Source organism: Nicotiana sylvestris, chromosome 2 (genome assembly GCF_000393655.2).
Source record: "Nicotiana sylvestris chromosome 2, ASM39365v2, whole genome shotgun sequence".
Classification (NCBI taxonomy): Eukaryota; Viridiplantae; Streptophyta; class Magnoliopsida; order Solanales; family Solanaceae; genus Nicotiana; species Nicotiana sylvestris.
This window is the reverse complement of record NC_091058.1, coordinates 109307557-109367913: the sequence shown is the minus strand read 5'-3', so window position 1 is coordinate 109367913 and position 60357 is coordinate 109307557. Positions and strand designations below refer to the sequence as shown.

Below are 60357 nucleotides of genomic sequence, written 5' to 3'. Positions count from 1 at the left end.
AAGAACATGTGAATCACCCGAAAAGGGTGAGATCTATGGATATTCTTTCTGACAATGATGAATGATTGATGAGCTTTTGAATATTCGGACCGTTCTTGGATCGTGGGGAGAAGTTAGACAAGAATCTCAAGAAAAAGGTATATTTTGTATGTGTGAAATAAAGTAAGGTTCTACAGAGAGTGTCAATGTGTTTTCTTACAGGTGAATATTTCATGTCCCCTATAATTATGTCTCTTTCTTCTTATAATGGAACATGTACCTAAAACCCCTAATAGTACAGGTACAGAGAATATCCACTAGAATATTCTCTTAGTGACTTATCCTAAAACTAGCCGTTATTACTCCGTTTAAGATGAGTGCTCGTCCTCGACCTTGATCTACGGTGACTCCTCGAACCCCATCCTTCATCTCTTGTAAGACCACTTCGGCCTTGGGCAAGCCTTTGTCGAAGTTATACTGGTGACACGTGGCAGCCTTTGAAGGCCCTCTTAATGCTGATATGGTCTATCATCAAAGATAATTTTTGGCCCATATAGTTAATCCTCCCGCATGTTGAGGTCGTCCTCGCAGGCGAGTTCAATCAGCGGATAATATCATTTGTGGTTAAACTTATCGAATAGACCATATGGGTCGTAGTCGTCGTGGCGAGCAAGCAACGTGGCCCTCTATGGGCCGCGTATTTAAAATCTCTTAAATTTTCTAGGTAATTTGTTGGAGTCGTGACTTCATGACGTCATGCGCCATGATGATGCTTATCCTTTGCTTTGATTTGTGTATAACCTTTGATTGGATCCGCTGTTTCGATTCTGGTGCCAACTATGATAAGCCGTTTCGGGTTTGTGCCCATTAAGACAAAACGTTTCGAATTTGGTGCCTTAATTTCTATAAATACGGGTTGTCAAACCCAAATTTGAAATTTTACTCTCCCAAAGTTTTGAGATATCAAACCTCTTCTTTAAACCTTAATTTCTTTGCTTCGTTGCCCCACACCATATCCTAATCTTTCTTTTTAGTATTCTTCTTCATTATCTGAAAATATGTCAAACCTATCATCGGATGCTAGTGAGGGGAGTCATGTCACTCCCATGGCGGTTGTGTTTCCTACTTATGAGGAGAATGTTTATGCCATTGTTTAGGATAAAACTTTCCGGTCGATGGAGGAGATACTCCCTCACAACCCCGAAGCTAGGTCCGATCTCACCCGATCACCGGACGCGGCACTCGGGAAATTCGACGATGGCATCTAATTAGTTGGCTGAATTTAAAGCCAAGTTTGGTCTTCCTAACCACGTCGAACTGATCCCTGCTGAAGTGTATGAAGTGCAAGTTCATCGTCCTGGGTACTGTGTTTTATATGCCTACCCCTTCCTTGTTAGTTACTCGTTTACCTCTTCTCCTGTTAGTGGAAGAGTTTTGTCATCACTACGGCGTTTGCCCCACTCAGCTCGTACCATACGTCTACAAAGTTATGAGGATGTTGACCAAATTTGCTGAGCTTGTCGGGGTCGCACTGACGCTGTGTCATTTGGTGCACTTGTTCACCCCTAGCTTCTATAGGGGGACGATGCTAAACATTCACCACCATGGAGGCAAATGCTTGGTGGTGAAGATAGACGACAAGGCCAGTCACCAGTTCTGCCTTGATTTCTTCTATGTTAGGACTAAGGACGTCGTGGCTAACGTCGACGGCTTCCCTGAGGCTTGGAACTACACACGTAAGTGTCTAACTTTTCTCTTTTCGTCTTTTGCTTTCTTTTCTTACTTCAAGCTAGTTAAATGATTTTTCCTTTCTTGAAGCCAACAACCAACCTCCTCCCCTAGTTGTGCGCATTGTCGATTGGGTCGAGCAGATTCTCCCTCATGCCGTAGGGATCCACGACTGACCGAGATTTTTTAAGAAGTTCATATCGGCTCTCCCCTCATCAGGTAACTTCTCTTTCTTGGCCTTGGTTGTTGCACTTTTTGTTGTATGTCGGCTCGCTCTACTAACTTCTATGTCTCTTTCTTTCTCAAGTAGAGGGTCTTCTCAAAGGATCCGGGTGTCTGTGCCCTCTTTTCGGAGGAGGGCTTATACGCCTTCGGCTTCTGCCCCCATTACAACTACTTTACCTTCCGCACCTGCCCCCGCCTTGGCTACTGCAGTCCAAGAGCCTGACTCCATCTAACTGTTGTTTCTGCTCCTCAACTCTTCTTGCTGGTTGATGAGGATGATGATGTCTCCCCCAATGATGGGGGTATAAGGCCTTGTAAGAGGAGAGTCGTAGATGTTGGGGGAGAAATGCTAATGGTCGTTAACTTAGAGGAGGGCGACTTCGTTCTTCCCGAGACAACCGTAATACATGTTGGAGAACGTACTGGGGTGGATTCCGAGGCCCCACAACTAGGAGAGATGAATGTGGATGTGTCGGTGCGTCCCGAGGGGGAAACGATAGAGGAGGGGGCGCTTGATGACGGCCTCGCACTTTCGAGGCAAGAGGAGGCTTCGTCCTCCAGGGTTGCAGTAGATGTCTCCTCATCAGCCGGTGACAGAGGGAAAGTCGTCGCTGAGGAGGACGGCGGATATGATTCCGACATGGACCTGGACGAGCTGAGAGTGATTGACGAGGGACTCATCCAACTCAAGGTGAGGATGGAGGGGGGCTCTAGGACTATTACGATCCCAATGGATCATAATCTACTTGTAAATATCGAGGAGTTAGTCCCTGCCCTTGGTCCTCTCTGTTCTGAAGTGGAGGGTAAGACACTCAAGAAGATAAATGATGGTACTTTGTCGAAGAACATTTTCGGTCTCGCTCTTAGGGTAAGTACGACTGTCGTATGTCCTTTTACTTATGCCTTAGTTTCCTTTCAGGTTCTAACATCTTTTCTCTATTTTATAGATGGCTATTCTGGAGATTAAGAGTACTCGGTGCGAGAAGAGGCATAAAGAATTTACGTAAAGCTGAAAGACAAATATTCAGCGTGCCATGGAAAGTACAGGGAGCTTCGAGATCAGTTTTGTGAAGGAGGCGACGTGATGGCCTTGAGAGAAGATTTGAAAAAGAAAGACGAAGAGCTAATGGCAGCTATAAAGAGGTTCAACTTTCTTGAGGGGACGTTAAGGGCCAAGGAGGAGGAGTTGGAACTCAGGAAGGGCGTTGAGGCCCAATGTAGCGACCTTCAGGCTCAAGTAGCCCAGTTGTAAGGCCAATTAGACAAGTGCCAATTTCAGATGGAGGCTCTCATGGGTGAGATCGTTGAGAAGTAGAAGGAACTCGAGTAGGCGGAGTCTTCTCAGTTTAAGGCTCGGGGGAGAGTGGAGTTCCTTGAGTTGGCAAATCGAACCCTTTATTCCGAGCAGGATAACGACCTGACAACGGCGAGGGCCAAGGAAGACTGACTTGAGGAGAGGATCGGGGAGATAGACAAGGAAACCTCTGATCTTTATGATCGAGTTGCCACTTTGGAGGCCGAGAAGGCCGAACTGCTTGTGCGGCCTTCTTCGTCTAGTGCTTCTGACTTCTTTAACGTCACTTGGGAGCTGTACAAAGAGTGGATCCATGCCGAGTCCCGACTGGATGTGTTTCGTGACTTGCATGCAACGGGCTCCATTTTTTAGGCGGCCCTTGAGGATGCTCGGGTCAAGGCTCGGCTTGCTTATGGCTATGACCCTATTACCCCTAAGACTGGCAAGGAGGATGTCATAGATTGCCTTGAGGAGGACGCCTGGTATGATTCTATTTACCCTCAGGGCAAGGATGGAGAGGATGTTGGAGGCCGAGACAATGATGGAGTCGATGGTCAGGGTGGTGATGTTGCTGAAGATCGGGTTGATGAGGATATTGAAGGTCATGATGGCGATGGCCAGTAGTTCATTTTTAACTTTTTTGTGTGTTTTTGTTGGTGTCTCCAAGAGACTTTGTAACAAACTCTTATCTATGAATATCAAAGTTGATTTTTACTTTTGCTTGTACCTTTCTCATTTGCCGTGATTTGTTTCAGTACTTGTATGTTTTGCCCCATTATCTTTTTTATTATTGTCGTCCTCTAGCTGGCCATAGTCCTTGGGCTGAATAGCCATAGGCCGAATCATCCCTTTATTTATATAGGTCGAGTATGTCTCACTAGTTGATATGTGGTCGAGGACCGATAGGTGTTGTTAAAACTTAGTCAATATTAACCTTTAATTAAATCGTGTCCCGAGGCAAATTGGTCTTTGTTCGAGCTTGGTCGAACTTAACCTTCTGTCAAGTTGCGGTCGCGGGCCGATAAGTAAAGTTCGAGTACGGTTGAATTTAACCTTTTATTGAGAAGCGGTTGAGGCCGGTAGATGTTTGTTCAAGCTTAGTCAAACTTGTCATTTCGTTAAGTTGTGGTTGAGAGCCAGCAGGTGTTGTTCGAGTGTGGTCGAACTTAAACTTTTGTTATGTTGTGGCCGAGAGTCGGCATGTGTTGTTTGAGCTTAGTCAAACTTAACCTTTTGTTAAGTTGTGGCTGAGGGCCGGTAGGTGTCGTTCTAGCGTGGTCAAACTTAACCTTTCATTAAGTTGCGATCAAGGGCTAGCAGGTGTTGTTCGAGCTTGGTGGAGCTTGACCATTCGTTAAGTTGCAACCGAGGGCCGGCAGGTGTTGTTCGAGCATGGTCGAACTTAACCTTTTGTGCCGGCAGGTGTTGTTCTATTGTGGTCGAACTTAACCTTTTGTTAAGTTGCGGTCGAGGGCCGGCAAGTGTTGTTCGAGCTTGATTTAACTTAGCCTTTCATTAGAGCGATTTCGATAATCATGAATTTCTATTACTTGGAAAAAGTTACAAGTTTAGGGTGTTGGCTGGCGTTCTAGTCCCAGTCCCTAGTGTTCCCTTCATTGGTCGACTTGGAAAATGTTGAAGAGTCGGGCAACAAAAAAAGAAACCAGTCTGTTCTTTTTATACTTCAACTTGAAATGTCCCTCACATCGCCTCGTTATAAACCTCCTTGAGAAAATCCAACCGAGACAAAACTGAAAAAAGAGTACGATTTGGGGGGGCACTTATTATTTTCTAGAAGTTGAAGTATTTGAGGTGACTGATATTCCAATTGTTTGGTAATTGTTTTTCTTCCATTATCTTTAGTTAGAATGAACCTTTGTTCGCTCTGCCTATCATTTTGAATGGTCCGTCCCAATTGGTTCCCAATTTGCCCTATTGTGGATCTCTGTTTCCTTGGTTTTGGCTTTGAGTACGTAGTCCCCAATCTTGAGCAGTCAGACCTTTGCTTTTTGTTGTAGTAACGTTCCGTCTGTTGTTTTTGTGCGACTATCCTTATGTATGTCATATCTCTTCGTTCGTCGACCTCATCGAGCTCTTGTTTTCTGCTCTCGTTGTTGTCGGTATCGCTTTCGTGGGAGTACCTTAGGCTGGGTTCTCTAACCTTGACCGGAATAACTGCTTCTGTTCCATAGATTAGTGAATAGGGCATTTCTCTTGTGCTCGTTTTTGGTGTGGTCCTGTGCGCCCATAAAGGGGGTATTTCTGGCCACAATCCCTTAGCTTCTTCAAGTTTCTTCTTCATTATGTTTAATATAGACTTATTGGAAGATTTTGCTTGCCCGTTGCCCGTTGGGTGATAAGAAGTTGATAGTATCCTCTTAATGTACCATTTCTCGAAAAATTCGGTGGTTTTCTTTCCCGTGAATTGTGGCCCATTGCCGCAACTTATTTCTTTGGGTAGGCCGAATCGGCAGATGATGTTTTTCCATATGAAGGCGATTACTTCTTGTTCGCGTACTTGGGCGAACGCTCTTTCTTCTACCCATTTAGAGAAATAGTCAATTAAAACTAAAAAAAATCTTACATTACCTCGCCCTGATGGGAGTGGGCCCACGATGTCCATTCCTCATTTGATAAATGGCCATGAAGAGGTGACTGAATGAAGGTGTTCACCTGCTTGGTGAATTATTGGGGCATATTTCTGACATTGCTCTCATTTCTTCACAAATTCTGAGGCGTCTTTTTTCATGGTGGGCCAATAATATCCAGCTCGTAGGAGGCACCTGATGAGTGCTTTGATCACCAGAATGAGTTCTGCAATGCCCTTCATGTGCTTCCTCGAGGATGTGGTGTGTTTGATTTGGACCTAAACACTTCACTAGAGGGCCGCCATATGTTCTCTTGTATAGGCTATTATGAAAGAGGTTGTATCTGGCCGCTTGCATTCTTGGTTTTCTAGCTTCCTTTTTGTCTCTTGGGAGAGTACTATCCTGCAAATAGTTAATAATACAATTGCGCCAGTCCCAAGTTAAGCTTACATATTTTACCTCGATTTGGTCTAGTGACGAGTTGAGGAGGTAGACTACATTTTATCCTCGGTCGTGATGTTTTTGGTGGCTGCGGCCAGTTTGGCGAGGCCGTCTGCTTAGATATTTTGGGCTCACGGGATATGGCCGAGCTGGCATTCACCAAAATTGGGCAACAACTTACAAATCTCGGCTTGATATTTTTACAATATTTGTTCTTTGATTTGGAAAGTCCCTGTAACTTTGTTAACCACAAGCTAATTTTTAGCCGCTTCGCCCAATATTTGAGTGTTAGCCATAGCCCTACGATTACGGCTTCGTACTCGGCCTTGTTGTTAAGTCATATCTGGGCATCTTATGAATTGGCAAATTACTTCGTCGGTAGGGACCTCGAGTACGAGTCCTAGTCCAGATCCAGAAGCGTTAGATGCACCATTAGCATACAGGACCCAGAGGTCTTCTGCTTGAAGAGAAGCTTGGGTGGCTTCCTTCTCAGCCTCGGGCATTATTGTTGTGCTAAAATCTGCGATGAAACGGCAAACACTTGTGACTTAATCGTTGTTTGAGGCTGGTATGTGATATCGTGCTCAGTTATCTTGATGGCCCATTTGGCCAGCCTCCTCGACAGCTCAAGCTTATGTAGAGTACTTCTTAGAGGAAAAGTGGTAACGATCGAGATAGGGTGGCACTGTAAATAGGGTCTAAGCTTTCGTGAAGCTACGACCAGTGCCAGTGCCAATTCTTGAGGTATGGGTACCTCGTCTCGACATCGACGAGTGTTTTATTAATGTAATAAATCGGGGATTACGTACCTTTATTTCTCGCACCAGGACCACACTTACTGCTACTTTGAAGACGGCGAGGTAGACGGGGAAGTGTTCCTCAGGTTCAGGCTTCGAGAGAAGAGGCGGTGATGATAGATACACCTTTAGTTCCTATAGGGCTCGTACGCAATCGGGCATCCATTCGAGGCTGTTATACTTTTTAAGTACGCAAAAAAATCTATGGCATCTATGAAATAACCACAAGATAAATCTCGATAGGGCAGTGATTTAACTAGTCAACCTTTGGACTTTCTTCTTAGTGGTCAGTTGCTTAGGTATCCCGTCAATAGCCTTGATTTGATCTGGGTTGACTTCGATCACTCTTTGTGACACTAAGAAACCCAAAAAATTTCCGGAGGTTATGCCAAATGCACATTTCTCTGGATTTAGTTTCATCATGTATTGTCTTAGTATGTCGAAAGCTTCCTTCAAGAGGTCAATATGGTCTTTTGCCCTCACGAATTTGACTAGCATGTCGTCGATATATATCTCAATGGTCTTGCTGAGTTGATCTTTGAACATTCTTGTGACCAACCTCTGATATATGGCCCCCACATTTTTCAACCTAAATGGCATGACCCTGTAACAATATATTCCTCTATGGGTGATGAATGTGGTTTTCTCCTGGTCCTCTTTTTCCATGAGTATCTGGTTATATACCGAGTACGTGTCTAGGAAACTCAGCAGCTCGTGCCCGGCCGTTGCGTCGATGAGTAGTTCGATATGTGGCAACGGGAATGAACTTTTCGGGCGTTCTTTTTTCAGGTCTGTGAAGTCTACGCACATCCTCCATTTCCCGTTTTTCTTTTTGACCATCACCATGTTGGCTATCCACTTGGGGTACTTTGACTCACTCATGGATCCATTTTTTAATAGCTTTTCTACCTCCTCGTGGACGGCATCATTAATGCTGGGGTTGAATTTTCGTCGGACCTGTCTTACAAGGGGATAGAATGGGTTGATGTTCAATTTATGTGCAACGTTCTCCTTGGGGATGCCCGACATATCTGCATGACTAAAAGCAAACAAATCCGCGTTAGTTGTTAAGGATTGAAAAATTACCTAGTTCTCGGAGTTTGCATCTGATGTAGGCCTTTTTGATAGGGTCGTTGGGATATAATTGAATAGGGTTAAGGTCCTCTACAGTTGAGTCCGCGGCTTTGACCATTTCGCGATCCATGATGACGTCCCTGATCTCTTCTTATGTCGACCTCGACCATGTTGATTGTTATGCTTCTTTTTTCTTATCTTTCTTTTGTTGGGTTGTTGATCAGTCCATGGCGATGTGATCGCTACCTACTATGCACTACTAAAAAGTAGGAAGAGAGGGTCATAATAACTTTTACCCGATTTGTGGGTCGGGATCGATTTCCACAGGGAGCTAGGAATGGAGTCGAGTATCTATTTAGATTGGGATCTGTAATTGTTCCAAATGTCACTTCCAAACATCTTTTGATTTTTCTTTAACAAACTAATATTATCAATTACTAATTAGAACTAAATTATGCTAATGAGAAAATTGTTAGAGTTGTGTTTAATGGGTAGAAATGCACTAGGGTAGTGACTTTCACCTAGGTGGCTAATTGATGAGTAAATGGTTCTAAGGCTCGATTGATATGATTGGGGAAATATGCTATAACCGTTGCACAATTTTAACCACTCTCACACCTCTCGGTAGAGAGAGTGATTTTCCCAATTGACTCTCTCGAGACCAAATGGGTAGGCAAATTAGCTCAAGCAACTAGGGTTCAAGTCGGATAATTACTCTCTCAAGGTTTAACACTTTAATTGGGACTATCAATTCCTTGTTGGGTCAATTTTGGAGACTTAGGCTCTGTTTCTCAAGAACAGCCAAGTCAACTTAGCACAAACCAGTGTTTGCAACCACCAGTTCATAGATTAAACCATAAAATTGACCCTTATAACAAACACCCATAGTCAATCTAACCTTAAATCACAACACCCATCAATTACCCACACTAGGGTTGAGCCACAACCCTAGTTAATGGGTTTAGCTACTCATGCTTGAAGAAGAAAATAGAGAAATAGATGAAGAACAAGACATATTAATTAAAAGCTAATGTAAATACAAAGAATCTATCGTTAAATCTAAGTTAAGATGCCAAAAATGGCTACACAATAGCTTCTCACGAGCGCAGCTTTGTTCTGGAAATAAGTAATACTCTAAAAATGGAAAAATGTTATATTTATACTAAGTTGGACAAAAATGCCCCTGCGGGGTCAGTGCGGGCCGCACAAAATGGACTGCGGTCGCACTAGGCTCTTGGACTTGAAGTCTTGGATCTCTGAACTCAAGCTCCGCGGACCGCGCAAAACGGACCGCGATCGCAGAGGTCTCTAATGCGGTTCGCACAAAAATGATTGCGGACTGCGCTGGCTTGATCCTTGTCAAATTACATCTCTCTGATCTTCTCTTCCGCTGACTGCACATAATGGCAATGCGGTCGTGGAACTTTCAGTGCGGACCGCGCAAGATCGAATGCGGCTGCACTGCCTTGAAGCTCGATTTGTCAGCTCTCTGAATCCTCTAGTGCGGACCGCACAAAGTGTAGTGCGGCCGCACTAGACCTTTTTGTCCTGAGTTTGCCTTGTCTTTGGTACTTGAGCAGGTTTCACTCCTTTTGAGCCGATCTTTGACATTTCTTTACTTTGTCGATCAAACTTGCAATCAAGCACAACTTATGAGCCTTTTGGGACTATTTTGTAAGAATTTATAATCAAAGCGTAAGCAGGAAGGAGCATAAAACACGTCAAAATTCCTAGTTATCAACTCCCCCAAACTTAAGCTTTTGCTTGTCCTCGAGCAAACAAAATAAGACTCACCCCTTAAGGGAAAATCCAAGTATTTTCAGCTATCCTAAAGTAACCTCAACAAGCATCAATTGGGACTAACAATTGCCCTCAATGCGAATGAATCATTAACAACATTTAACCTTTGATAAACTATGGATCAAGTGTAACACAAGAACATCAAGAGTTGAGTCATTACATCAAAGAACTCTCCCAATTACTTCGGTTATTGTGGAACCCAAACTCACATATCCTCAACTCTCCCTAAGCAAACCTCACCTTTTAGAGTATTAGCACACAAACCGAGGTCAATGGAAATTCACTCATCTCTCTCAAGGAAAGGTCACAAGTCCGGCTCTAAGTACCATATGTTTGCTCCTTATGTAAGTATCCACTAGTGCAAGCTTCATTCAACTCAAGATCATATAGGGCTTTTGCGGAGTCATTCTGAAGGCTTTTGATTCAGGGTAGGACATGTTTAGATCTAAGTGGGTTCATTCTTCCCTTAAGAACTTCTTTTGATTCATTTGGCACAATTTTCTTGACTCTTTGAGTCATCTTACTTATTTCTAAGGGGTTAGAGAGACACATTGTCACTCTTTCTCATGCAATTCAAAACGTTTCTCCTTTTTCAACTTTCCACACCTTTTTCTCTTTTGCTTTTCTTGAACCCCTTTTTATTCTTTTTCACATTGGACTTTTTTTTTGTCTTTTTCTTTTCTTTCTTTTTTCATTACCTTTTCTTTCCTTCGCTTTTGTACCTTTTACCACTTTGTTCCCTTCCTCGTCTCTCCTCCCAAACTTATACTTTTGCCATGTGCTCAAGGAAAGATCGGGTGCCAAGAGAGGGTATCTTTTAGAACGGGTATAGGCTTGTATCATGGTTTCTGAAAGAAAAAGGTTTAAGGCTCAAAAGGGTTTACTAGGGATCATATAATTGGTAGGCTATGGAATTGTTCAACTATTATTTGGATCAAGGAGAGCCTATGATCACTTCTCAAGTCAAATTTCACCTAAGATTTCGCCTCAACAAACATTCAGGGCAAGTTCTAGACCAATGGCTCGGGACTTGGACTCGCGATTTGATCTCACCACACAAGCTAAAGGATTGCTAAAGACATATAGTCGGGGGCCCACAACAACCTTAGATACGATTTGAGCACACAATGGTCCCGAAAGACCACTTGATGATTGTTGGTCAACACAAGAGTCTCAAGGTCACGACTTTTACCATCCTAAACACAACATTTTGTCTTTGACCATGGGATCAAAGGCAAATGTGCTAGGCCCAAGTGAAGCTTTGCTTGAGGTACCCTTAACTATAAACTACTAAAAACAAAAACAAAAACGGACTCGAACCCTTAAGAAGGTTGTCACGCCATCCATCATCGGGAAGAGTCACCCAATTCACACAATACTCCACCTTTGGAAAGAACCGTGGCATTAAGAAAATCAAAGGTTTATTGAAAGTGCCAAAAACAAAACAAAACAAAAAATTTTGCGAAAATAGAAAGAATATATACAATAAGGGATTTGAATATACAACGGGGAATGAATATATACAATGATGTAACTTTATATACAGACCAAATGAAAGATAAAAAGTGCGATAAAAGTAACTAAGTGTAAGATTATATATAGACCAAATGAAAATCAAGAAAGCATAAACTAAATTAGTATATATACAATCATCCAAAGATAAAGGGCGCACCCCCTCAAATAAAAGCTGGCATTGTCCCCAATGCCAACTAAATCAAATAAGCACCAAAAATAAAATAGAGGAAGAATATGAAGACTCCCTAAGCCATGTCCATCAGCATCGGATCATGGGCGGTCCCTAGATCCTCTGTATGTTTGGGAACCTCAGACTGGTTCCTAGTATCCTGCTGCTCAACTGCTGGGACCTGGGCCTGGACCTAGACAATCTGTGTATTAAATACATCCTGTGGCTGACTGGAGGAAGTCTCTGATGGGTCTGCCAATTGGATGACGGCATCATCTGCGCTCGAGATCATCCTCCTCCTCTTAGGAGGTCGCTGCTCTTGCTCCTACTGTGGCTCTGCTACTGGAGCTGGGTCCTCAAACAATAAGTCTAAAGGCTGCTGGTCTGCCTTCAGTCTATCCATATCCGCCCTTAGCTTCTTCACAGACTCCCTGGAAGCCCGTGTCTTGCGCAACTTCTTGTGCTCCTTGGCGAGCTCCTTTAGAGCCCTGCCATGTGAATCCACTACCTTTGCCAAATCAGCTTGGGTACTGAGGATCTTCTCCTAGTTTTCAAATATCTTCTTCAAGGCATCCTCTATAGACTGTGGGACCTGTGTTGGCTGAGGGGTCGACTGAGCTGCAATGGTGGAGGTCAAGGTAGACAACTTGGATGATGCAGTATACATCTAGTTGTTTAAACTCTGAAGCGTCTAGCTCAGCCAGTGGGCAGTGATAGGATGGGCCTGAGTAGATGGAATCTCTAGGCCTGCTTATGTGGAGGGGCCTAGAGGAATATTTGAAGTGGAGGGTCTGGGAGGCATCTCGGTAGAGGTAGAGGCAGGCTCAATGGGGGCCTCTATCACAACTGACTCTTCAGACTGGCCAGTTGGGGCAGAAGCGGGTGCCTTGTAGCTCTTGTCCTTGGGATTGCCTGATCCCCTCAAGCTATACCATGAGAATGGAGCTGTAGCCTTGACCTTGATGTCAAACCGCCTCTTTTCTACCTTCAAATCTCTGAAGTACATGGTCACAGTGTTGGGGAAAGGGTAGTTCCTGTCAGTCTCAGTACCCACAATCGAGATGATGCAGGACATCACATTCCCCACATTGATGGGATACCCTATCATGATGGAAGCAACTAGGACAACCCGGTAAAGAGGTAGAGTCTGATCATGGGAAGTGGGGTCTAATCGGCTGCACACAAACGTCTTCCAACCCCTAGCCTCAAAGTTTAGGGTCCTCCGTAATATTTTGACCCCAACAGTCAACCACTCCAGAATGGTACCTGGGATTGCCAAGTACTGAACTAACCATGTACGGACCTCCTCGCCCATCTCTTGCTTTGCCGTATAGAGAGACTCATCTTCCTCATTGAAGCCCAAATATTCGTTCAGAGACTTCCCGTCGAACAACACCTTTTTGTTTCGAACCTTAGTCACTTTGGAGCCCTTGACGATGTAGGCCACATTATAGTTAAACTTCTTGACCAAGTGTTCATTTGCCTTCCCGTAGTCATCTATAAAGTGCTCCCAACCCACTCTTGTTCTAAACTGTCTATGCACATCGGGGTTTAGGGGTAGAAGATCTCTATCTATGAAACTCCTCTCCAAAATCAATTTTCGCACCGGCCACCATTCCCTGAATTTGTGGTCTGCTACTTGGCTTACAAACCTATCTTCCCACACTTCGGGTTTCCTAGTACGGGCGATCCCCCCAACTTGAGGCTCACCCCCTAAGGTACCTCCTCATCTCCCTCATCACCTCTGTCTGCACTCTCCCCGGATAATGAAGTTGTGGGGGAGGTGGAGTACTCGCCACTACCGGCTGTTGAGCCCTTAGACGGCTCAGTGGAGATATGATTTACTGCTTGGGCAGTGGGTGTGGGTGGAGGAGTATCATCAGTCAATCTAATTCTCCAGGGCCAGTCAGGGACATATTCGGGCACAGAATCAGAGGAAATATCCTAGGAAGGTATGTACTCACTCCCCGCCTGGTCACAAGCTCTATCAGCAGCTTTAATTGCTTTCCGCAACTTTTTAATACTTTCTCTCACTTGGGGAGTGCGTCAGATCATCTTCTTGCCCTTGCCTCTCCGGGAGGATTCACCTCTCCCGGGTTGTTTTGAGCCTCTTCCTCTTTGAGTAACCATTGTCTGCAAGCACAAGCATCTAACTTTGTTAGTATCAGCAGAGACAGTGAGACATTAGTGCAGTAAGAATTGCAGAATAGAATAACACAATTGCAGAAATACTTGCACAACATGGCCTGTGTGGACCGCATAAAAAGTAGTGCAGCCGCACTGAGACCACCACGGACCGCACAGAAACAACCGCGGTCTGCACAGGGGTGGGACTCAGAATACCCCCCTCTAAATCTGACCACCACGGACCGCACAAAGTAGTATCGCGGCCGCGGTGGGCCAGTGCGGACCGCACAAAATGTAGTGCGGCCGCACTGGGCTTAAGGTCACCTTGCATAAGTTCATCACCGCGGTCCACACAAAGTGGTAATGCGGACTGCACTAGGGCACCGCGGACCGCACAAACTTGACCACGGTCCGCGAAGGGTTCCCAGTTATGGCACTGAGTTAGGGTTCGAGATATAGCTACTTAGTTCAAATTTACACCTAGTTAGGGTCCCTACTCAATTTACCCACTACATTATACTCAAGAAGTCCACCAGAATCATCATTTGAATTGAACTAACTTTAAAACTGAAGAAATACGGGAGGAGAAACTACCAGCTAATAGAAACAAAGCTAAAATGAAATTAAACAATTAAACTAAAAAGAGTTGGGTGAAATGTTACTAGGTATTGAAATGGTATGAATCAAGGCAATGCAAATACGCAGGTATGATCAAAGGAAGAAAGATTTAGGTCTCTGAGAGTTAAAAAATACAAGAAGTGTAAAAGGGGGTCCTTGGGTTCTATTTATAGAATGACCGCTGGGACCCATTCTCACCTACCAGCGCGGCCGCACAAAATGGACCGCGGTCCGCGCTGGGTTTGTTCAGAAGAAGTTTGAGAAGGAAACCTCTGCGGTCCGCACAAAACAGACTGCGGCCGCAGAGGTCCACCGCGGTCTGCACGAAATATAATGCGGCCACGGTGGCAAACTTCAAAGAGTCCTCATATTAGCTTACACCAGTGCGGTCCACACAAAGTGAAGTGCGGCCGCACTGGCAACTTCAGAGACTTGTTCAATTTTTCCATCATGTCTTACACTGCATCAACATAACCCTGCAACATCTCACAGCCAATTAGCATAAAAATCAATCCTACACTACAAAGAAAATCAAAGAAAACAAGAAGAAAAAGACATGGGTTACCTCCCAAGAAGCGCCTGATTTAACGTCGCGGCACGATGCATGTTACCATCACATCATTTGAAATAAAGGAGCACCACCACGTGGCTGTCATCAAACTTCCAAGATAATGCTTGACCCGGTGCCCATTAACTCTGAAGACTTCACCATTTTTGTTTCTCAAATCAAGAGCACCAAAAGGGGTCAAACATTCCACTCCATTTGGATTTGAGCTTTCCCGGAAACAGAAGTAATCGGGAGTTGAACAAGAGAACCAAATCACCTACATTGAACTCCTTTCCATGAGCATATTTGTCATGAAGGTACTTCATCTTGTCCTTATACAAGGACGAAATGGAGTAGGCATGGAATCTAAATTCATCGAGTTCATTGAGTTGTTCAACACGAAGATTAGCTGCAACATCCCATTCAAGGTTCAACTTCCTCAAAGCCCACATGGACTTGTGTTCTAACTCAACCGGAAGATGGCATGCTTTCCCAAACACCAACCGATACGGAGACATCCCAATCAGAGTTTTGTAAGACATCCGATAAGCCCATAGAGTGTCATCCAACTTCTTCGACCAATCAGTCATATTTGCATTGACCGTCTTTGACAAGATACTTTTGATTTCTCTATTAGAGACTTCCACTTGACCACTAGCTTGAGGATTATAAGGGGTTGAAACCTTATGATTGACACCGTACTTGGAAAGCAACGTGTCAAAAGCTTTATTGCAAAAGTGAGACCCCCATCGCTCATAATCGCACGAGGAGTGCCAAACCTTGTGAAGATGCTCTTTTTAAGAAATGCAACAACACTCCGGGCTTCATAGTTAGGTAAAGCCACGGCTTCAACCAATTTTGAGACATAGTCTAACGCCACTAGAATGTAAGTATTCCACAAGAGCTAACAAATGGACCCATGAAATCGATGCCCCAAACATCAAAGATATCCACTTCAAGAATGGTATTGAGAAGCATCTCATCCCTTTTTGAAATTCCGCCCGCTCTTTGGCAATCGTCACACCTCTTCACAAAATCACCCGCATCTTTGAACAAGGTGGGCCAATAGAATTCACAACTACGAACTTTCGAGGCAGTCCTCACCCCACCATGATGGCCACCATAGGGTGAAGAATGGCAAGCCTCTAAGATACTCAATTGTTCTTCCTCCGGGACATATCTACAAATCACAACATCCGTGCAAATCTTGGACAAGTATGGCTCATCCCAACAGAAATCCAAACTATCCCACTTGAACTTCTTTCTTTGGTTAGAAGAAAGCTCACACGGGATTACTCCAGTCATAAGGTAATTGGCAATATCAGCAAACTATGGCATATCATTCATTGACACCGCAAGGAGTTGTTCGTCGGGAAATGAATCATTGATCTCAAGGCCATCACAAGGCCTCCCCTCCTCCTCCAAATGGAACAAGTGGTCCGCCACTTGATTCTCACTGCCTTTCCGGTCCATAATTTCTAGATCAAACTCTTGAAGTAGTAACACCCATCTCATCAATCTTACCTTGGAGTCTTTCTTTGTCATCAAATACCTAAGGGCGGCATGATCGGTGTGCACTATAACTTTAGCCACTATAAGATACGACTGAAACTTTTCCATTGCAAATATTATAGCCAACAACTCTTTCTCGGTGAATGTATAGTTCCTTTGAGCCTCATTCACGGCCTTGCTTGCACAATACACCGGATGAAACATCTTGTTAACCCTTTGACCCAAAACAGCCCTAACCGCAATGTCACTTGTGTCACACATGAGCTCGAAAGGCAAGCTCCAATTTGGTGCGGTAATGATCGGAGTAGTGGTCAACTTAAGCTTGAGAAGCTCGAATGCTTGCATACGTCCCTCATCAAACACAAACTTTGCATCCTTTTCTAGCAACTTGCACAATGGGTGTACCACTTTTGAAAAATCTTTTATAAACCTCAGGTAAAAACCCGCGTGCCCCAGAAAACTCCTCACCCCTTTGACAGAAATGGGGGGAGGAAGCCTTGAAATCACCTCTATCTTGGCTTTATCAACTTCAATCCCTCGTTTTGAAATTTTGTGACCTAACACTATACCCTCTTCAACCATAAAATGGCATTTTTCCCAATTGAGTATGAGGTTTGTGTCTTTACACCGGGCCAACACTCTATCCAAATTACCTAAACACTCTTCAAAGGAATCACCAACCACACTAAAATCATCCACGAAGACCTCTAATATATCTTCTACCATGTCGGTGAAAATAGCCATCATGTATCTTTAGAATGTCGTCGGAGCATTACACAATCCGAACGACATCCGAGAGAAAGCGAAGGTTCCATATGGACAAGTAAAGGTGGTTTTCTATTGGTCCTCCGGGGCAATTAAGATTTGATTATACCCCGAGTAACCATCCAAAAAGCAATAAAAAGCACGCCCGCGAGACGATCAAGCATTTGGTCAAGGAATGACAATGGGAAATGGTCCTTTCGGGTCACCTTGTTTAGCTTTTGGTAGTCCATGCAAACCCTCCAACCTGTGACTGTCCGAGTAGGAATACGATCAGTGTTGTCATTGGTCACCACAGTCATACCACCCTTCTTCGGTACACATTGCACCGGAGAAGTCCACGAGCTATCAGAAATGGGGTACACAACCCCAGCATCCAACTATTTGATCACCTCTTTCTTCACCACTTTTTGCATAGCCTCGTTCAATCTTCTTTGATGCTTCAAGGAAGGCTTTGCATCATCCTCCAAGATAATTTTGTGCATATAAAATGTGGGGCTTGTTCCCCAAATGTCAGCTAGAGTCCATCCAATTGCCCTTTTCTGCTTTTGAAGAACCGCCAAAGTGGCCTCAACCTGGATGTTAGTAAGGCAGGAAGAAAGAATAACTAGTAAAGTAGAATTTGAACCCAAGAATTCATACCTGAGGTGTGGATGAAGTGGTTTCAACTACAACACCGATGGCTCCTCAATTGATGGCTTTGTTGGTGGAGTTTTCCGATTATCAAGATCCAAAGACAATTTTCTAGGCTCATAAGAATAAGAGCACATCCCATGTAATGCATTCACGAACTCCACTATACTTGCATCCTTATTGACATCAAGATCTAATAGCACGACCTCAAGAGGATCCTCCACGTTGATCATAGCACTGGTATCATCCACAATCACAGCTGTAACAAGGTCTACAAATGAGCACACCTCGGTGCTATTGGGTTGCTTCATATATTTGCAAATATGGAAAATGACCTTTTCATCTCCCACTCGGTAAGTGAGCTCACCCGCTTCAACATCAACCAATGCCTTCCCCGTTGCAAGGAAAGGTCTGCCCAAGATAATAGAAACCTCATAGTCCACTTCACAATCCAAAATGACAAAGTCGGCCGGCAAAATAAATTTGTCCACCCGGACAAGCACATCATCAATAATTCCCAAAGGTCGCTTCATCGATCGATCCACCATTTGAAGTCTCATTGAAGTTGGCCTAGGTTGCCCGATACCCAAAGTTTTGAAAACCGAGAAGGGCATTAAATTGATACTAGCTCCCAAGTCACATAGAGCCTTGGCAAAATTCGCACTCCCAATGGTGCAAGATATGGTGAAAACACCAGGATCTTCAAGCTTCGGGGCCATTGAATGCACTATATCACTAACTTGGTGAGTCATCTTTATAGTTTCACAATCCATAGAACGCTTCTTTATAACTAAGTCTTTCATGAATTTTGCATAACCCGACATTTGTTCAAGTGCTTCCACCAAAGGCACATTAATAGATAAGCTCTTCATCATGTCAATGAACTTTTTAAAATGATTATCATTCTTCATCTTCGCGAGCCTTTGAGGATAAGGTGGAGGTGGCCTTGGCAAAGGAGCCTTGGCTTTTGGCACAACCGGCACCAGCATGTCAATTATGTGTTCCCTAGATGGGTTCACATCATTTTGGGTTTCCATCTCGACTTCTTGAATATCAATCCTCACTTCATTGTTCATATTTTCATCAACCACATCTTCAACTACCAAAGGGACTTCGTCATCTTGCAACTCAACATCATCATCCACGACATGTTTTTGCTTAGAAGCATTCGCATCACCGCCTCCCCCACTTCTTGTTGTGACCGCCATAACATTATTGTTCCCACCCTTTGGGTTCACTACCATATCACTTGGTAGAGCACCCTTCGGGCGAGTATTCAATGACTGAGAGATTTGGCCTAATTGCACCTCCAAGTTTCGGATAGAGGTGTTGTGAGAAGCTAACTGTGCATCTGAATCCGCATTCCTCTTCATCATCTGCTCGAACATCATTTCAATTCTGCTCATATCATTACCAGAAGAACTAGGACCTTGATAAGGGAAAAGGGGTGGATTGTTCGGTTGTTGATACATTGGGGGCCTTTGAAAGCCTTGCCCTAGGTTGCCTTGGTTTCCATTGTTGTTCCACCCACCTTGATTGTTGTTGTTGCCCCAATTGTTGTTATTTCCATTCCAATTGCCTTGGTTGTTGTTTTGATTACCCCAATTGTTGTTTTGGTTGTTGTTGTTCCAATTGCCACCATTTTGTTGTTAATTGCCCCAATTTCCTTGGGGTCGCCATTGTTGGTTTGAAGAGTTGCCTCTATTGCCTTGATAGTTGTTGACATATTGTACCTCTTCACTTTGGTCATCATAACCATCATTTTGACACCCATCATATTCATCAACAAATTGCTCAGAATTTCCTTGATTTTGCTGCCTCCTTTGCCTTCTCTTGTTGACAAGCATACTAACACCCTCCATGGCATTCACTTGGCGAGGATTCTGAACTTGTTGCAATTGTGCCTTAGCCAATTGATTCATCGTAGTAATAAGCTCAGCTATCGCTTGCCCATGATCATGTAATTCCTTGTGCAAATGGATAACCGTAGGGTCACCTTGGGGCACATTTGCTCTACTCTACCATGCTGAAGAAGTGTCCGCCATTTCATCAAGTACATCACATGCCTCATCATAAGAAAGCTTCATAAAATTGTCCCCGGTCAATTAGTTCAAAATGCATTGATTTGTAGTATTTATGCCCCGGTAGAAGGTTTGTTGGATCATGGCCTCGATTATATCATTATTTGGGCATTCCTTTACCATCGTCCTATACCACACCCAAATCTCATGCAAAGGTTCCGTTGGCTCTTGCTTGAAGGCTAATATTTCATCTCGAAGTGCCGCCATATGACTAGGAGAGAAGAATTTGGAAATAAACTTATCCACCAACTCATCCCAAGTTGTGATGGAATGGTTGGGGAGTCTCTCGAGCCAATCCAATGCCTTTCCCCGAAGTGAGAACGGGAAAAGTCTCAATCTCAATGCATCCTTGGACACATTCGTTTTCTTGCTCCCCCAACATGTATCTATGAACCCCTTGAGATGTTTGTAGGCATTTTGATTTGCAACGCCCGTGAAGTACCCACGCTGCCCAAGTAAGGTCAACATCACATTGGTTATCTGAAAGTTGCCCGCCCGGATTCAGGGTGGGACAATAGCACTTGTGTAGCCCTGGTTCGATAATACTCTAGGAGCCACTCTTGGAGGAACTGAGGAGGGTCTGGAATATTGTCATTTGGATTAGCATTGGCATTCCGGCCTCTCCGTTGACCTTGAGGTGCAAGAGGCACCTCGTCTTGCTCAAGATCATCTACCTCCTCCCCCGCTATCACGTTTCCAAGAGGGTTATTAGCGTTGTTTAAAGCCATGTTGGTACCTGAGTAATGACACAAACAAGTAAGTAACAAAGAAGGAAAGAAGAACAATACACAAAACTAACTAAATAGATAGCCAAAACCGTTAGCTCCCCGGCAACGGCACCAAAAAGTTGATCGCTACCTACTTCGCACTATTAAAAAGTAGGAAAAGAGGGTTGCAATAGCTTTTACCCGATTTGTGGGTCGGGATCGATTTCCACAGGGAGCTAGGAATGTAGTCGAGTATCTGTTTAGATTGGGATTGTGTAATTGTTCCAAATGTCACTTCCAAACATCTTTTGATTTTTCTTTAACAAACTAATATTATCAATTACTAATTAGAACTAAATTATGCTAATAAGAAAATTACTAGAGTTGTATCTAATGGGTAGAAAGGCACTCGGGTAGTGACTTTCACCTAGGTGGCTAATTGACGGGTAAATGCTTCTAAGGCTCGATTGACATGATTGGGGAAATATGCTATAACTGTTGCACAATTTTAACCACTCTCACACCTCTCGGTAGAGAGAGTGATTTTGCCCAATTGACTCTCTCGAGACCAAATGGGTAGGCAAATTAGCTCAAGCAACTAGGGTTCAAGTCGGGTAATTACTCTCTCGAGGTTTAACCCTTTAATTAGGACTATCAATTCTCTTAAGTCCATCCTAATTCCTTGTTGGATCAATTTTGGATACTTAGGCTCTCTTTCTCAAGAAGAGCCAAGTCAACTTAGCACAAACCAATGTTTGCAACCACCAATTCATAATTAAACCATAAAATTGACCCAAATAACAAACACCAATAGTCAATCTAACCTTAAATCACAACACCCATCAATTACCCACACTAGGGTTGAGCCACAACCCTAGCTAATGGGTTTAGCTACTCATGCTTGAAGAAGCAAATAGAGAAATAGATGAAGAACAAGACATATTAATTAAAAGCTAATGTAAATACAGAGAATCTATCGTTAAATCTAAGTTAAGATGCAAAAAATGGCTACACAATAACTTCTCACGAGCGTAGCTTTGTTCTGGAAATAACTGATACCCTAAAAATGGAAAATGTTCTATTTATACTAAGCCGGAAAAACTGGACAAAAATGCCCATGCGGGGTCAGTGCGGGCCGCACAAAATGGACTGCAGCCGCACTAGGCTCTTGGACTTGAATTCTTGGCTCTCTGAACTCAGGCTCCGCGGAATGCACAAAATGGACCGCAGTCACGGAGGACTCTAATGCGGTCCGTACAAAAAATGATCGCGGACCGCGCTGGCTTGATCCTTGTCAAATTACATCTCTCTGATTTTCTCTTCCGCGGACTGCACATAATGGCAATGTGGCCGCAGAACTTTTAGTGCGGACCATGCAAGATCGAATGCGGTCGCACTGCCTTGAAACTCGATTTGCCAGCTCTCTGAATCCCATAGTGCGGACCGCACAAAGTGTAGTGCGGCTGCACTAGGCCTTTTTGTCCTGAGTTTGCCTTGTCTTTGGTACTTGAGCAGGTTTCACTCCTTTTGAGCCATCTTTGACTTTTCGTCACTTTGTCGATCAAACCTGCAATCAAGCACAACCTATGAGCTTTTTGGGACTATTTTGTAAGAATTTATAATCAAAGCGTAAGCAGGAAGGAGCATAAAACACGTCAAAATTCCTAGTTATCACGATGTAGTAGCATTCCCGAGACGTGCTTTGTTCCCGTCATATGCTGAATATTTCCCAAGGTGTTGGGAACTTGATCACTTGGTATAGGCTGGAGGAGACAGCTTTCATGGGATTTATCTATAGTCGTCCTACTATGGCATTGTATGTGGTAGTCTGGTCCACGATGTGGAACGTTATCTCTAGAGTTATGCCACCGGCGAGGACGGGGAGTGTAATTTCTCCCTATATCCATTCAACTGCATTATTAAAATCGGTTAGTGTGATGCAGCATGGCACTATCTTGTCCTCGAGTCTCATCTGGCGGAGGACTTGGGGGTAGATAATGCATGCTCCACTCCCGTCATCTACCATGATACATTTGACATTAGTATCTAAAATTCATAAAGTAATGACAAGAGCATCATTGTGAGGGCAAGTCAAACCATCGGCATCTGACTCGTCAAAGATGATGCTTTCTTTGAGTCCGTCATACCATTCGTGGGTGATCGATCTTTTGAGCTTGTGAGTGGTAGTGAACTTGATGTCATTAATGGAGGTATCATTGCAGCCGCCAATAATCATATTGATCATGCTAGCCGGTGAGGGTAGCTTCGGTGGGCCTTGACGTTCTTGACTTCGGGCAAAGGTAATCTTTCCTTTGTCGCTCAGTAGCTCTTTGAGATGCTCTTGCTGCAACATGTTCACTACCCCTTGCCTTAAGGCGATACAATCCTTTGTTTTGTGTCCACGTTCTTGGTGGAACTCGCAGAGGGCGTCAGATTTCCTAGTACTCGGATCAGACCTCATCTTTGGCGGCCACTTCACCTTTGTTTCGAGTTTTTCCAGGACGTAGACTATTTTTATAGGCGAAACACAAAAATTGTGAGCAGATAACAAGGGGCATACCTCTCTCGTTCCTGTGAGTCCCCGTCCTTGGCCTAGATGGGCCATCATCATAACAGAAGGGAGGATGGGTGGGTGTTTGACCAAAAAGTATAAAACTCTTTTAACAAACTAATTACTAGTAACATAGAAGCTAAATCTTAGCCAAACAAAATTAATCGCAGATCCAAATATACAGAGTACGAAAATAGAAGAATAAGAACGTGTAATATTTATTATTGTAATAATCGTATATCAAACATGAAAGATAAGCTTACATCTAGGATAGATTTGCGTCATAATCATGGGAACAAGGAAAGGGAAGAGAGAGAACTGTTGATGATGAAGAGGTTCCTCTTTTCGACTCTATCATGGTAGCTCTCCTCCAAAATCCCCCATTTCTGGACTCAGCTCCCCATATATATATATATATATATATATATATATATATATATATATATATATATATATATATTAGCAATTTTCTCTTTTATCCAATGGTCTTTGACCGGCGTACTTTCTTATGACCGTGCCCCTCATCGCTCATCCAACATCATGTTTATTCTGCGGTGTAAGATTTCTGACGATTTGATCCCGGCAATAGCCGAGGTGCTCTTTACTATCATGCCTCGTGGGTGTGGTTGCGGCTCGGTCGGCCCCTTATCATTCCTTTAAAGAACAATCATCCTATGGCCAGATTTTGACCCATAAGTTAGTCCCTCCGTCCATCGGGGTCGCCTCTTGGTGAGCTCAATAGGCGGACTTTGTTGATTCAAAAGTTAGGAGAAATCTGAGCATTACGCATTGAACGAGATCCTTAGGGCAAGGTGATGACGTGACGCTTCAATGGTACCATGGAACCGTACGTCAGTTCGGAGCTGAATCCTTGTATCGATCTGAAACATCGTGAATTCCCATTGTGCATCATTATGGCGCACGTTTCCCAGATAATGTATCGTTTCCCGCTCCCTTTCAGTTTTTTGATTGGCGGCTCTTGGGTTTCCTGCTCAGAACATTTGTGTCTCTATAAATAGGGGGAAACCACCATTTGATTGTTATGTTTTCGATTCATCTGAGAATTTTGCAAACCTCCACCTTCTTCAATACTTCATACTCCTGACTTCATACTTCTGCTTTCGTCAGAATTTGAAGTTCTCATCCTCTCTTTTCCTTCTTCACTCTGGTTTATTCCAATCAAGTTTGGCAAATGGCTGGTTCCTCTTCCCAAACTGATAGGTTCATCGAAGCTCCGGTGCTGGAAAATGACGTACCTGTTCTTGGAGAGGGAGTGGAGGTGGCGGAAGATAAGGAGTTCCAACAGTGGCTGAGATACTGCCTCGTCCAGGAAAATTATGGACTGACTTCAACAGCCCCGCCGGAGAAGAACCGGATCATGCATCCTCTACCATGGATGAAGTGGTGATTGCGGCACTCAAGACCAAGTGTGGAATTCCGAACCATATTGAAATGGTACCGGTGACAGGGACAGACATTGTTTATTTTCACCACCGAGGTACTGCGCATTCTATACGTACCCTTTTGTTATCGGGTATACGCTTCCTCTCCCCTCCCTAGTGATAGACTTTTGCCGCTTTTACGAAGTGTGTCCGGCTCAACTTTCACCGTACGTGTACAAACTCTTCCTCATGCTGCTCAAGTATGCGGAGCTCGCTAGCCGAGGGGTCACTTTGGGGCACATGCTTAATATTTTTGCCCCTCAAATTATTCGAGGCACAATGATCCACATGTGCCACCGAGGAACAAAGAGTTCAGTGGTTAAGATGGATGATAAGTCTAATCGCCATTTCTGGGAAAGCTATTTTTACGTGCGGACTAAGCACCTTGTGGTGGACTCGACAGGGTTCCCTGAGACGTGGAACTTCGCCCGTAAGTTTTTCTTTGTTTATTTTGACTCCTTTCTAGGCGGTGGCCGATCGTTCTTCTTTAGGTGCCATTGCTAATTTTTTTTTGCTTTCGCAGCCGAGAGATTGCCTCCCCCACCAGTCAATGACATCCGTGAGTGGGTGAATGCCATTCTTCCCCATACAATAAGGGTTCGTGAATGGGCAGCCTTCTACGAGAGATATGGGCGTAAGCCTCTTACTGGTAAGTCGGCCCGCTACAAATGCTATTTCTTTGCCTTATGGTTTGATCTAGTCGTTGTATGATTGTCTTTCTTTGCTGACAGGGAGAGTGCGAAGGGCGAGGGCTCCTCCGCTCGCATTTTGTCAACCTGAGACTCTGGCTCCTACAGTTTGTTCAACGAGTGAATCTTCCCGTGATGATAGTGGAAAGGGACCGTCGAAGAGACGACGAGTGGAGTTAGAAGTGGCTTCTCCAGTTGAAGCATTTTTAGGTGGCGACCCTCCCTTGGCGGTATTCGAAATTAATGGCGATGCTAACCCGATCACAGAGGTCAACCCGGTGGTAGAGGTTGTGTCTGTCGTGGGCGATCAATAGACTAGTGTGGCGGAGAGACGGAGCCCTGAGGCTGTCGTTGCTGTCTTGGGAGGCCCTCGTGATCCAAGCCAAATCATGTCTCTACTTCGACCACAAAGAGGGGAAAAAGTGTCGTGGTTGATGGTTACGAGTCTGAATCCGACCTTGATCCTGATGACATTAGAATGTTCGAGGAGGGTTTTACCCGAACTGTGGTAAGAGCGGGAGGTCCTTCCCGAATACTCGAGATTTCATCGGACCTCAATCTCCTGCGAGACATGGTGGATTTGGTGCCACAGTTTGACTTTCTATGCTCTATCGTAGAGTATGAGGCTCTCCAGGTCATTAGTGACATCGAATTAATACATAAAGTGGTCGTGATAGGCCTAAGGGTAAGTTCCTTCTATGTCCCCCCCCCCCCTCTGTTTTTTGAGCCTTGGCCTTCACCGACCTTTTTCTTTGTTTTTAGACTTACATTCTGGAGATTGAGAGTGCTCGTAGGGCTGAGACTCGGGCCAAGATTTTTCTGACGATGCTTGAAAAGTACCGGTGCTATCGCAACAAATGTCATGTGATTCATGAGCGACTCAGAGTGAACAATGACAATCAATCTCTCGGGGAGGAGCTGGAGAAAAGGGATCAGGAACTGATGCAGTCCATCCGCATATGTAGTGAGCTCGAGGAGCTACTTCTTGCTAAGGATGAAGAACTTGAGTTGGGAAGGGGGTCATTGCAGAGTGCGAGTATCTTCAGGCAAAGGTGCTATCGCTACAATCCGAACTTGATCACAATGCCACTAGGGTTGAAGCTTTGAGTGCGGAATGGATGGGGAAGTTAGCCGAGCTGGAGAGAAAAATGTCTAAGTTGGAGAATGCCGAGAATGCACAGGCGTCGGCTCTAGCGAGAGCACCGACCTTGGAAGACATTATCCATGTCCTTCAATCCAAGCAGGAATCCGAGAGGGCAACGACCATGCTAAGGGAGGCTAGACTTGAATATCTCATTGGCAAAATTGATCGGGAGGCCTCAAACTTGGGAGATCAGGTTGCTATCCTCGAGGCTGAAAAGGCGCAATTCTTGGCCCAAGTTGAATCTGCCTCTGTCGCTGTTCCTCGCCACTTGCATGAGCTTTGGGTTCATGCCGAGGCCCAACGAGACATATACAAGGGTTTGTGGGAGGTGGGAAGTGTTTCTGAGGCTGCTTATGAAGGAGCCCGGGCGAAGGCACAAGAGGCTCGTGTCAACTACGGTTATGACCCCGTGACACCGAAGGCTGGCGAGGATGCTGATGCTGGGGAGGAGTTTCATGAAGACAATGATGGGGAGAACGGCGGTGACGACGCCGAGTGAAAAGTTGCTGCTGCTTTAGTATATGTTTTTTTATATATATATTTTTTTGGTTCGTTTTTGTCTTCTTCTTTTTTTTGCGGGGCCTGTTTTGGCCTTGTGTAAGGTGCGGTTGTTGCACATGTATATATAAATAAAAGAGTTGCTTCGCCTTTGTATATCCTTTGATTTTCTTTCCCTTCCCCTTTCTTCTTACATCTTTTTGTTTTGGCGTAGACCTTCAGATTTTTGTATGGCGAGTCCCTAATTTTTCGGTTTTGAGAGTCTGATCTTGATCGGATCAAGTAAAATCTCGTCGTGTGAGTCCGAAGGGAGTTGCTACGGCCTTGCACATTTGGGCAAGAATGACTTCTGATTTGTCGGTTTAGGAGGAATCATCTTTGATTCAAATGAGGTTGAATTTGAATCCTCCATTTCGGACGGAGTCAGTTTCCACTTGAACCTTCGAGTGGAATTGAGTTCGGACTCACCGATTTAGGCGAAGTCAACTTTTTCATATGTATTCGAGCGGGGTCAAACTTGGAATCTGGAGCGAAGTCAATTTCTAACGTATTTGAACAAGTTCCAAAAATTTTATTTGACGATGGCCGGTGGCCATAGAGGTGTTATTTCGAGTAAGATTGAAATAGTAACCTATTTGATTTGGCAATGGTCAGTGGCCGCAAGGGTGTTATTTCAAGTTAAGGTCGAAAAGTTAACCTGTTATAATTCGAGCGAGGTCGAATACTTATTTTGGCAATAGCCTTTGGCCATAGGGGTGTTATTTCGAATTAAGGTCAAAATGTTAACCCGTTATAATTCGAGCGAGGTCGAATTCTCCTTTTGGCAATGGCCTTTGGCCATAGGGTGTTATTTCGAATTAAGGTCGAAATGTTAACCCGCTATAATTCGAGCGAGGTCGAATTCTTCTTTTGGCGATGGACTTTGGCTGTAGGGGTGTTATTTCGAATTAAGGTCGAAATGTTAACCCGTTATAATTCGAGCGAGGTCGAATTCTTCTTTTGGCGATGGCCTTTGGCCGTAGGGGTGTTATTTCAAATTAAGGTCAAAATGTTAACCCGTTATAATTCGAGCGAGGTCAGATTCTTCTTTTGGCAATGGCCATTGGCCGTAGGGGTGTTATTTTGAATTAAGGTTGAAATATTAACCCATTATAATTCGAGCGAGGTCGAATTCTTCTTTTGGCAATGACTTTTGGCCGTAGGGGTATTATTTCGAATTAAGATCGAAATGTTAACCCGTTATAATTCGAGCAAGGTTGAATTCATCCTTTGGCGATGGCCTTTGGGGTGTTATTTCAAATTAAGGTCGAAATGTTAACCCGTTATAATTCGAGCGAGGTCCAATTCTTCTTTTGGCGATGGCCTTCGGCCGTAGGGGTGTTATTTCGAATTAAGGTTGAAATGTTAACACGTTGTTTCATTGCCAGATTTTGGAGAATTTCACAGGTCACCGTATTGTTTATGCGTACGTCGGGGGTGAGTTCCAGCGTACTCGGTTTTGTCTTTACTGGAGAATGTTGGGTGTTCTGTGGGTGAGTCCCAGCTTACTTTTGTGTGTTTCTTGGGTGAGTCCCGGTTTGCTTAATTTTGCTTGCATTGGAGAATACAATGCGTTTCCTGGGTAAGTCACAGTTTACTTTTGTATGTTTCCTGGGTGAGTCCAGGTTTGCTTAATTTTGCTTGCATTGGAGAATACGATGCATCTCCTGGGTGAGTCCCAATTTGCTTAATTTTGCTTGCATTGGAGAATACCTTGATGGGGAGTACAAAATGTTGCTTTGTTTCGTTCACTGGAGAATGCTATATATGTTCGTTTCACACATATATTGGAGAAGTTTCCATGTATCTAGTCCCTTCATCACCCGGCCTAGGGAATTGGTCGACAGACAGGGTGATGAATCATACTTGAACTTTGAGACGTCCCTTTCGTCGCCTTGTTGGAGATTTCCCCGAGAGGACCCAATTGGGACAAAACACGGGTGAGGGAAAAAGGGTACGACTTGAGGGGTGTCCTTTTTCAAAAGTTGAAGTGTTTGAGGTGGGCGACATTCCAATTGCTTTGTAGTAGTTTTCCTTCTATTGTTTCTAGTTGGAATGCTCCTTTTCTCGCTTGCCCACACGAGTACTCACATTCTTGTTTGAACCAATAAAAGAGAGGATAAACCAAAATGAAATTTTCTGTACCTCGACCCAACGAGTCAATGAAAAGACCGACGTTGTAGTGTTACTCGCTCCGCCTGGTGTTAGAATGGTGGTTTTAGATTTGGCGTCCATGTTCAGCTCCGCTGTTGACAGCATCTAGGCTTCGCATGGGTTGGGCCCACCTCCCTTGCTAAAGTGTTGAAATCGAGTCCTGGTCCGATCTCGTTCGATTTGTACCTACAATGAGGGAAACATGTCATACTTCGTTCATGGACCATCCACTATGTGGGGGAATGTGAAAATAGGGTGGGATGTGCCCATTCTTTCAAAAGACCGCACAACAAGCTGTCGTCCCCTCCTAAGGGGTGGGAATGTGGGTAAATATATAAGGTAAATGTGTCAAATGGGGATGTGGTCACGCCAGATGACCGTGATCCTATTTTTAACATGCATACGTCGTGCTGGACCTATCACTACAGGCGAAATGCAGGTTTTGCGTAGATATTAGTTATAACTTCTACTTTATGTAGCAGCCTGACCTAGCTTAGTATGGTTGTCTCGAAGGTTTACTTACTGGTCTTTCGAGTGGGCATGGCTTTTCGCCGGTTCTAGATCTGAAGGAAACTAAGAAATTTGGCTAAGAAATCCCCATAGACGGCACCAAATTGTTTGACCAAAAAGTATAAAACTCTTTTGACAAACTAATTATTAGTAACATAGAAGGTAAATCTTAGCCAAACATAATTAATCCCAGATCCAAATATATAGAGTGCGAAAATAGAAGAATAAGAACGTGTAACATTTATTATTGTAATAATCGTACATCAAACATGAGAGATAACCTTACAACTAGGACAGATTTGCGTCATAATCATGGGAGCAAGCAAAGGGAAGAGAGAGAACTGTTGATGATGAAAAGGTTCCTCTTTTCGACTCTATCATGGTAGCTCTCCTCCAAAATCCCCCCTTTCTGGAATCAGCTCCCCATATATATATATATATATATATATATATATATATATATATATATATATATATATATATTAGCAATTTTCTCTTTTATCCAATGGTCTTTCACCAGTGTACTTTCTTATGATTGTGCCCCTCATCGCTCGTCCAAACATCATGCTCATTCTGCGGTGTAAGCTTTCCGACAATTTGACCCCATCAATGGCCGAGGTGCTCTTTACTATCATGCCTTGTAGGCGTGGTTACGGCTCAGTCGGCCCCTTATCGTTCCTTTTAAGAACAACCATCCTATGGCTAGATTTTGACCCATACAGTGGGGGGCCTAACGTAAGGTTGATGTCGTTCCTTGTTCTGCCTTGAGACCGGGTGATCCCTTCTCATGTTATCTCTTCATTCTTTAATGGGTTCGGCTTGTACCGAGATAAGCCATCGAGTTGGTTCGTTGAGGTCGTCATCATCTGCTCGGACTTCGACACAGTAGGCATTACGGATTTTATCCCAAGTGGTTGGAGGGTACTTTATTAATCGGCTCAGCAACTTTTTAGTCGCTCTAGAGCCTTCTACACTCAACATGTTCTGAAAGGTTGCGACCGCCATCCCTTCGGACACATTTGGTAAGGTCATCCTCACCCTATTGAATCGGGCGAGGAAGTCCCTTAGTCCCTCTTCTAGAGATTGCTTGATGGCGAAGATGTCGTTTACTCTTATTTCGGCTTTCTTGGCCTCGGCATGCGCCGTCACGAGCTTATTGGCCATTCCTTTGAATGTTTCTATGGAGCGGGTCGGTAGCTATGAATACCATGTTAATGCCCTTCTAATGAGGGTTTTGCCAATTTTTTTAGCAAAATGGAGGACACATGTACCTTGGTGAGGTCATTGCCCTTCACGGCGGTGACGTAAGGAGCCACGTGATCTTCGGGGTCGGTTGTCCCATCGTATATCCTGAGGTATGGTTGCATTTTAAAGGTCTTTATTATGGCATATGGGGCCGCTTCCTCTCTATACGGCTGCTCTACGAACTTGCCGACGTCCCTTTTCGGTAGTAGCTTAGAGGCGCCCAGTATCTTATCTACTCATCCTTGATATTTTTTTCATTTGGTCTCTAAGCATTTTCTTCTCATTATCCATTTATTCCATTCTTTTTAAAGTAGTGGTGAGGACGTTGTCACCTGCACTATCAGTAACATTATGAGTTATACCTAGCGTTGGAGGGTCTGGTTGATTGCCCTTTTCGTCTCCTTGCTGTACCGTGTGGGCTCTCGTGGTTTCCACAGTCGTGCATGGAGCTTGTTTGTTGAGCATGCTTACTAAGGTATCGATCAACCATGTTTCGAGGAGCTTTTTCATGGAAGGTGGTATCCCTTCTCTTGTAGATGTGGAAACCCCTTTCCCATTTGGTTTCGTTGTGCTACAATGAGGGGGTGACCTCTAACACCTGGGGGAGACAATAAGTGTCATAACATCGCCCAATATTTCATAGCTCTCGTTGATAGCATTCATGAGGTTGTCGGGGATGTCACATGTCACCTTAGCTCTGTTTTCTTGGTAACCTACCATGTAAACTTCTATACGTGCAGAGAATGAGAAATATTTGTGGTTTGTTAGGTGAGCAAACCACGTGAGTTGTAGATCTACTGGAAACTAAAAGATTAGCTAAGCAATCTCCGCAGACGGCGCCAAACGGTTTGACCCCAAATTTGAGTCTGGGTTTAAACAATTAAATTTGATAAAATAGAGTCAATCATAGCTAATATTAATGTCCAAAAGATATTTTAATCGATTTTGTAGTAAGATTATATGTACATTAGCTAGATAGCAATAAATGATGATAACACTAGCAATTAAAAGGAAAAAGATAGCATTAAATAACAATAAATAGTAATGAATGACATTTAAGTAAATAAAAACATGTGAATCGCCCGAAGGGTGAGATCCGTGGATATTTTCTGACAATGATGAATGATTGATGAGCCTTTGAATATTCGGACCGTTATTGGATTGTGGGGAGAAGTTAGGCAAGAATCTCAAGAAAAAGTTATATTTTGTATGTGTGCAATAAAGCAAGATTCTATAGATAATGCCAACGTGTTTTCTTACAGGTAAATATTTCATGTCCTCTATAATTATGTCTCTTTCTACTTACAAGGGAACATGTACCTAAAAATCCTAATAGTATAGGTACATAGAATATCCACCGGAATATTCTCTTTAGTGACTTATCCTAAAATTAGCCATTATTACTCCATTTAAGATGAGTGCTCGTCCTCGACTACAATGACTCCTCGACTCCACCCTTCATCTCTTGTGAGACCACTTCGGTCTTAGGTATGCCTTTTTCACATTCATATTGGTGATACGTGGCAGACCTTTAAGGCACTCTTAATGCTGATATGGTCTAATCATATTAAAGATAATTTTTGGCCCATACAGGTTAGCAATCCTAGACAACGGAAAAGCTCAAAACATCCTTAATATCATGCATCATGCTAGAAATGATCTAGAATTTATCCTTTTAATTGTTAAAAAAATTTAATCTATTGATAGTTAAATCGAAATACGTTATATACTACCCAATTTCAAATAGTATGAAAACATTAGGTTGATAGGCTAAACTTCAATGATCAAATACTCTTACTTGCTACATACAGATAAACAATGTGAAATGAATAAAAGCCTAGAATGGGTAATACATTATTTTGCTTGATCGGTGTTTCATTTGCGATTCTGCCCAAATATGGGCTTCTTTTCAATGTTATATAGTCAGTAGTCACATTAATAAAATCAATTGTTTAGTTGATTATGTTTACCCTAAAAATTGGATAATAATTAAACTTATAATATGGTTTTAAGGATACATGATTTTACCTAATACCAATTGATAAACGTAAAAATTAGTAGTAAAGATTAACAATGAGATAAAGCAAATCAGTCTTGAAACGTGATTCAACCCTCGAGCTTAAGTACCCTCGAACTGATCGATGCCTACAATAGTTAAGAAATAAACTAACGGATGAACAAGAATATGAGCTAGAAGGTATTGAATTGCTTTGATATGTGTGAATATAAGATGGTTACAAAATGATTAGGGCGCTCTTTATATAGTAGAGGAATCTTGCTTATGGTAAATTCTAATTAAGGAAGTAAATCCCATGATTAACTAAATAACCGCCCTTGATTTTATCTGTTCCGAGATTGACGCCATGATCTCCGGTCAGTCACAGATATTTTGCCTTTCTATTATTGTGCTTTGCTCGATGTCTATCTCATTTGGTCTAGATCGCTACTAGCCTCGATCTTCGATAGGTACCTCGGTCCTTGAACTCTGTGCCTTATCCTCGTACATCGGTCTGATCTGTTGCGAGGCCGAACTTTGACGCAATTCCCTAGCCTCGATCAAATAGTAAAATTGGGTAGGCCAGGTTTTAACCGTTTACGGATAGTCCCCTCGTTTCATGGAGTGTAATGAGAGGAAACTAATTGAGCCTTCAATTTTGTACCTCGACCTACCATGACATCATCCTTATGATGTAAGCGACAGAAGTAACTGAAACGTCCCGTCAGTTCGCATATAAAGGCATTAAATGTCTGTCAATTGTTGTCCGCCATTATTGATTTTGAACCGTCATCTTCTTCCTATAAATGTGCTTTCCTTCCTATAAATGTGCTTTCCTTCTCTTTTTCCCAACCTTTACTCTTAATCCCCGCCCTAATCTTCAAAGTTTTTCACTTCCTTCAAGCTTTTACGTGCTGCATAATCTCTAGTTTTCGTTATCATCCTTCCCTCAAAACACCAAACCACATTCTCTTCTTCCTTATTTCAACTTGCAGAGATGGAAAAAACATCTAAAACTATTCCACAAAAGGAGGGCACCTCTTCATCACGGCCAGCCGACGATAAAACACTGGTGGAGCCGCGCCTTGAGGAGTGCGTTCCCTAGGTGGGGTGTGATCTTACTTTCGACTTCAAAGTCGAAAAAACTTCATTTGTTCCTAGTCGGTGTGAGCCAATGTCGAGATACATGTGCTCGATAACTAAGAGTGACCTTGAGCAGGTCAAGAAAGACTGCCATTTGGAGAAGAAAGAGGTGGTGATACCGACCCCCCGAGGAAGATATCACTACCTATGTGAAAGAGTTTCCAAGTGTTTACACTTACCCTTTCACACTGGGCCCTATCGATCCCGTCATTATTGACTTTTGCCGCCAATATCAAATAACCCTAGGTCAGATCCACCCTTCTTTTTGGTAGATTGCCATTCTGTTCCGATATTTTGCGAGCAAAGTCGAAGGTACGCCTTTCATCATCGACCACCTCATCAGGCTGTATAGGCCCCAGCTTTTTTGAGGTGAGTTAATAAAGCTTCAGCGTCGGGCTACCAAGGTGTTATTCTAGAGCATAAATGAGGACAAGGATCGAGGACGAATGGGTCGGTTTGTTCGAGTGAAGACTTCTGACCTAATTCAAGCTGAGAAGTCCCGAGAAATGGAATATAAAGCGTAAGTTCATCCTTCCTTTAGCTTCTCTTTACTGTTTTGTTTCTTTTACTTCTCCTTATTGACATCCTTTTCTATGATGTAGCGGTCTCTTGGATGCCTGGTGCGATTCGGAACCTCGAGAGCTGGGTTTAGACCCTAGCTTTGACCTCCTTGTATGTTGAGCGTCATGGCGTGATTTCGCAAGGGGCCGATAGGAGGCCAAAAATCACGGTAAGCCTTTTCTTCACATATTTGATAGCTTTCATTAAAATGTTTTCCTCTTATACTCACTTGACTTCCTTTCATACAGGCCTTGGGAAAGATGTCGTCATGAGGCCCTCGTCCGGGGAGGAGGAGGTTTCGCCCCCGGTCCCGAAGCCGGTGAAGGAAAAGAAAAGAAAAAGGGTCTCGGCCTCTGAGACTCCAAAGCCCAAGAAAAGCAAGGCTCGCAGGTCGAAGAAAGACACCGCCGTCCTGCCTACTGATGTAGCTCAGCGACTAAGGGAGGAAGAAGAGGAAAATGAAGATGCTGGCATCGAGCTGGTAGCCCAAATAAAGAGGAGTACCGAGGCCCCAAAGGTCGCTGAGCTGGTGATGATCGAAGAGGTTTGGCCTCGGATAGAGGAGATTTCGGAAGATGGCCCGAGCAAAGTCCCCGAGTCATCGGAGGCTGAAGATGCCTCCCATCGTAATGAGCAATCGACGAGTGTGCTTGAAGGGGCTGGTTCCGAGGCCCTTCAAAATGAAGAGAACACCCCAAGTGACTTTCTTGGGGCAATAGATATTGGCGATTCGCTACCCCTCCCTACATTTTTCGAGGGGCAAATTTAGGAAGCCCAAGCCATAGGGACCCCCGAAGTGGAAACAACCCACGAAGGGAAGGACCTTTTCCATAGTTGCTTTACGGGAGTCGAAGATGCTACCAACTGAGTGATGCATCGAGTCTCTTCGATGAGGCTCAACGACTTCTGAGTCGGGTAAGCCTCAGCTCCTTTAATCAATATTACGCTTCCATTTATTTCTTCTTGCCTGATTTCTTTTCGTTTTTCATAGGCCTTGACACTTCATCGGAAAACGTTTTCTAAATCCCGGGTAGAACTGAGCTGGTGCGAGGCCAATCTTCAAAAGCATACAGAGGAGAGAAATGCCCTCAAACTTCTCAATGGGCAAAAAGAAGAGGAGATCAAGGACCTCTGAGCCGAATTTGTCACAACTCATAAAGAGTAGACCGACCTAATTGAGCAGGTAATGAAATTTTTTTTAGAAGCTCGATATATCAATTCGGGAATGACGACTAATACTTTGATCTTGCAGGTTCAGCAGAAGGCCAGAAAGATCGAACAACTTTGTGAGGAGGCCAACATGATGAGGGCGGAGACTTTGGGGTGGAAACAAAACATGGACTGCCTTGCCTCAAAGAAAGATACTGCTCGAGCCCAACTGTCATTAACCGAAAATCAACTCCAAAGCATGAAGGAGGAAAGCTCGGCCCGAGCCAAGAAAATTGAGAAGCTCGAGGCTCAGTTGCCGCCAAAATTGCAAAGGCCACATCTGAGGCAGAAAAAGTAAAGGTTGAGCGAAGGAGATCGTGACCGTCTACCGAGCTGATGCTAAAGCTGCTCAAGCTCGAGCAAAGGAAGTTGCTGATACTGCTCAGACTCAATCATACTGGGTTGCCGAGCATGCCAAGTACCAGTCTCGAAGAGAGACTCTTGAGGATATTCATGCTCGTGGCTTTAACCTTGCTGTCGATATCGAGAACGTGAAAGTACTCGAGGCCGAAGCCAAAGCGTTGCTCTCATGATGATTCCGGGAGTGTGAGTGGATCTGAGAGCGGAGGGGATTTTGATGACGAAGGCGTAGCTCCCGAGGAAATTTTTTTCCTTTTTTATGTATGATCCTGACCGATCCATGTAACTATTTTCATATATATAAAAGATCTTTTTTTTCTTCGATTTGTCTTTATTTCAATTTCCGCCTCGTACAAATTCTGTTTTGACCATGTCTTGAAAATTTCATAAATATGAGGCTTGGGGAATTTGATCGAAGTCGGACTAGTGTAGTTTTTGTAATCGAGCGAGTATTTGGTCGAACTCGAAGTAGGATGACCCTTAGGTTTTAGTTGAGTGAGGGTGACTCCTCAAACTCAAAAATACAATGGCCTTTAGGCTCCTGAATTAGGTCGATATGGCCTTAAAAGAATGGATCCTTTCCCCTTTTCGGCTAAAAGAGTTAATCATATAAAAATTTGTATTGCCTTAGCATAAGATTATTTCGAGAGTTCGAACAATCCGGTATCCCTTTAGGGTTTTCGAGGGTTGATATTATCGAAACCCTTTTTAACTTTGTCGAGGGTAGCCTTTTTAACCAGTTTTATGAATATATTATAAGGCATGTTTTTATTATGGAATTCGAACGTCTCCGAACCGTGTTATTTTGGTCGTAGACTTTAATTTGGGGTTTGCCTCTTGGGCTTATTTCCCGATTACACTTCAAACTTATTCGAAGCATTAGTCCCCGAGTGGGGTATCCTTGGCCTAGAAAATCGAGGATTGCATTTTTAAGGTCTTATGATCTCGAAGTTTAATAATTAGAGCATGACAATTTTTGGACGGCAGTCCCCGAGTACGGGGTTGATTGTTCAAGCTTTAGTTGCGATCGGCACTTGGGCCAGTTTTTGCAATAGATCATAAGTATGAAATTGTAAAGTAGAAATTTCACTAAGTCATGGGACATCTGGTAAGGAAAAAATACTTCTTTCAATAGATCATTCATGTGTACATGTTTTGCCATTAGGGCTTGAGTAATCTACATGGACACGGTTCATTTGACCATTTGGCCTTTTACAAAATTTACCTATCGAGAACCTGTTGGCACGAAGTATTTTCCTTGAAAACATAACATCCGATGTCTCCCAGTATTTGAGGTTAATTGTAAAAAAGCCTCGGATACTATTGAATTGGTCTAAGTTAGCACGAATAATGGTTGCCTCGTTAAAAACCTTGCCGAAAAAACCTATTTGGGATAAAAACTGGTCGAAGGGAAAAAGAGTGCAACATGTGCTTTCAGACCTAAGGACTTCGTGTTTGGAGAGAACTTCGATGCCTTCGTTCAAACCCCTGCAACAAGTTAGTATAAAATACAAATGAAAAAGGAGAGGGTTATACCTTAGTAATAATATCGTTTGAGGAGTGATACGTTCCAATTATTTGGCAATTGTTCGCTGTTAATTGTGCCAAGTTTGTAAGATCCCCTTCCGATGATACCGAGGACCTGATACGGTCCTTCCCAATTTGGGCCGAGTTTTCCTTCATTTGGGTCTCGGGTATTGAGGGTGACTTTTCTCAGAACTAAGTCCCCGATTCGAATGTGGTGGAGATTGGCTCTTCGGTTGTAGTACCTTTCAATGCGCTGCTTTTGTGCAGCCATTCGGATGAGGGCGACTTCCCGTTTTTCATCTAGCAATTCGAGGCTCGTATTCATAGCCTCGTGATTTGACTCTTCCGTTGTGTATCGAAACCTGACGCTAGGTTCCCCGACCTCGATCGGGATCAAAGCTTCGACGCCATATACTAAGGAGAACAGTGTTGCCCCCGTACAGGATTTTGATATTGTTCGATACGCCCAAAGGACTTCTGTTAAATTTCTATCCATTTTCCATTAACATCGTTCAATCTTTTCTTTAGACTCTGAAGGATGGTCTTGTTTGTCGATTCGGCCTGTCCATTCCTATTAGGATGATACGGCGTCGACAAGATCCTTTTTATTTTGTGATCTTCAAAGAACTTTGTTATTTTGTTGCTGATGAATTGTTTTCCATTGTCGATGCTATCTCGGCGGGTATCCCGAATCGACATATGATGTGATTCTAGATGAAGTCTATAACTTCTTTTTCTCTGACTTTCTCGAAAGCTTGTGCTTCAACCCACTTAGAGAAATAGTCAGTCATAAAATAAAATGAATTTAGCCTTACTTGGGGCCGATGGCAGAGGGCTGACGATATCCATTCCCCATTTCATGAACGGCCATTGGGATAGGACTGAATGAAGTTGCTCTCCGGGCTGGTGGATCATCGGTGTATATCTTTGGCATTTGTCGCATTTTCGAATGAATTCCTTAGTATATTTTTCCATATTGGCCCAACAGTATCTCGCTCTGATGACTTTGTAAACCAGTGATTCAGCACCAGAATAGTTCCCGCAAGTACCCTCGTAAATTTCTCGTAGGACGTAGTCGGTATCTCCTGGACCCAAACATATTGCCAATGGTCCATCGAACATACTTCTGTATAATGTTCCATCTTCGACCAATGTGAATCGTGCAACCTTTGTTCGCAGAGTCCTTGATTCCTTAGGGTCCGATGGAAGCTTCCCGTTTTTTAGATACTCGATATACTTATTCCTCCAATCCTAAGTTAGGCTTGTGGAGTTTATTTCGACGTGGCCTTCCTCGATTACTAACTTCGAAAGTTGTACGACAGTCCCCGAGCTAATTTCGCCGTCTTCGACTGATGACCCCAAATTTGTAAGAGCATCGGCCTCGTTGTTCTGCTCTCGAGGTACATGTTGTAGAGTCCATTCTTTAAACCGGTGTAGGGTTACCTGCAGTTTGTCCAAATACCTCTGCATTCGGTCTTCTCGAACCTCGAAAGTCCTGTTGACTTGGTTAACCACGGGAGTCACATTTGGCCTCGATGACCTCTAGTATAGAGCCAAAAATATGTTACTCGTTCTACTTTTCATTTCCTCAAATTTGGAAAGCATATTCAATTGCATGTCACGTGACCCATGGTTTTCTTTGTCTACACCTAAAGTATTTTAAGATTACAATAACAATTACCCTTTAAAAATATACTTTTTCAATGTCGACGTACAAATTATTTTGACTTGCACGGAAACTAAGACAAAAAACTATAAAGAAACTATAATGTTAACTTATTAAATTTGTGATAAGAGTAACTTAAATGTGAAAAAAAGTGAAAGATCACGAAAGAATTGTCGTATTACCAGTGCTATTAAATTAGGAAACTGAGGGAATAGTAGTTTAGGTCCTTTAGGACGAGACGATTAAGAAGATGGAAGTGTGAAAACTGTGAGCTCATTTATCAAAATATTTATTTTGTTCAGCTTTGAATACAGTTACAAAGGATCCCGATCTGGATAAATCGACCACAACAACAGCACTAGACGCCGGCAGCCAGTCACCACCTCTGCACCGCCTTGAATGTACAAACGGACTCGGATTGCGTTTATCACATCTCTGGCATTCATTTGAAATACACAACCGCAGAAGAAACTTCAGAGCCTCTCAGAGATTAGAGCTTGCACCAGCTTCTGTTCGATTTCCAGTTTCCGTGAGTGATCCGATTTCTCTGCTTCAATAATATTTGCTCATGTTTAAACTTGATAATCCACATTGTGATTCTTCTGAATCACAACATTTCATAAGGTTCGGATCCATGCTTATTTTTATCACTCTGAACTAGCGAGGTGCCAATCGTATTTCTCTTTTTGTCCAAAATGTGGGCGCTCCATATGCATTTTAGGCTCTAATATACCATTTTTGGGTATTTAAAGAAGCAATTGCATGTTGGAGGGCAAAAAGGTAGACCCGTGCTCCAAGGCTCCCCTTCAATTACATGATTGAGGCATTTTAATTTTTTTGCCGGTATGTGTATGTGAAAGGGAATCATTTTCTTAAGTTTTCTGAACGATATGCAGCAGAGGCTATTGGACATTCCAATGTTTTCTGCTCCTTGCGTAAGTGCGTTTGGTTTTCTATATCTGGACGGGAATAGCTATGTGGCAATTGTTATGATATATGTTGATGATTTTGCTCATGCGTGGTGATAGCTGGGTGTATGTACACCATTAGATATTGTATTTGAGCAGGTTGAAAAATTTTGGCATACCATTTGATGCAAAAGCTAGCCTCAAACAATTTCTGGTATCATTGAACACAAAGTGAATGGACAAAGAAAGTTAGGAGATGGAAAGAAGAAGACATATGATACTTTGTTCTGAATTTTCTTAAGCGACTATGTATAAGGGTACATCCAAATGAGGAAGAGAACAATTAATTATAACTTGAATTAAAAAACATAGCCTGCTGTTATTTGTCAACAGTTCGTTATATCCCCTCGGCATTAGCAAACTTTCTAGATCGAGGTTAGCATCGATTGATGACTAGAGATCATTGTTTTGTTTCAGACATGTCATATGATGACAAATACTTACCGTATTGCATTCTTTACTGTGGTTCTTCACAACACTGATTCTTTTTTTCTGTTTGGTTCCAGAATGGAATCTGAATCCACTAGTTCATCTCCACATCTCTCCAGTAAATCTTCTGATGCTGAAGCTCCCAAGCCAGTTGCTTCCCAGAAAGATAATGCTGCTCAGGACACATCTAAGTCGCATACATCGGCCATATCATCTTGGGCGAAAACCTTAAACTTTCCACAGCCTGTTGCGCCTGGGCAACAGGGGTCAGCAATTGGAGATACTGGGACATCTACATTCTCACGTTTTGCTAGTGGTCTTGGTTTGCCATTCACTTCGAAAGCTTCTGAGGCAAATGATAGTGCTGGAGGCAACTCACCAACCACACAATCAGGTGTGTTTGAATCAATAACTAAAGGGCTAATTGACACATCTCTGAATGCTGTGAAGGCTGTGCAAGTTAAGGCACGACATGCAGTATCTCAGAACAAGCGAAGATACCAGGTAGATCAGAATGTTGCTGCTTTGTTTGTCTTAAGTTTTTCTTATTCGTATAAGATATGAAGTCAAGACCATTTAGTTAGCAACTCTAGACATTACCCTTAAGTTAATCTTATTTGTATAAGATACGAAGTCAATTGGTTAAATAAAACAGGAGGGTGTATTTGATTTGGATATGACTCTGAATATTTGCTGTATCTTTTCTTAGATATAGCTGATTATTGATGTAAAGTGATTAAATAAAACAGGAGGGTGGATTTGATTTGGATATGACTTACATAACAGAGAATATCATAGCTATGGGTTTTCCTGCAGGCGACATGAGCTCTGGTTTCTTTGGATATGTTGAGGTAAAGATCGCCCATAGTTTTGGATATTTTCCACTTATTCAGTTATTCCAAACCTGCATTTCTCTAACATATAAGATGAATGATACAGGGGTTCTACCGAAATCACATGGAGGAAGTGATAAAATTTTTCGAGACTCATCATAAGGTAATTTCGAGTAAACTTGATAGTTCTTTGTCCCCAATAACTCTATTGAAGTGCATCTTATAGTTTTAGAAGAATTGTGCTTCTCGAAATACCCATAGCTATGGTTTTGTAGAATAGTGAGTGCTCCATGGTTGCTGTAAAAGTGGCTGCTCATCATGATGTTTCTTTCTAAGAAGAGAACTGTAGTAGCATTTGAGTGTTGCCATCAGTGTGTCCCAAAGACTAAAACAGCTCTGTCTTTTTTGTTGTGGTTGAAAATATAATATAGGTATTCTTTGTTCATTTTATTTTTCTAGAGAAAGAGTGAGATGGAAAGAGAAACGCTCGTTTTTTCGTCTTCTCGGTTTGACCAAGACATAGGGAGGCTTTCTGATTCAGTGGATAATATATCACCTTATACCTAGCGCATTTGTTGATATTACTCCTTTTATTTTTGCTTTAGATCTGGTAATTTTCCTAAGTGAAGATTTGGGAATTGGACGGCAGATGTGCATGATAAGTTAACTCTCTGTCTATTTGAATGTAATGCAGCTATAGCCTTATAGGTGTTTAAATGTATTACTGATGGATTATTATATTCTTTTCATTTTTTATCTCTTACTGCAACTTCATCTCTCCTGGAATGCAGGGAAAGTACAAAGTTTATAATCTTTGTTCAGAGAGATTGTATGATGCTTCACTATTTGGGGGAAAGGTGCAAATCTCTTCCTTCAATAAATTATATTTTTGATTCCATCATATTTGAGGTTTAGAGCGGATAACTAGATCTCTGTTAGTTCTTTTCTCAAAAAAACTTAAAATATGTGCTCATTGCAAAATGTCATACTTAGGATTCCTGTTCAAGGCATAAAGGAATATCTTGCTGATTAAATCTGACGTATTTGTAGTTTTATTATCATGTACCTGTCTGGCAACTTTCTTTAATCGGGTTTGTTTCAACTACTAGAATATTAACCTGGTCAACATTTCTCTGAATGTAGAGATCTGTGCTTCTAAAGATGTATCCATCCTTCACACTGATTAGTAGAAAACTTCAAGCAGGACACTACCCCTGTTGCTGGTGATAGCAAATGCTGTTTAGCTTCAATGGAACAACCAAAAAATTACAAAAGAAATTGATATTACTGTTTTATTTTCTTTATTCTTATCTTATTTATCTCTCTGTTTTATGACTTTATGAATTATAAAGTTAGAGCCAAACTATTCTGCAGTGTTACTTAGCCAGCTTTCTTAATTTGTTAGCTTTCTTAATTTGTTTTAAAAAAAATATCATGTAAGACAGCAAATTATGGCGTTAGTATATGTGGATAATATTCATCTCATGAAATTCACCAAGAATCCTCACTAATGATATTTAACATCTTGATCTCAAAGGAGAGCCTTGGCGTAACTGGTAAAGTTGCTGCCCTGGGACCAAGAGGTTACAGGTTCAAGCGTGGAAACAGCCTCTTGCAGAAATGCAGGCTAAGGCTGTGTACAATAGACCCTTGTGGTCCGGCCCTTCCACGCATCCTGCGCATAGCGGGAACTTAATGCACCGTGCTGCGATGTTATGCGACTATTTGTAGCTTTAGCGTGGGAAAAAGGACATGTTGTTACTTGAACATTCATTACTCAGTCAGTCACATGTTCAAGAAGTTACCTAAATTATGTGAATTCGAGAGATTAGTTTCAAACACCTGCCTTGAGAGCAGCCTGGAAAGAGTCCTGGCCATCATAACATTCATAAACGAGATTGGTACGAATTTTGGAGTAATGAAATAGCAAGGTTTTTTGGGTATTGGGCTTATGAAAAGCTCCTTCGCTTTTATGGGTCCAAATGCTCGCTAATAGCACTGGATGAATCCTAAAACACAACTAGGAAACAACAATCCCAAAATAAACTCAACCTGACAAATAAGCTAAAATACTGCTGCAATGCACCTTTAGACAATTTTTTTGATCCAAATGTCCTTCATGCTTCTAAACCAGTTGGATGCTTGGGCTAGATCCAGTGCCCCACATATTCAATGTGTTTAGATCTGCAGGCAACTATGTTGTGTAGACTCTCCAAAATGCCACTGCTCCCATGTCGGATCCTCCAAAAATACACTACTTTTGGAGGATCCGACACACACCCGGCGACATTTTTGGAGAGTTCGAGTAACATAGGTAGGCAACACATTCTAATCTGCATGTAGTTAAATCAGAAACCTAAAATAGATGGCTGATAGTGGAACAACTCCATTGCTGATATGATACCGTTACCTAAAACTTTATTTTGCACTAGTTCATTTTCGGGATTGCAGAGCCACAAAATGGAGAAATTTTTTATCTGGAAGGATTTTGATGAGTACCTGTTCATTTTGAGATTTTCTTTGAAGAATTTGCGCAAATGTAAAAGTCTTGAACTTTTTGCAGTTGTATAATGTTACATCTCCAATTAGATGATTTCTGTTGAATATGAACAGGTTGCATCTTTCCCATTTGATGATCACAACTGCCCGCCAATTCATCTTATAAAACTGTTTTGCCAAAGTGCATATTCGTGGTTGAAGGAGGACATTCTAAATGTGGTAGTTGTACATTGTAAAGCTGGAATGGCTAGGACAGGGCTTATGATTTGTAGCCTCCTTCTGTTCTTGAAGGTGAGACCTTGTACATGGAAAATACTTGCATGCAGTCTGAAACTTTCGCTAGTTTTTCTCCCATTCACACTTATTGTTTTACCCTTTTTACTATTCAGTTTTTCCCAACAGCTGAGGAATGCATCAACTATTATAACCAAAAAAGATGTGTAGATGGGAAGGCCCTTATTCTTCTAAGTCAGATTGTTAGTCATCGTCTCAAATGAAACATATTGATTTACAGCCATTTATTTCATTTGCTCTAGCTAATGACTTTTGTGCTTTTCCTAGAGGTATGTAAAATATTTTGAGCGCATTTTGACTCAATTCGGTGGTGAAACTCCTCCTGGACGTAGGTACTTTTCTTGTTAACTGTAGTTAATTCTTTATCTGATCTTCAAGAAGTAATTAAGCAGTTACCATGCTGCAGGTGCATGCTGAGAGGATTTCGATTCCACAAGTGTTCATCCTGGATAAGGCCTTCAATTACAATATCTAGTCACAGTGGTAGGTTTTCTGCACACAATATTGGCAAAATAACATCCATCTATAATCGCCTTATAGTCAAGTGGCTACTCTGTGTTCTTCTACTTTAATTGGCTGAGTTGTTCAATGCTACACCTTGTATTTGTCGAGATGCTTCGTGAATCAGATCCTATTTGAGTTAGAATGCTTTTATTGATGCTTTTACCAAGTAGGATGCATCTTATCCCATCAGTTTGCTAAGATAATTCAATCCAGCGCGATATTGATGTTGTACTTTCTGCAGGCATCCTGTTTTCTACAAAAAAACATCCGAAGACTAGGGACCTTATGGTAAATTAGTTCAATCTCTGTTTATGACTCTTGCTTAATTGTAAGCCGTGCTTACATTAATTAAAAAAGACATTTTCAGTTTCAAAGTATTTCTCCCCTTGTGATATATCGTATTTATTTGTTGTATGTTGGTTATTGCAGCCTGAAGATTTTTGGATACGAGCACAAAGAAAAGGAATTATGGTTTTTGCTCTACCAGGTGAACCTGGTCTAACTGAATTGGCAGGCGACTTCAAGATCTATTTTCATGATCGCCAAGGAGATTTCTACTGGTTTGCAATTGATCCTTGTTCTTTTCAGTATTTCTTATATCTGTGCATGCCATTCAAGGATCTATTTTAACTGTAATCTAAAAGTAGTGAGAACCCCCCCCCCCCCCCACACACACACAAAAAAAAAGGGGGGGGGAGGGGGGGGGGTAATCACTAATGAAGTGTTCTGTTCTTCCAAGCACTACCCGTGGCAACTCCTTGTGAGAAGAGGAACATGCAAGTGAAAATGTTAGCTGAATAGTTTTTTCAGGCACATAAGAATTTCATCCTATTTCCTTTGCAGCTGGTTAAACACGTCAATGATGGAAAACAGACTGATTTTAGGTGTCTCGGAATTGGATGGCTTTGATAAGGTAATTGATATGCTTGTCATCTGTAATACTTTGTTCTGATTAAGAGTCTGACTCAATATCCTTTCTGAAGATCCATTCTTTTTCCATGGAATAGCATTCTACTTCATCTAGGCTCTAATTGGATTTGCATCTTCTTTCACTTTCTATATGTATCTTTCAGAGGAAACTACCATCTCCTGGATTCCAAGTTGAGATTGTGATGGTAGATTATGATGGAAGTGTTCCAGTAAAGTCCAAGGCTGATGGTGCCGCCAAAGGAAAGGACCCAAGACAAGGAAACAGTTCTTCATCCAGTGAAGGAATTAAAGGTAATTTGAACAAAAACAAGGTATCGGGGGGCCAAAACCATGGTGATGATGTATTTTCAGATAGCGATGGGGAGGAAGCTGCACCTTCCAGTACAAAAAGTCAGACAAGTGCTTCACAAACTGCTGCTGCAGGTGTTGATTCTGGCTCCCAAAAGGAGCAGATTGCCAATCTAACACATAACGCCGAACAACTTTCTCTTAGGAGCAGCGATCCTAAAAGTGGTGCAAGCGAGATCAAGGATGAGACAGTTGAGAGAGCTGCCATTCCGAATCTGGGCTCAAGTGATATTAAGGCCATTGCAGCAGATGCATCTGTGTTCAGTTTTGGAGACGATGACGATTATGAAAGTGAATAAGCAACAAAATTCATCACAAGTGAAGAGAGTGAATCAACAATAGAAAAGATAAAAAGTCGACGCAGATATAATTTTTAACATTTTCCTTTCAGTTTCTCTCCCTTATTTCTTTTGAAGTTGGTGGAGCTTTTAGAATTTACACATATTCTTAAGCTGATGCTTTCCACCATTTTCTTAGCTAGTTTGATTTATTTCTTGGTAGACGTTTGACCTGTCAGATTCTTATGTCTAATTTGTCATAAAAATCTAACTTATTGTTGGCAATTCAAAGAAGTAGCTCTGAGTTTTTAGAAAGATGGCTAGCTCTTTGACCTTTATGGAGCATGGAGCTTTAGATGTCAAAATATTTGATCCTTGTAAAATCCCTCTAAATCCAATTGGCACTCCGAATCTTTGTTTTCTCATAAGAATAACAGTTATTTTCTTCGAGTTGCGAAGTTCTTTACCTCCTTTGTCTTTCAGTCTTTTAGTTTTTCAATCACTTTTAAGTGAATCTCAAAATAATTTGAATCTGCAGTAGTATCTTCAAGCTGCATATTGGTATCATGTCCTCCGTTTCTTGGCTCATCCAAGGATTTCTTTACCTCGAAATATCTTTATATTGGCTTAAGCTGTTGACACGTGTTTCTGTGTATTTTGAGAGCTAGAGAAAAGTTGCATATAAGTTGAAAGGTTCAAATTACCAATTATTCAAGCATCATTAGGGATCATCTTCTCCCTAAACTTATGGAGACAGAGAAAGAATTAAAACAGTTGGTTTACTATTCAAGTCAAAAACAAGGAAATTTCTATTTGCACATAAGTACAATATTCGAAGCTTCTTTGAACTTTGTTAAATATAGAGACAGTGAGAGCCATAAAGAAAAAGAGGTAAGATGCTCTTTAAAAACAGTCGAATTCTTCATGATCTCGAACAAGATTCATACGAGAAACCCTAAGATGAAATGTTCGTATGAAGAGAAAAGAACTTGAGCTGAATAAAGATCTTTTATTAATATTTAATGTCTGTAACAAAATAATGTGAAACTCTATATTTATATATTTACAATGAATCGGGTCTAATTAAATAAAAATGAACCGGGTCTATTAAGGGGGCTGCTTCATCAGCTGCAACTTCTTCAAGTGGACCTCTTCTATATGGGGCCTGTGTAGTGTGTCATGGGCTCCAACACCCCCCATCAAGCTGGAAGGGGAATTCATTCCAAGCTTGGAGACAAAGGCCTGTTGGCTGCTACCCAAAAGGGGCTTAGTAAAAATGTCAGCCAGTTGAGAATGAGTAGAAATAGAGTGCAAAATAATGAGCATAGCTTTCAAGACATCCCGAACAAATTGACAATCCACTTCAATATGCTTAGTACGTTCATGGAAAACAGGATTCTTGGCGATGTGTATGGCAGATTTGATATCACAAAAAACATCAACAGGAACAAGATCAGCCACACCAAGCTCACCCAAAAGTCGAAGGACCCATGAAACCTCAGCAACTAACAACCTGAGTGCCCTGTACTCAGCCTCAGCAGAAGATAGAGCAATGGTGGGATGTTTCTTAGACTTCCAGGCAATGGGGCAGCCACCAAGAAAGACAATAAGGCCACTAACAGACCGACGAGAATCGCACAGCTTGCCCAATCTGAATCACAATAACCTTGGAGAGTAAAATCAGGAGAATTACATAACAATAAACCAAGTGAGGGTGTGCCAGCCAAGTACCTCAATACATGATAAGCAGCATCCAAATGGCCCAGTCGTGGGGCAGACATGTACTGACTCAAATGTTGAATAGTAAATGATATGTCAGGTCTAGTATGCTGCAAGAAATTTAACTTCCCTACCAACCTTCTATAGACAGATGGATCAGGCAACAATTATCTAGAATCAGCTGACAACTTAACATGAGGATCTAGGGGGGAAACAACAGGAGTAACAGTAGAACAATGAAACTCAGAAAGAAGTTCCACAAGGAACTTGTGTTGATTAACCATAAAACTATTTTCTCGCTTGACAACCTCAAGTCCAAGAAAAAAATGAATTTCACCAAGATCTTTTATCTTAAACTGATCATCTAAGAACTGTTTCAAGGCAGCAATTTCACATAAATCATCCCCAGTCACCAATATATCATCAACATAAAGAGCTACTATGGTCAAGGAATTCCCATGCAATTTTCGAAACAAAGAATAGTCATTAACACTAGGATGAAAACCCTTGGACTAAAGAGCTGAAGACAGTTTAGCATATCATTGTCTAGAAGCATGTCTAAGATTATAGAGGGATTTATTAAGCTTACAGGCCAAAAGAGTAGTAGAAGGAGAGGACTGAACAGTTAGATCAGAAGGTATTTTCATAAAGACCTCTTCATCAAGATCCCCATGTAGAAAAGCATTGTTAACATCAAGTTGGAAGACTGTCCAATGTCTCTTAGCTGCTATGGACAACAAACATCTAATGGTGGTCAACTTGACCACTGGAGAGAAAGTTTCAGTAAAATCTACTCCTTCCTATTGACTATCCCCTCGAATCAACAATCTAGTCTTTTATCTCTCAATAGAACCATCAACCCGCTGTTTTATCTTGTAAACTCATTTACAAGGTATAGCCTTCTTCCCTGATAGAAGAGGCATTATAGTTCAGGTGTTATTGGCATCTAAAACTTGAAACTCTTTCATCATGGCCTCTTGCCAAGCAGAATTAGACACATCTTGATGATAAAATTGAGGCTCCAATAAGCAATTAACATCATAAGAGGGTAAGACATTAGAACCAGAAACAGAGGTGCATACATAATCATTAAGATAAGCAGGAGTTTTGGAAGGCCTATCAGATCTCCTAAGAGGAGGATTAGGAGCACAAGATGGAACATGAGAAGAAGAAATAAAGGAAGAGGTAGAACTAGGAATAGCATCAGGAATATGGTCAAGAATTGGAACATGCTCAGGCATAGAAAAATGAGGGAGTGGAGGAAACAAAGGAGCATAAGTAGATGCATCAGAATAGGGAAAAATGTGTTCATGGAACACCACATCCCTTGAATGAAAAATGACTGAGCTGGAGAGGTTGAGCAACTTAAAAGCTTTCTTCCCAAAACTATATCCAAAGAAAACAGATGGAATAGTCCTAGATTTGAACTTATCTATGTAAGGCTTAGGGACAACAACAAAACATAGGCGCCAAAAAACTTTCAAATGTGCAAATGAAGGAGAGGAACCATGCAACAACTCAAAAGGAGACTTATGTTGAAGTAGAGGGGAAGGAAACCTATTGATAAGGTAGGTGGCAGTCAAAACACACTCACCCTATACTTGAGAGGCAATTTTGATTGAAAAAGGAGTGCCCGGGTAGTTTCAAGTAGGTGTTTGTATTTCCTTTCCACTACACCATTTTGTTGTGGTGTATGTAAACAAGAAGTCTGGTGAAAGATACCTTGAGTAGATAAAAAGGTTTTAGCCTCATTACTTCCTCCCAACTCAAAAGCATTGTCTGATCTCACAGTTTTAACAGGAAGGGAAAATTGAGTGCTGACCATAGCAATGAAGGATTTAAAATAGAGAAGGCATAGAGGAAAGCAAGTGGGTCCAAGTGGCCCTAGTAAAATCATCTACAATGGTCATAAAATACTTAAAACTATTATAAGTTAGGGTGTGATAGGGTCCCCACAAGTCTACATAAATCAACTGGAAAGGAGTAGTAGAGTGAATGGTACTTTCAAGAAAGGGTAACCTTTGTTGCCTAGCCATGGGACAAATGGAACAAATGAAAAATTGTTTGGGAGGTAAGTTATCAGAAAGAAAAGAAATATGCTTCATTTTAGCAAAAGGAGCATGTCCTAACCTCAAATGCCATGCATCATCAATAGACAAGGCAGAAGTAGAAATATTAGCACACACAGAAGGATATAAAAGATAATTGCTCTTATTCTTTATATCAACATTGGCAGTTATGGTATTTACAGAGGAATTAGAAGAAGAAGTATCACAGTCACAAAGATCATTGGGCTAAAGAATGTAGAGATCCTTCTGAAGTCTACCAAGCACCACTGGCTTCTTCAGAAAAGGGCCCTGCAACAAAGCACATGCATAGGCAGTAAAAAAGGCATTACATTTAAGATGAACAAGTAGTTGATTCAAAGAGATGAGGTTATAATGAAACGAAGGAACAAGTAATACATTAGGAAGAGAAATAGTTGGAGAAAGATAAAGAGAACCAGTACAATGGACCTTAACTTTGTACCCATTAGGAAGAGTCACAAGGTAAGGCAAAGGTAAGGGCTTAATATCAGTTAGTAAAGATTGGTGAGGGGTCATATGATTAGTAGCACCAGAATCTTTGATCCAAAAGTCATCCTCTGCTTTAGTAAAATTGCAAACATATGAAGTAGAATTACTTAAAGCAGAAGTACCTATCAGACCTGTAAAGTTTGCTGAACCAGAAGGAATGTCTTGATAAGCAGAGGACATCTTGGACTGTTGGAGCAAATTGAGCAGTTGTTCATATTGTTTTTAGTCAGAATGTTGGCCCCAATGTCAAGTGGAATCACCTTGGAGCTCTCAGAAGCAGAGTTATCAGTAGCTCCCATGTTAGGTGGATCAAAAACTTGAGCAAATGCAGCTGACCTTCTGAACTTGGAACCAAAACCTGGAGGGTACCCATGTAGCTTGTAGCAGTTTTCAATTAGATGCCCAGGATTCTTACAGTATCGACACATTAAACTAGAATTCCCTTTCTTAGTAGGATCAAAATTTATCCTTTGAGTAAAAGGCCTTTGAACTCTGGTACTCTCCCTAGTAGTGTCAAATTGCATCCTTGAATTCATAGGTTTCTGAACATTTGTTTTCAAACAACACAAAGTTTTCACTAGGTTTGGGGATTGTCCCATTGATTATCCCCAATTTATTTTTACATGATAAGCCAATCAACATGCTTCGTCTCCAACTCTCATAACCCGTACCATGAAAGGTCTTTGTGACTAAAATTGTGCCGGGCGAATCAGAGGGGTACAGGTACAAAGGGTGAGACGGTTCAACAGAAGAAGAGCTAGTTGAGGTTGAAGAAGTAGTGGCAGTAGTAGTAGATGAATCGCCAATATGAGCCATCAATAGAAAATTATGCAATTGAAAATTTAGGTTTGAAGAAAAGTTAGGGCTTTCACAAAGTCGGTCAATTTTCATAGCATTGTTGAGAGCTATAGCGTGAAACAGCAAAACAACTACCAATTGAAAACCGAAACTGAAGGAAAAATACTTAGCTTCGAACCTTCTATCGAGATCGAAAGAAAACCTCAGCAAAAAAGAACAAATCTAACGAAATCCCAGAAAATTGATGGAGTCAAACTCTAACCAAACTAACCGAGGGTACCATCGATCGATGCGGAAACACAAGATTTACGAGCTCTCGAGCTCTGATACCATGAAAACAGTCGAATTTTTCATGCTCTCGAACAAGATTCACACGAGAAACCCTAAGATGAAATGTTCGTATGAAAAGAAAAGAACTTGAGTTGAATAGAGATCTTTTATTAATATGTAATATGTGTACAAAATAATGTGAAACTCTATATTTATATATTTACAATGAACAGGGTCTAATTAAATAAAAATGAACCGGGTCTATTAAGGGGCTGCTTCATCAGCTGCAACTTCTTCAAGTGGGCCTCTTCTATATTGGGCCTGTGTAGTGTGTCATGGGCTCCGACACTCTTAACTTTCACTTCCAAGTAGAAGTATCATAAATACTTATATGTAAATCTTGGCTAATAGCAACCGCCCGTATACCGTTGATCAGTAACCAGCATTTATGTTTAATTAATGTTATGTAACATGGCCTCTCAACCTCTATGCTTTATTTTGAAAGCCAGTCACAATATCTGCACAGGCAATAAGCATATTTAGGCACCATCTGCTTAATATTTTTCTTTCATTTTTCTCTTTATTATATTTGTTACCCAAAAACGAAATTTTAGAACTTCTTGTTCCGGGGTGAAATGCAAAGTGCTAACTTGTTGATGGAGAGGAAAGGTTGTTGGCTTGTATTCGTATAACATACAAGATTTGTAAAAGGAGCAGAATATAGCAATCCGTCTCCCGTGTAGTCCAGTTAAATTTGATAAGATTCAAATGTACATTTTTTATTCGCCTCAAAGACGACCAAGACCCTCAACTGGTACAGACACATTTTTTAGACCGTTTCTTTTCATTCAAACTTGATCATCCATTAACTACTCAGTCAATCACATACTAATAGCCTGTTTGGCCAAGTTTTTTTTTGGCCAAAAGTGCTTTATTTTTTGCCAAAAGCACTTTTGGCCAAAAATTCAGGTGTTTGGCCAAACTTTTGAAAGAAAAAAAGTGCTTTTGAGGAGAAGCATAAAAAGTTTTTGAGAAGCAGAAAAAAGTAGTTTCTCTCCAAAAGCACTTTTTTGAGAAGCATTTTTGAGAAAAATACACTTAGAAGCAGTTTTCTAAAGCTTGGTCAAACACTAATTGCTGCTCAGAAGTGCTTTTCAATCTAATTAGCCAAACACAAACTGCTTCTCACCAAAAGTACTTTCGAGAAAAGCACTTCTCAAAATAAGTTTATTTTTGCAGCTTGGCCAAACGGACTATAAATGACACAATATTTTTTGGCCTCCGTCACAGTCAATACTCTTAACTTTGCTAGTTCGTCCTTCTTTATAGTACTAATTAACTTAAATTTGCAGATAGTTTAAACTACTTTGACTACTTCCTCCAGCTGAAGCAGCCTTTCGTTTTGAGTCTCAAAACTACAATCAAAGCCCACCAATGTTTACCAATACAGGATGTTAGTAAATAAAAAACTTAGCTGGCAGAAAGCAGCCTGAATTGTTTCTAACAGACCAGCTATATCGCACCTCCGACTAATTTACCAAGTATTACCAAATACCAAAGTATATACTATCTTTCACTAGCACAACTACTAAAGTAACTATGTTCACCAAGATTTAGATAGATGAATGTGAGCACGTGATTTTTGCCTCACGAAAACTACTCCCAAATAAATCAAAAATAAAACTAATTTCTTTTAGTGTGCAATTTTAGAATTTGTGTTGCGTTTATTAATTGTTTGTGTTTTGTCCGTAAAATGTTTGCTTTGTTATAATTAAACAAAATTAAAATAAAAATACATGTTTCATGTATATCTAAGATTTAAGTATGCATTTAATTAAGTTAATTTAAATAAAATCACAAAAATATGCATTTGTTCTATTTTTAATGTTCCACTGTGTGATTAATGTTGTCTATGTGTTAATAGTTGTTAAAAAGGTAATTAATATCTTTGTAAGGGTAATTTTGTTTTTATAATTTTAATTAAGATTTTATTAATTAATAATGAAATTAGAAAATAAAAAAATAAATAAATACAAGTTGTACAAAATCGGACCTGGATTAAAATCCAGGCCCAAAACATTTTAAACCCCCCCACAGCCCAATCCAGGTAGCCCCAAGACCGGTCCAATCCAGACAAGCCAAAACGACAGCGTTTAGTCGTAGCTTCTCAGGGGCCGTTGGATTAAGTCCATCCAACGGCCAAGATTTCATCACCCTAACCCGAGACTTTTACCCGATCCAATACCCGGTTCAACCCGTCCCCCTAACTTAAACCAAACGATACCGTTTGGTTAAGTGAATAGATCTCAGCCATCCATCCTGCCTAATCCAACGGTCAATATCCACCCACCATTCCCCTATATAAATCCCAAGCCCTTACCCCGACCCCTAACTGAACACCCCCCCCCTCCTACACTGTTCATCATCCCTTCCGGAACCCACCCCTAACCCTAGCCGCCCTAGGATCCCATCACCTGAAACCCGGCGGCATCAACGCCGCCGGTCACCACCTTGACACCCCAGAATCCCCTGAACACCCTCTATCCGAATATGTTATCTGCTTGGTTCGAATCTCCCTGAAGGTTCTCGAATCTTCATTTGAAGATTCGAGCCAAGTTCAGATCTAAACCTAACAGTCCCAAATCGACACCATAGCCTCCCCTAGTCACCCTGAGTATGGATCTATTGTTTGTTTGGTTCGAATCAGTTCCGAGTTTCTCGAATCTTCTTTTGAAGATTCGGACCAAACAAGAACAAACTCATATTTGTTTTAAGCTGACACCAAATGACCCCTAGGCTACCCTTACCCTTGTATCATGTTTGGTTCTCCTCGAATCTGACCAGAAATGGTTAAATCCCAAATCGAATTTTTAAGAACCCTAAAAATACCAAACTTTCGGATTCTATTCAGATTGAGTAAAGATTGAGGTTCAATCGACCTTAGTCGAAGTATTTTCAGTGGAAAATACTTCGACTAAGGTCTGTTTGATTTCAAACAAAGTCCGAATCCAAGTTGAGTTCGAGTCCGTATAAAGTTTGAAGGTTCAGAGGTATTTTCCATATTTTTCTTTTTTGTTTCCTACATGTTTTTGCTTGTTTTAATAACTTGTTAATTTTTTTATATACTTTTTGTTTTGATTAATTCTGTCAGTTTGTCTCATGCCCGTCTATATGATCAAAATATGAAACTGTTTCAGTTGGTTGTGATTGTTCATAATGTAAGTAATCGACTCGATTAAGTTCGTCGATTAGTTATATTATGAATTCTCACTTATGATAATGCTAATAAAAACAGTCTGCTTCTATTGCTTTAGACCAATTATGGACAATTGTTGTAGATAATCAGTTTAGATTAATACTCGTCAGTTAAATCACCCTTGTTTACATTTCAATGAGTCTGTCAAAATGAATGCTGTGTATATGTTGATTTCTGAACCAGTAAGTTTCAGGGCATTGTCAGTATACTGACAATGCCCCTGCATTTATGTTGATCTGAATTTCAATTCAATTTTTTTGGTTCTGTTAAGCTCTGCATAGTGTTAATGTGTTTGTATGCAAGTTCAGCTGCTCAATCTAAATTTAGCTTGTCCATTAGTTATTAGACATTGAGTTTGTTGGGTCAATTAACTAACAATGAAAGGACAGAATATTATTTGATTTAGGAATTGGTTGTTAGCTGCTAAACAAGTTTAATTCAGATAACTTGGACAGTAATTACAGTAGGATTTCAGGGACATTTCTGGGTATGAAACAGATAAAACAGTAAGGGTAATATGATATAATAGTGGGCTGATAATGGAGTGTTAATGGCTATTAGTTAATGATACTAATGGGGAACAAGGGATAATGGGCTGCTGAAAATCAGGGAAAAGTTAGCCTAATGGGATTTAAAGTGGAAAAACAGATTTTTAATGGAAATTTTCTGTTTTTAAAAGATAAAGGGGGTCCAGGCAGCACTTAAAAAGAAAGGGGCAGACCTGTATAAATACAGGAAGCTGGACAGATTTTTAAGGACTGAGATTTTAAGGACTGAGATTTTGAAGAAAAGAAAAGAACTCAGATTTTTTTTAGAAAAGGAAAGAGAGGAAGAAAACAGAAAAAGAAATAGAAAAGAGAACATTCACACACACACACACAATCTGAAACAGATACAAAAGCAGAAAACAGAAAAATCAGAAATAGGAATTTGAAACAGATAGAGGAAGAAACTGAAATCTGAAAAATGTTATTTTTCTAGAATCTGTCCGTTGTTTGCTTGTGAATATTGTTTGGTTCAAATCTGAAATTTTTCTCAAGTTTCTGTCACTATTCATCTGGGTCCCTCGGGTCTTATTATTGCTCAAATCTGTGGAAAAACTGGTATTCTGCTGATTTTTGTTACTGCTGCTATTGCTGAAATTTACTCCTTCTGCCTTCATTTCCAGGTACATGTCTTTTAAAATCATGTGGTGAAAAGCTCCAACATGATGAATAGATGAAGTTTGAGAATTATAATTTTGTCTTCCACGTGTTTAAATTCAGTAGTTCAAACTTCTATTTTGTTTCGTGTAGGTTAATATGACAATATGCTTGATACGATAACTATTAGCTAATTATTCCCTTTTGATGTTTTGTATAAATATTGTAACAAAGTTATTTATTTCGAATTTTCATTCAGTATAAGTTGTATTTGAATTATCAAAATAGGGAACATGGCAGAAAACTGGCCATTAATTGCATCTCTTAAAATTGCTAGTATAGACTAGTATGGAAATTTCAAGATAACAGCACTACTAATCTATGTTGTTAAACATCTGATTTTTAAGGCTAAGATAGTATTGATTGTATCTTGTTCATATTTAGCATAATAATGTTCATGTTCATAATCAATAGCCGAAAGATGCATCGATAAAATCTGTTATATTCACGATATTGGCATATGGTGAATGGTGTAGGGGTATATTCATGTTATATGTGATATTGTCTTATTAAGTCAACGATTTTTTTATGTCGGCCAAATAACTCGTATAGGTTGAGAATAAAAATTGGGTTGATTAAGTATATCTCGAATTCAATCAATAGCAATTAATCAAAAATAATTAGGCCTATCAAATTAAGAACAAGCAATGTAGAAAGAGATTAGATTTATAATGTGTAACAAGTTTAAGAGTGTAAATAGTAGCATTCGTTGCAAAAAGAATATTGAGAATTCTTCGAAAATATCATTTCCTTTCAAGAATTGAATTTTTTTAGTTTCATACGTTATTCACATTTTAGTATACATATGTTGTATTTACTAAAAATAGTGTTAATCATATGTTTATTCCTTTCTTTAAATTTGAATAGTTTGGAGGAATGTAATTCATACGCGAAAATATAATCAACGGTCAACATTTAATAAATTGTGAATTCTTTTCAAAGAATTTAAGGGCACCTTAAATGGGAATTTATCATGATTTTCACATAAAATGTATGGATATAATAAACAATTTGTGGAAAATCCATAATATCATTATAAATATTTTGCGCAATTAGGGATACGTTCGCGTACCCTGATTATATTTTTAAAAGCAAAAATTCGGATTATGCGTACGCGCAACTTCGAGCGAATATTTAATAAAAGGATTTTTCCAAAGGCGTTAAATCAATTTCATAAAAACCTGAGATGTACGGTTCACTATTCAAGAAAAACAAATATTCTTGATTCGACATAATTTCGAAAAATGATTGTTTAATAAATATATTACAAAAATTATTGTGTACACGTACGCGTGACACAATTCCGCATTTTTAAATTTATAACACGAATATACGTACGCGTAATTCGATTCAAAGAAGGGTCCTTAATCACAATAAGTAAAAGCGGTAGAAAAATCACGTAACAAAAAGTATTTAATAAAAATCAAGATAATTAAGCCAATAATAAAAACAGTTAAGCGACCGTGCTAGAACCACGGAATTCGGAAATGCCTAACACCTTCTTCCGGATTAACAGAATTCCTTACTCAGGATTTCTGGTTCGCAGAATAATAAACAGAGTCATATTCTCCTCGATTCAGGGATTATAATTGGTGACTTGGGACGCCTTAAAATTCCCAGGTGGCGACTCTGAAACAAATAAACAAATCCCGTTTCGACTGTCCTTTAATTGGAGAAAACTCCCCACGCGCCCCGCGAGCGCGGTGAAAAGGAGGTGCGACAGCTCTAGCGACTCTGCTGGGGACAACTAACAGTGTTATTGTAACCCAGAACCATTGGTTCAGGGTTTAAAGAATTCGAGCTTAAAATATCTGTGTTAATTGGCTTTATTTACTATATGATTTTCAACTGTTTATATGCTAATATGCTAAATGTTTTTTTTTACCGCTTTAATATTATTTGAATTGTGAATATATACAATTGCTACGAAACCCCCTTCTTTCTGAGTCTTCTGAATTTATGGTGTACACGTGCGCGTGACCCACCTTTCTGTTAAAGTCATACCAAATAAGACGGAGTTGGGACAAGTAACTAGGCCGGGCAGACTTTCGTGCTCCCGGTACGTTGCCCCCGCTTCGGCTCAAACTGTCCGTTTGGGTAAGCCAGGTTTAGAACAATCAACCTAAGGTTTTACACTTAGAATAACTCAGCCATGTACCGGATCCCTAGTAGGAACGAATATTTGCATCATATGCATTTGGCCTTGGAGACTCAACACAGGGGTTGGGTCTGTCTAGGACAGGTGAACCCAAAATTAAAAGACCATCATGATGCATCCTACTTGCTACTTGTGCATTCATTTGCCTCGAACCTGCTTGTTGACTAGCTTAAATAAAGTCATGGTAAACAGAAAGAAATAAAATGGGTTGTTTTTTTAAAAAAAAAAAAAAATCGAAAAAATATAGTTTTAAATTTTTAAAGGTATTTAATAAATAAAAGAAAAAATTTCGAAAATGATTTTTTTTTTAGTATAAATTTTCCAAAATGAATTTTGACTTTATTAAAATTAAATTTCAGATACAAAATGAGCACCACACAAAGTCCCTCATCCACAAGTACGGAAGAATTTCTATGTCAGCTTCAAATGTGGTGGTATGATTTAGGCGAAGACGGTCAAAAATGGGTCGTCAAGCATTTGGGAAATCTCACGGACATTATGAAAGTTGAACCTCGGGATGATCTGATTACGGCGTTAGTAACTTTCTGGGATCCTGTTCACAATGTTTTTCGTTTCTCTGACTTCGAGCTTACTCCTACATTAGAGGAGATAGCTGGCTATGTTGGTTTTGACGGAAGTTTAAGAAATCAAAGCTTGATATTCACAAAGGCTCCTTCAATACATCGATTCTTCGGTCTTCTGAACATCAGCAGTCAAATCAGGAAAAGCAATGTCATCAATGGATGTTGTTCCTTCAACTTTTTGTATTCCAGGTTTGGAAAGTCAGATGGGTTCGAAATTCATGAGAAAGGCCTTACTAATAAGCAAAACAAAGACACTTGGCAGATGCACCGTCGATTTGCTTTCATGGTGGCTTTTCTAGGAGTCATGGTCTTCCCAAATAAAGAGCGAACAATTGATATTCGCACCGCAAAAGTTGTGCAAATCCTCACCACTAAAGAAAATCACACCCTTGTCCCCATCATTCTATCAGATATTTATCGGGCTTTGACTTTATGCAAATCAGGAGCAAAAGTCTTCGAAGGATGCAAAATTTTGTTGCAAATGTGGGTGATTGAACATCTCCAACAACAGCCCAAGATCATACAGTATGGGTCAAACAAAGCTAATTGCATCGAGAGCTATGAGGAAAGAACAAAAAATTATCAAGCTCCAGAAGGGATAGAAGCATGGGTATCTCATCTAAAGGCTTTAACGGCAAATCAAATTGAATGGACTCTGGGATGGCTCCCGATGAGAGAAGTAATACATATGTCAACCTCAAATAGTTATCTACTACTATTGGGATTGAGAAGCATTCAGCCGTATGCACCACTAAGAGTCCTAAGGCAACTAGGGAGATATCAAATAGTTCCTGATGAGGAAGATTTGAGTATGCAAGTAATCGAATTACACCCAGAAGCCACTATTCCCGAAGCTCTACTTCAGCAGATGTGGAATGGGTGCCGATACTTGAAAAGTGATACTCAAGTCCTAGACGCTACCAAGGGTGAGATAAATCCTGGATATGCAAGGTGGTTCGAAAAACGGTCTCGCGTGGATGATGTACCAGAACCTGAGCTAAAAAGGCCAACAAAAAGACCCCATGTTCAAAACTTCAATGATAAAATCCAAGAGCGGTTGATCTGGGGAGAAAAAGAAAAAGGGTACAAAGCAACTATCCATGCCCTAAAAGAAAATCTAAGAAGCCTCAGTTTAGAGAAAGATTTGCAAGAACAAGAAGCCGAAGGCGAGAAAAAGAGTCTAGCTTGTGAGAATGAAAATCTTCATGCTCGATTCCAAAAAATGAAAAGAGTTTCTGAAACGCCAAAGAGGAGCTGGAAGGATCAAAAAACCATCGCCAATCTCTTTGAAAAAATGCAAGATTATGATTCCATTCTTGCGGAAAACGAAAGGGCATTGAGCAAAGCAAAAGAAAGGATCCAACAATTAAACGAAGAAGC

General features: G+C 41.2%; 2 protein-coding genes across 2 annotated transcripts; one reads left to right on the top strand and one right to left on the bottom strand.

The window, feature by feature from the left end:
* Positions 1–22650: 22650 nt before the first annotated feature.
* On the bottom strand, positions 22651–23058 carry LOC138885396 (uncharacterized). Its single transcript, XM_070166342.1, has one exon. It carries the CDS (start codon positions 23056–23058, stop codon positions 22651–22653), a length of 408 nt encoding a protein of 135 aa, XP_070022443.1.
* A 16494-nt stretch (positions 23059–39552) lies between these two features.
* On the top strand, positions 39553–46729 carry LOC104213848 (phosphatidylinositol 3,4,5-trisphosphate 3-phosphatase and protein-tyrosine-phosphatase PTEN2A-like). Its single transcript, XM_009763399.2, has 13 exons — positions 39553–39860; positions 40806–41232; positions 41478–41579; positions 41668–41724; positions 42353–42418; positions 44175–44351; positions 44450–44536; positions 44622–44686; positions 44761–44837; positions 45100–45146; positions 45288–45418; positions 45702–45771; positions 45932–46729. The coding sequence occupies exons 2-13, from the start codon at positions 40807–40809 to the stop codon at positions 46433–46435; spliced, it is 1809 nt and encodes a 602-aa protein (XP_009761701.1). The 5' UTR covers positions 39553–39860; position 40806; the 3' UTR covers positions 46436–46729.
* Positions 46730–60357: the final 13628 nt, after the last annotated feature.

Bases quoted from the DNA above. Each gene is read 5' to 3' on its own strand.
- LOC138885396 (XM_070166342.1), bottom strand. From the start codon at position 23,058: ATGAGGTCTGATCCGAGTACTAGGAAATCTGACGCCCTCTGCGAGTTC.
- LOC104213848 (XM_009763399.2), top strand. From the start codon at position 40,807: ATGGAATCTGAATCCACTAGTTCATCTCCACATCTCTCCAGTAAATCT. The intron at 41,233-41,477 runs GTAGATCAGAAT...TAAATAAAACAG, and splicing joins AGAACAAGCGAAGATACCAG to GAGGGTGGATTTGATTTGGA. The intron at 44,352-44,449 runs GTGAGACCTTGT...TTTACTATTCAG, and splicing joins GCCTCCTTCTGTTCTTGAAG to TTTTTCCCAACAGCTGAGGA.